Source organism: Harpia harpyja, chromosome 17 (assembly GCF_026419915.1).
Source record: "Harpia harpyja isolate bHarHar1 chromosome 17, bHarHar1 primary haplotype, whole genome shotgun sequence".
NCBI lineage: Eukaryota > Metazoa > Chordata > Aves > Accipitriformes > Accipitridae > Harpia > Harpia harpyja.
In genome coordinates, this window is record NC_068956.1 from 15,729,203 (window position 1) to 15,796,667 (window position 67,465).

Below are 67,465 nucleotides of genomic sequence, written 5' to 3' on the forward strand. Positions count from 1 at the left end.
CGTGATATCGGAAAGTGGGCAGCGGCAGCTCTTTTCAACCTATTGGTGGTGTATTAGGAGCAATAAGATAATAAACAACCCCTTCCTGCCTCTTTCTGCTGTCTCTCCCTCAGGAAGGCATGCAACCCTTACGCTTGCTCACTCCCAGTAGCCCTGCTGTGGCTAACTAACCTTTACTTCTCACCCATGCAATCGGTGTCAGACAATTTCACTTGGATTATGCAGTTTACATAATATAGTCTGCATGGATGCAGTTAGACAGTCTCATACCTTAAAAAAAATGGACTATATAGGCCAGAAAAGGAAATGTTTGAAGATTTTGGTTAAATGTGCTAAGTGGAAAATCTATAGAGAGCCACAGGAAACTGCTTGATTTAAAAAGAGAGCCATAGAAACTGCAAATAAGAAACATCATTAGGTTTAGGATAATGGAAATTTTCCAGGACTGGTAGAAAAGGCTCATGAAAACCAACCCATGGTTGGTTTTCTCTAAGATTAGCATCCCCCTGTCAAGTCAATAAAATGCAAAATCAGATTAAAAGCTTTGATGCTACTTTTAATGTTAGTCTTCAAGGAAAGTTGGATGCTCTCTATAGCAACTTTGCTAAGTACTAACTACAGTAGCACAGACAATTGGTTTAGTTCCATCCATATTTATTTTATTACCCATGCCTATGCCAGAAAATACATATGCTCTGTATTCACCAAGTCAAATGAATTTAATACCTCCTATGAAGATTTTTATAGCTTTTCTGAATGTGGTTTCTTTAGAATGAATCAATGTGTTTGCTCAGTGGTTTGAACAGCTGTAATAATATTGCATTCACTCTGCATCCTTATTTCATTTGCTTAGTAAGTGTGAGCTGATTTTAAGATAGGCGGGTCAGAATTTTCCATAAAACTTTTCTTGTAAAAGTCGTGGATTTTATTTTTTTTAGTAACTACATCTTAAATTTTCAGTTACCATTTTTTTCCCCATTTTATTAGGAAAAGCAAAGAAGGCAAAATTATTTAGACAGGTCAGAAAAAAAGCAATATGTTAGATAAGAGAGATAAATAATCAAAATTGTCTACGAAGGCAAAGATGTGAAAATATTTCATTGTTTTTTCACTGATCCTCTTATCATTTTACCAATTTTAAGATATTTTTATTCTTTATTTCCTAAACTATTGTTAAGTATTTCAAATTGCACTTCTACTTAGATGGAGTTAGAAAGTTTTAAGGGTGATTAATTCTATTTTATATGCAGGTTTGATTAGACTGGCTTCTGGGCTGTGCATATTTCTCCCCAGCACCTTCCTGGAGAGACAGCAAGCAATAGTGAGGGTGGAAAAGGCGCTCATGGTAAGAAGGGATCTACTACACATACCTAACACATTCTCTGCTGATTAAGGGCCTAGGACTTACGAAATCTCTGTGACCTCTCTTGCTCTTTTCTTCTGGTGTGGTTTGGTGTTTACAGAAGATCTTTAGCTGAACAGTTTATTTCAGGACTGTTCTGTGTCTTGTACTATTTGGAAGAATATGAGATAAGTATTTTGTGGATCTTCTAAACATTGATACCTCTGAAACTGGACGAGCCAAGATTTGATGAACCATGCCTATACTTTGTGTTTCAGCATGGCATGAGAGTGTATATCTCACTCTGCTTATGAAATTGGCAGCCTTGGGGAGGCTGGAGAAATGGCAGAGCAATCTCTGTTTGGCTTCAGCTCTGTTCAGTGGAGGCACCCTCTAAATTACTGTCCAGAGATTAGAGTAAGTCACAGGTACAGACTGAGTATAATGGGAGTCTTGCTTGAAATACTCTTATGCAGCCATATACGTTCTATGATGTCTACATTTTGCCAGACATAGCCCATGCTTCCAATGCTTTTAGTTTGTCTGCATTTCCTTAGTGAAAAATAAAATCTTTGTTTTCCTATAGAAGTACAGTCCAAAAGGGTCAAACGGTAATGAATGCGTGTGTAATATTCATCACCCTCAAAGAGCATCTTCTTTTCTTCCTTTAGGTAGTCCACTGCATCAATGTGCTGCACTTTTTTTGGAAAACCCTAAGTCAGAGATTGTGTAAGAGGGGCTCTGCATTTGAAATCCTTGAGTTACCCAGTAATGAGGGCCTGAAAAAGGAAAGGTGTTATACAAAAATTGTCAGTTTCTTAGCAGTGCAGTTGCAGATACAATTCTGGAATCTAAATTTGAAGAAAAAAGATACCACTGCTACAATTCAGCACGAAAGAAAATAAAACTGCTACATGATGCAACCGGTGATGGTTTTCCATAGGATCTTATGCCATCAGCACAGACCAGGTTGAGCACTGGTCTTCCTATATATAGCTTTAGCATCTGACAGATGATATCTAAAGCCCTAAAAGGCTTTGGATCTGATTAAAGATGTTTCACTTTCCTATGCAAATTAATAGAAAATAGTTCAAATGCTAAAACACCTCATTTAATGAATTGGGAAATTCTTCATCACTTGATGTCTTTAGATAAAGACTGGACCCATTTCATTAACAAAGCACAAAATGTAAGGCCTCTTGGGTGGAAGATAAGAAATGCTGGAGAAGTTTGTGGTCTCTGTGTTGCAAAAGGTAAAATGAAATGATGGAGTAGATCCTTCTAGATGTAAACATGCTTGTGTCCCTATCCAATGTCAGGGAAGGTTTCGATATGATCCCGAGAGTGAGATTAAGACACAAACAAGGTCAAATGCCATATACGCAAAAGAGCTTTTATTATCAAAAGTAGAAAATAGTAGTGATACGATAGAATGGAAGAAAAGGCAGAAATCAAGCAAGCAGTCGGGATAGAGTTGCAAGGATAGTCACCACCACGGATCCAGTGGCATCCTGTTGGTCCTCAGTCTTCAATTCTTCGGTGATGGGTGCACACCACAGCTTGTCTCCACAGTTTTTTATAGGGCATAGTCTGATGATGCATGCACATACGTACTGTTCGTGTACTGTTCACACGCTGCAGGTTTCATCTATCACAGGACCTTCTCTTGATCAACACCAGAAACCAGTACCCTATCTCAAAGACTACAGTTTCCATGACAATGGTATTTTCCACATTCCTGCATGTTTCCCCGGCTCCAGCCTGTTTCCTCCCCTGGAGGCCTCAGTGGCCTGATAATCGTCCTTATGGACAGAGGAGTGCCCTGCTTAAACAAGCCATCTCTGGGATAAGTGGCTCGAGATACACAGTTCACAGTTCAGTCTCTCACAGCAAACAATCTTTGAGACAAAGGACTTGAGATAACAATTCAGTCTCTCACAGCTTGTAAATGGTTCCTTCGTTATTAAACCTTTTGGTACCCTAACCTTAGTGTTCAGTAGTGTTCACTTAAATTCAGTAAGTGTTCTCCTCTGCAGGAATAACTTTTCTATACAGAGCTAGAACTTCTGTGCGAGACATGAAGTCCTACCTCATATATAATTCTTCCTGTGACTCTTTAGGAAACTAGTATATTGTTATAAATTGGAAAAGTGTGGGCAATATGGCTAAAAAGTAACTTAGGAGAAGGCAGAGTTTGGTTTAATTTCCTGTTGTGATTGCTAAAGATAACCTTAACTGTTGTATCTTTCTCCATCTCCAGCTGACTGATCCACACAAAAAGCCATTGAATTGATATTTAGCTTTAGAGATTCCCACTCTCAGTGTTGGATCTGTACTCTAGTGACCCAAACTAATGATCAAAGTTATGGACAGTTGTGTTCATCTTCCAAGAGACCAGTAGGCTTGAGAGCTTTTTCTTTGCTAAACAAATTTACTCTTTTTCTATTTCCCCCCACCCCCGATATAATTGATCTTTGAAAAAATAAACCAACCCCCTCTCAGGAACTTCATAAGCAGCAACAACATTTAATATGAGCTGAGGAAAGGAAGGAATGGTCAGTGAGCCTCACAGTGTTGTCGATGGCCCTGCTTTGATGAATGGCACATGGCAGTGACTTCCTTGCCAGCTTCAATTTTGCGTTCCCTTCAAATGAAGAAAGAAACCTGTCAGAGTTGTACCACTGGGCTAGCAACAAGGAGAACACTAGTGTAGATCACGCATGAGTCTTTGTCATACCATCAGAAGTAGGTTTTGATGTCAAGTGTGGATTAATCTCTCCTGAGTTTAGCTGTTTGCTTTAGAATGAAACAGCTCATTCCCCAAAAGTGCTTGTTTCTCTGCACTGGCACTAAGGATTAACTTTCATGTAATCACCTGTATAGTAGATATCTATGGTTAAGTGAAAGGGATGTCACCTGCTGATGTCCTGCCTATTCTTCACTATCTGCTGCTAGGATGATCTAGCCCAAGACTCTTCATGACAGATAGATAGTCTGGGGCAGCACAAAGTTCTGGTCAAGAAAACATCCTCCTCCGTGCTTGAATCTGAACACGTGATGCAAGTGGAACGTATGTAAAAGATTGATTTTACAGAACTTTCATCTGGCAGGCAGAAAACAAATTTACTCTATAGAGAATCTATCAAGAAGAGGCTGTAGAAAATCTGCACTAAATTTACTGCAACAAGGACTGCTGCCTTGGTCATAGTAAACCCACAGCTACCTTGATGAAGGCTGTGTGGAGTGAGAGGAGGAGCAGAAGAGAGTCAAAGGGCTACAGATTTGCCGAGTGCAGCTTGCCCACATGCAGCTACCACACACACAGCATCTCTGCAGTATGTTGGCTGGATCCTCCTCAAAGTTATATAAATATATGCACACATATATATATATGCATGTGCTCGTGTGTGTGTGTCTAAAAAGATTCTGTGCAATTTTACTGGGCCAGCTGTCCAAGGTAATCTTGTGTCTGTTCATCTTACCACTAGACAAATGTGTTTCACATCTGTTTTAAATGAGCAGTAGCAGTCTCCAAAGGATATCCTGCTTTCTAATTTCTTCCCTTTTTTTATTGTGGTGTTGTGGCTGCCTATAAGCCACTGTTATGTTGCCTCTTGTGAAATGGTTGCAGCAGCTGCAACTCTGATTCAAATTCTTGTCAAAGTCATCTAAATTCTCTTGTCAGACTGCCAGGCATAATATTAAATGGGAACTAACTAAATGGGCATAAAATTGAAAGGAAGGAGACTAGGTGGGAAGAGCAGAAAGCATTTTGCCTTGTGGGCCTCACTGGAAGCTGCTGCACTGGCATCTGTGAGCCTGGAGTTTGACAGAGACGGATTGATGCTCAGGCTATGGCTGGTATTAGTAAATTTTGTGGTACCAAAAAACATTCCCAGGCACTAGATGTCAATCCTCTGTACTGCTAAATTGCTAGAGGGGCTCTTGGGTGGTTTCATTTCGGACCAACCCGCTGAATGGTTCCCAGGCACTATTCAGAACATGTCATGGGTCAGGGGCGTTTCCAATAACCAGTTTGGGTGTAGCCAACCTATCTCAGAGATTAAGAGAGTTTAATAGTATGGGCATGAGCTGCTTCATACTTGTTGGCATGTCAGAGAATGGTCCCAATTGTATTTTATTTCCTGCTACAGTTGTAGCCTTAGGCTTTAGGCTCCGTCTGAAATGCCATCTTACATGTTTCAGTCTGGTAGCTTCATCATATCAGTCCTATGATTTCTCTTTGATCTGGTCATATTGGTTATATCTACAGCTGGAGATCAGTCCCCAGCACTGATTAATGCATTAGTCCAGCTACCATCATGTTACCTCTGGTCTGTCAGGGGTTTTTGCAGGTGGTATCTCCTCAGAACGAGAGACTAAGTGGTAATAAAAAACTTAAAAAAAAAAATTCCTGCCACAGATCTAGGAGATGACTCACAGGCCACAAAGGAAATGGCAACCAATTTATGAAATCTGGGGCATTTTTCAGTTCCTGATGAAAAATGAAATTTACATAAATTACATTTTATTTTAGGAAGCTTTCTTTGTTTTCCAGAGTATTTTGCAGACAGTCATTTTTGGCAAAGTGCTATTAAGGCACAAGTCCAGTGAAATCCTGCATGACTCCCTACCAGCTCATGGTAGGCTGGGGTGAAGTGTGGCTGCAGTATATGGGATTTCAGTGGACTGTTGCTCCAAAATGATACAAACATGCTGACTGCTTTAAGTCTGGAAAGCTCAAGGGAAACAGTGATTGCCACAGCTTTAAGCAGAATGCTGATTGATTGTTATCTGAAAGAGCTTTAAATTTTTTGCAGAAGAGGTTCTCGGTCCCCTTGGTCCCTGGTTTCACAGTTGCTGAAGTGCCAGGCCAGCAAAGAGGGAGATGTTGTCCCAGCTCAGCAGAAGAATTAGGGTTTGGGATTTCTGCTGTAAACTTCGGCTGAAATGGACCCAAGCAATCATTTGCCACCCTCTTCTAAGTGATAATTTGATTGATGCTCTCACAGAAAGGGCGTGCATCCATCTTCACCCTCCCGAGCTGCTGAAGTGTCTGCTCAGGAGGTAACAAGTCCGAGTCAAACTGTGTCCTTGATTTCAAAGGAATCCTTGTAATGAGGAATGATCACCTGTCCCAAAGGCGAAATATCATTATCTCTCAGAGTGGTTTTTTAGTCAAGGTATTGTAATCCTTTAAAGGCAGAGTCTTCCCCCAGGTATAAGGGAATTTATGACTGACTTCAGTGCGGTCGTGATTTAACCTCTTTGGAAGAAAAAAAGTGTTCATCTCCTTTATCACAGCTGGATAACAAAGTCTTAAGAAAACATACAGTTTTCATCTCTTCCAAAAGCTTATTGCCAACAAAACCCTCAGGTTTCAGCTATTCCAAAATGAAACTATACGAAACATTGAGAAACTGTACAAAACAAAGAAACTGTGCAAAACATCTAGAAACATTTCTTTAGTCAGGACTAGCACATTGGATGACAGAGGGAGTGTAAACCTTACCCTTCTCTGAAGAAGAGAATTACTTTTCCCAGCACTGTAACAGCATCAAAAGAGGCAGAAACTGCCTGCTATTCCTTTCATTTCATGTTAAGTAGATTGTTCTTTAAGAGGTATACAGAATGTTCCATACAATGCTTATATCGCTTTCACATTGTCCTTTGGCAAACAAAATCCAAATGAAGACTGGTATTTGTAAGTAGGATACATGAAAGCAGATGGATCAGTTGGATGGCTGAGGCCCAGAGCACGTCCAAATTCATGGACAGCAACAGTGAATAAATTAAATCCTAAATTATTAAAACCAATCCACAGGTATTTCCATTATGGGCAGATATTCTTACCACCTGAAGGTTAGAGGTCAGGATTCTGAGTTTACACTGGTTTTCGGAAAAGGTAAAATTTTTCTATGTCTCAGAAGACCAAATTTGGTGAACATTTGCAGAAACTTGGAGGAGATAGTAGCAATCTGTGCAAGTGGTGATATTTGTGTCCTTGGGAATGCGTTCACTTGGGTCAGTGATCTATGGCTGGAGTTGGACCTATCTGGTAAACTGAAGGAGAAATAGTGTGGGATTTGGCTCCTAGGTTATTCAGATGAGACAATCTATATGGATGCTGAAATTAGGCAGACGAAAGCTGAGCTCTGGGGCAGATTAGAAAAAAGATGGTCCTGAGGTTTGGCAGAGAGGACTTCAGACAGCAGCTTGTCAGATGCCTTGGACATCTTGGTTGTTGCTTTGACTAGAGACCAAGTGACATGGTAATAGAAGACATTAGTCTTAAGTCTGCCTTATAAAGAAGGATTTTATAGAGCATGGTTGGACAAAGAGCAGGCGTTGAACAGGACCTCCCATGGCAGTAGATTTCAGTGGCACTATCAAGCAAACCGACCCACACTGAGTCGACCCAGGACTGAGATGATTGAGAGGATATGCTCTCAAAAAACCTATTATGAAGCAGTGGAATATCCAGAAAAAAAGGATTTGCAATATTTTACAGGGTTTTATGGTTGGACCTCTGACTTCTAACTAAGGGTCAGGGTTGTTTTCCTTATTAGCTCCCAAAAGAAAGATTACTAAAACCTGGATGTGCTATCAGAGCACCCTGAAGGGGAAAGGATTGCGTAAGACCCAGATGGATGACAGACAACCTATCAGGTGGGAACAAAACCTGATGATATAAACAAGAAAGCAGGGTCAGGCATGTCATGCTTATCCCCATGAGTGTGGCAAGCCATCAAAGTACAAAGAGCAAACACTGACTATTGCTGTACTAATAAAATAAATAGGCCTGGAACCACTCCTATCTAAAATTATCTTTCAAAACAGGGCAGGTACATGCAGACTGCTTCTTGAGGAAATTCTTTGAATTGTACTGACTCCCAAATCATGTCCAAATGCTAGTTTGTCGAGGACAAAGCTGTGCCAGCGACCAAGTTAATAATTTAATGGTATAGATTATTATTTCTCTGACACTGCTTAGTTTACTCTATTGAAGACAAGGAACCAGTATGTCCCACAGACATTTCAGGATTTTTCTCCTCAATACTACAAGCTGATAAATGTTCCAGCACTGATCTTGCAAAGCTCTTCAGGATGGTCTTAGCATTAAACCACATGAGCAATCACTCATATTAGGGTGATACAGCCTCCTGTCACACAACAGGGAAACAGTTCTCCAGTGGCTCCTTAGCAAAGCACAACAATAAGCAACATAATGGGTTTCATTATGTTGTTTTATGTTTCATTATGTTACACAACTTATATACATGTGTTGATCCTCAGTGGCCAGCAGTAAAAACTGTGGATTGTGTTATTTTATTAAATTATTGTCACAGATAATGATGGATCAAATTTTGTTCTCCCACCTCCTGCTACACAATGATAGGTCAGAAATAACTCTTTCAGGATTTACTGAGTTAGTCCAGTTTTGGAAGAGTGACATTAGATCCTTTTCTTTATACTTGTTTCAATGAGTTTTCTTGGGCTTAAGGTTTATCAGTCTGTTCATGTAGTATCCTTTCCAAACTGACCTCAAATTTATCCCCTAATAAAGGATTTCACGTTTCATACTTCCACATTTTGAACTGTTCTGACATTCCACATTGTTTTGCTGTTTCTCCTCAGGTAGCTCAGAAATAGACTGGTTTCTGGATGTAAATTTCAAGGATTGTTTCATAGGAAGTCCTTGAATCTGCAAAATTTATAAGCTATTTCCATGTACCATTTGTTCCCATGGTCCACTTCTCTGCACTGTCAAAATGTCCCCTCCCAGTCCTTCACTGGGGCAAAAGCATGTGCCAGGGTCCCATGTGGGCCATCAAAGGGATAAGAGCCATGACGATGTAGCAAATAATAGCAGAAGAAAGAAAAAGAAACCCCCACCACACAGGGTTTCAGAAACTCTATCCTTAATGAATACTGAGGCAATGCTTTCTTGAAAGGAAAGATAACCTAGCATCAGCCTAGGAAGCAGATAATAAGAGAAGGTGCCTTTTCACAGCTGTGACCATGAACAGCGACTGAAAGACTTCAGTGAAAAGGAATCATTTAGACACTTTTGGGAAGGAAATTGAGGATCAGATTTAGAAAAGAGGTCATATCTTCAGTAGTGCAAAGACAATGATTCATGCCTACTTAGAGCATTCGGCTGAAGGGATAAGGCTGTGCAGTGCCATGAAATAGTGTTACAGCATGGTTCTGATGCAATTTAAAGTCCCTTTCTCGTCCCAAGTAATTAACCTATGATTTCAATGTGTTATGCATTCTGTCCCATGGCTTTGCCTCTGTAGTTAGGAAGGGATAAATCTGACATCAGCTTTGGTTTTAGTATCATTCGCTGTGACCAAAATTCATTTGCATCATTCCACTTTACACAAGGTACTAGGAGAGAATGAAGTTCTCTGAAGCGCTTTTTTTCTTCTATAGACATTGATAGACCAACCAGATTAAACCAGTGTAATCACAAAATACAGAGCTTGTCCTGTATGCTGATGAAAGTGGGAAGCTTAGTTGTTCTGTTCTACACAGAACGTTGCCTTTTCCCCATCCCTCCCCTTTCTAACGCTTGTCCTGGGAAGTTGTGACCATGATGACAGAGGAGCAGGATTCACGGTCCAAGGCTGGTCCTTCTGTTGGGTAACAGGATGTGGTCCAGGGCTGTCTTCCTAGCTCTGATCTTTGCAAAAGGTCCCTTAACCTGCCATGGAGAGTATTCAACCCCATGACATGACATAGAGGATGTACCAAGTCTCCTTTTCTTTACAGCGCCCAGTTTGCCAGCTTCCTTGGATGTAAACATAGCATGATATTTTATCACCAAGCCCCATAGTTAGTGTAATCTAGGTGTGAGCACGGGGCTGAAAGGCAAGGCCATTGAGTCAGCTGAGTTGTAAATATAGGTAAGTCTATACTGACTGAAGGAACTAGACCTGATAAATTTTTTTCTTTATATGATTTTAATTTGCATTGGGTAAGCTCTGTGTTTCAATTTTCTATGCATTATTTAGTGTTAGCATTGTGGTAATGCTGAAGAGTTCCTGTAATGAATCAGGGCCCATCTTGAAAGATGCTTTAAAAACAGTGTAAAAGCCCAGAAGAGGAAGGTGGCTTCAGGAGCTTTCCTGTATTCTTGTGTGTCAAAACAGTGTGATTCTTCCTAGAAGACCAGTAATTTAATACTGCCAAAAGCTAAACATCAATAAAGTTACCTTTTTCTCCGGCTATTCCCCTTACCCTGTGCAATGCTTTCTTCTAATTCAGCTGTTAACCAAATTCACGCATTTGTGGGGACCAGTGGGGCCCTTTCATAATCTGACATCTAGTGGCAGCATTTTGTAATAGTAACGAGATAAAAAAGCCAGAGAATGTCAGAAATATCATACCATGGGAAAATTTTAGCCATTAACATATCATGAGATCATTTCATTTTGTGATAGCCAGCCTATGTTTTTAAATTTGCAGTCTTCTTAATGTAATGCAATGCACTTAGTGGTGCAGTAACAAGTTTGTGCTTCTCACTGAAACAGCCCAAGAATTGCTCATTTGAACTTGCATTGTGCTCTTTTATAATACAGTCTTCCCTTAATTCTAAGTACTAGTAATTTCTGGAAAAATCATAGAGACTCATTACAAAGTCCTCACTGACTTTATAACAGAGATAAAAGATTTGAAATACAAATAGGAGACAACATTGATAAAAATTAAAAGATGTTAATGGTGCTTTTAAATCATCCAAGCGATGCCTACTAATTTTCAAAGCCAGAAAACCCACAACTCATCCCCTGTGCATTCATGTATTCTTTTCCCATTTGGGCTCTCCTGGAAAGAGCTGGTAGTTTGCTATGTCAGGAACACCACACCATGGTCTCCGAGTCATGCTCATAGTGCTGTTGTCCACATTCCTGGTCACCTGAACACCTAGGAATGCCTGCATGTCTCTAAGATTCCTTGTCATGCAGCTGCTGTAGTCTCCACAGCCTGATGCCTTCCCTTTTGTGTATAATACTCAACAAGGTACTCCTAAAAATCCAGAAAAATTCAAGCAAATATTGCTCATTGACTTGTCAATGTTTTGATTGACATAAATGGAATATTTTCCACAATTTGTATTGTATGAAATGCTGATTAAAAAAAAAATGTAGCTGAACATATGGTTAGTAGAAAAGTCTGGCAATGAAAACTGGGCAGTTATTAGGATAAAAAGAGTATAGTTTATTTATACTGAAATGAGGTCTTATGCTGAAATAAGGTTCAATTCAGAATGAAAGGAAATTGTAATTTTGGAGTTTTCTACGATAACAAACATTCAGGTTTTGACAAGCATAGTTTATTTGCATGAGCTATCCCTAAGGCAAATAGAAAGTTGGCAAAGAAGTCTAAATAATAACTTCATTCTAGTCTGTAGAGTGATTACTATTTTGTAGATGATTACTGCTCAGCTTTTCTATTTCAAATACACAGATCTGAAGAGATAGAAGGGAATTGATGTGTATCTGTAGAATTGTTTAAGAAAAAGGCAAGGAGATAGCAGAGATTACATGGAAAAAACATGTGACACATCTGAGAATAGCTGGACCACTACATGAGCACATCCTTGATGATGAGCAGTCCTGTAGATGTCTTTAGATGCCTAAGTCTGATCTAAAGACTGAGGCAAGGTAGCCCCAAGAATGATTCACCTTATCCTAAGAAAGACAGGCATCCTGTGAAAAGCAGCTTCATCTAGGATGATCAAATGAATCATCATCCTAAAAAGCCTATCTCTTTCAATCATCTGCGAAGAAAGTCTATGCTTGCGTAATCCCAGAAGTTGTTGGGTTTTGGTTTTTTTTTTAATTATTACCCATTAATTCGCCAACATGCAGGCATCTAGTGCTGTTTGAGGTTTCTTAGAGTAGCCTGCCTGGCTGTCAGCTGCAGTTCTGGAAAGTTGTGGGTCTTCTGAAGACTTTAGGCCCTGCATCATGTCTGCCAGGTATATACAGATATCTTGGATACCCTGTAGTCAGTGGCACTAAATACTTGCACTTGGGCAACTTAATTAGTTGCCCCAGATTTAAGTTAGATGAATCTGCTGTGCATCTCGCTGTAGCTGAGATTTCTTCTACTTAGACAGCTTGTGCAGTTATGATCTTCAACAAGGAGGTTGGTGGCACAAGACTCTTTGCACTGAAGGGCCCTTCTCCTCTCCTCACGCTTTACTGAAGTAGCTTCAAAGTGTGACAGGTTACACACCTCATCTCTCCTTCCAGGTTTGTAGTGGAAAAAGACTGAAAACAGCACAAGCATGTGGGATCTCGTTGCTCAGTGAGGACTGGGGCTGAGCTGGTATTTGTCATCGTAATGCAGTAGAGGTGTGCTGAGAGTGAAAGGATATTCTGAACATTGCTAATGGCCAAGTCCCAGAAAAAGAACTGCTGCTTGGGTGTACAAATCTAAATGAGTAAATGCACAGCTGAATACAAGCACGACATGAAATCCAGTCAAATCGCTTGGAGTTTGGCCAATGTCCTGGTTTCAGCTGGGATAGAGTTAATTGTCTTCCTAGTAGCTGGTACAGTGCTATGTTTTGAGTTCAGAAGAATGTTGATAACACTGATGTTTTCAGTTGTTGCTCAGTAGTGTTTAGACTAATGTCAAGGATTTTTCAGCTTTCCAAGCCCAGCCAGCGAGAAAGCTGGAGGGGCACAAGAAGTTGGCACAGGATAGAGCCAGGGCAGCTGACCCAAACTGGCCAATGGGGTATTCCATACCATGTGACGTCACATCTAGTATAGGAACTGGGGGGAGTGGGGGCGGAGGGATCGCTGCTCAGGGACTAACTGGGTGTCAGTCGGCGGGTGGTGAGCAATTGCACTGCCCATCATTTGTACATTCCAACCCTTTTATTATTGCTGTTGTCATTTTATTAGTGTTATCATCATCATTATTAGTTTCTTCTTTATTGTTCTATTAAACCGTTCTTATCTCAACCCACGAGTTTTACTTCTTTTCCTGATTTTCTCCCCCATCCCACTGGGTGGGGGGGGAGCGAGTGAGCGGCTGCGTGGTGCTTAGTTGCTGGCTGGGGTTAAACCACGACATAGCATTCACTGGTATAGCAAGTTTGGTAATTAGAAATCAGTTGTACCGTAGCATACCCTGTGACTTGCACAGGCTCTTGTCCAGCAGTAGCACAGGAAAGATACTGCTATTATTTCTACTATGTATTCTGTCAAAAGAGTGAGATAAACTTACTACTGTGCATGGAGATAAACTTATTACTGTACATGATAATGAAACATGACCTTAGCCTCTTTATCAGGTATCATACGATACTGGCAGTTCCAGCTGCCAGCCAAGCAGTTGTACAGATAAATAGTTTGGTTTTATTGCTGAAGGATGAGAAATGAACTTAGTCTGAGAGGATTAGGAACCGCTCTGTCATACACACCAATGGCACATAGCTATGCTGTGTTATAGAGTATTCAGTGTGCAAATAGAAGCAGCCTGGTATTTCTCTTACAACATCAGCTCTGCTTTGGTGACTAGCAGTAGGTGTAGAGACCAGGTTTTAAGCAGTTTATGACTCCTTGAGCACAGTTCCTGGCTGCCCATGCCGAAGGAGGGAAAGGCTCCCAGAAGAGGTGGCTGCAGGACATAACTGCAGATAAACTGCTTTTTCTTGGTGTTGCAGAAGCAGATCAAAATGAATGCCCTTGATCACCAAATATATTTCATTTAGGGAGTTAGATAAATCATCCTTGTTACTTGCCCATGAGTATAATGAGTAGATGTTGTGTTCACAAAGCAGTGAGTTCTATGTAAATGCAAACAAGAGAATGACTTGGCTGGAAACGCCCTTTGTAATGAATAATATAGAGGGCCTGAATCCATTTCCACTGTGGAACTGAGCGAATACTCTAAAGAGGAGCTCTAGGACTTTGCTTTAGTGAGCTTTCCTGTCTGCCAACCTTCACCAAAGACCAAAACATGGTTTGTTACAGGACCTCACAGTTAGTGGTCTATTTAAAGTGTGTAGTCACAGACTATTCCTTTTTTTTTTTTGTCTGTTTTAAGAGAATTAGCAGTGATTTCTTTTGTTCTCATCACTTTAGCCCCTTAACAGCAAGTGTCTGTCATGTGTGGTAACTCCAAGGAGTGCTATGAAATTTTGGACTGTTGTATGTTTTATGTGGTTTATGTATACCTTCGTCCCAGGAATGCTCCATGTTTAATATCCCATGTTTCATTTCAGACAACATATTTACTTCCTTTATTACAAGCATGGAACTAAGAATATAAAAATATTATCTAAATGACAGATACAAATGAATGTACCCATATTTTAGCAACAATATGTTGCTAAAGTTACTATTTCATGTGATAGTTGTGTATGTTTTATTCTCTTGTACTTCGTCTTGTACTTCTAATAATAAAGCCTTATTACACTGAAAGGGAGATGGCGAGAGCCCTTCTATAAATGCCTGTGTTTAGATACCCATGCTCCTCCCCCTGCCACACACCTTCAGGCCCTCATCTGCAGTAATCCTCAGTGCCCTCCTTTGTCACCTTCCTATTTTCCCAGCAACGTGGGTTAGGTTTGCAGTGGAAAACAACAACAAAAAAAGAATCTAAACCAATTGGGAAGGGACTGATAATCATTATGGCACTCAAATCTTGAGAAAGAGAAGGCATTGGTCATGAATTGGGGTGAATATGAACTCTGTCAAGTTCCCCTATCTGTGTCCCTTGAAGGGACAAGGATATCATCCATCTAATGATCATAACAGAGTTATGCTTTGTATGCTTGCCAAGACAAGAATGCTGAGGTTGTTTTTCAGACTTACATGCTGATTTTTGGAAGGGAAGGAGCTCTGTTTTGCAGTTTTTGAGTTACATGGATAACAAGTACTAGCTACAGATGTCTAGATTACACTCTGAATTAGTCTGTCTAATTACACTATGGAGAATGTATTCGTTATTGTATCTCAAGCCTGATCATGACCCTGGGAGCTCTAAAGTTACAGAAATCTTCTTGGAAACCCTGTGATTTGTCAATGGTGTGCCGCCTTCTGCTGATTTTCTTGTGATTAAGCATGGTGGAGGTAGGGCTATGCGGGTGATTTTGAAAAGGAGCTTCCAAATCAGCACATACCTTGGTCAAAATCAGGGCCAATCTGAGGTTCAGCCAGGTTTTGCCCAAAAGAGTGCAAGCTCGGTGTGAAGGGGGAGTAGATGCCACATGACATGAGCCTGGGGCTTGCTGTACCAGACTGTAGGAACAGGGACACTTCTGCCTGGTGGTGACGGGGAAGCCCCAGCTGCCCAAGGGCAGAGGCAAGGTCCTGACGTTATGTTACAAGAAGCCATTTTAGTGCTTCACAAGTTACAAGAGTCTTTTTATTTAAATGTGAAACTCCAAAAGCCAAACAGAAAAAAAAGGATTGTGTGAGGAGAAGGGCAGGACAGCAAGGTAGTGACTGGACACAATCCATGAAAGAAGTAGGTCACATCTTGGACCCAGTAATAACTTCTAGAGAGAGGTCTGATAACCTGGGATGAGTGAATGGCCACAGGAATGTGGAAGCTACATAAGGATTCCTAAGTAGGTCTCTTACATAGATTTCAGTGAGCAGCTTCTCTTTTCTTTGGCTCTCTTCCCTTCTGTGTAAAACTGAGCAACCCTTTGATTTTCCAGCAGGGTTATAAGAGAAGATTCAGCTAGCACTTCCACACCTGGTTAATGACACAGTGGTTGTTCTTCTGGCTTTAATTTTGGACAGAGAATAACCTTGCAAAGCACAACCCTGAAATGAAGCTGTGGGATTTCAGATAGCCACAGGCAACCCATCTGGGATAGTGACTGTGCACGCAGACTTCAGGTCTCCTTATTTCTCCTCCCAGTGCATATTGGTTTTACCTGCTTAGCACCTATGTGTTACACTAAATGTTTGCTCCTGCCAGACACTTTAGGGTCATGTTGCTGCAAAACTGACTTTGCTCTTGTAATTCCTAAGTTAATAGAAAGGGCACAAATGAACGGGGATTTATCCGCTATATCAATTCAGGTGATTGTGGCTACCATCAGCAAACATAAACACACAGTTTTGTCAGGGAAAGCTGCCCAGACTGGGTATTCATCTGTTTGCCTTGAACACCACAAACATATTCCAGCATGATTCAAGGCATGCACAATTACATTTTTGTAACTGCTGCTGAGAGAAACATTACCTGAGGGCTAAATCCATCTTTTTCATAACTCCCTTCTGTTAGCTGTGCACAGGCAAAGCATTCAGTAGGAGACTCAGACTGACTTCTTGTCCTAAAACACTTCCCTTTGGCCACATGGTTTGAAGGTGTCCAAAGGACCATTCTTTAGTCCGAGCTCAGATCTACCCGTTGGGCACATGGGCAGCTGTGGCAGAGCCTCCCAAACAGCTTTCTCTACCAGGAATCTGATTTTTGTGGCCACAAAGTGCTCCCCAAACTGAAACCGTTCATGGCAAGTGAGGGCAATGAGGAGGCTGGCTTCAAAACCACACTGCTCTGAACCAAAACACTAATGTACAGTCAACCTTTCTAGGCATTCTTATCCTAGTGTTGAAGTCTGTAGTTCCTTTGTCCCCTGCCCCAAATAGATGCTCTAAGAGAAAAAATCTTTTTTCCTGCCTATTGTCAGTATGTTCTCTAAGTTCAGGATCCTTTTTCCACTCACTTTAAAGCTTTAAAGATGGTCAAATTCACCCCAAATTGCAGAGACTTATATTTTCCTGGTGGTTAAGCATCTTTAAAGGCTCAGATCCAGTCAGTAGGACAGCCAGACACAAGGATATAGGTGGAAATTAGATAATTAGAGCTTGGCCTTCACAGTCTAAACAAATTCTTACTGAAATACCATGTGTGCAAGAATATCCCACAGCATATTCAGAAATGAATGAATGACCTCTGATTTCCCTTTGTACAATTTGCTATTGTTTTAGCCTTTTGCCCTTTAACGGCACCGATTCCCTAAATTATGTCCTCCAATAATCTGCACCTGAGGATAACCTTTGCAAAACCAGAGGCAGAAAGGTTTGCAGGGTGGCAGGTTAAGCTCTGGGGATGAGAGTTGAGGGGACTGCAAGGGGAAGGAAGATGGTGGGGTCCATTCTTGTTTCATGTGCAGATCATTTTGAATGTAACAGTGTGAATGTACATTTCTTCAGCCAAGTGCTTGAGGAATGGCCATGCTTTGTGTGAACTTTGTTATGGCAGTATGTTTCTCTGTTCATAATGAGCACAGATGTATTCATTAGGACTCTGAGCAAAAGATTTCAGAAGTAGTGTTACTTAAATATGTGTTTCAATTTTGGCATGAGGTTGAAAGCTTTGCTGAATCAGCACCTTTTTCTTTAATTAAAGCCTGTCCTCTAGCTCATGATGTACACAGGCTGCACTGTGATCTTGGAAATGAGGGAAGAGTTTATCACTCTTAGAAATGAAAAAGACATCTTTAATAACAGCTGTTCTCCTTCCATATTCTATTCTTGTTAAAATACATGTCCAGGTGATGTTTCTGTACATCTCTGTAAACAAACACTTGTTAACTTGCAGAATTTTGCTCCAGAACATACCTGTAGTAGTTCGGTCTCCTCCTAAGATCAGTGTAACCTTTACTTGCTTCTTTAAACAAAGTGTATTTCTTTTGCACTGAAGGCCTGGTTTGTTCACAATAATCCTGTGTGCAGTAGTATGAAGTGATAAATACACTGTTCAACTCCTTGGAAAAATGTAATAATCTAAGCTAAATTACACCATGATTTAAAGAAAAGAATTCATATATATGTTGTATAAATCACTTCCTCTATAATCTTGGGTGAAAATCAAAAGCAGTGCTTATAAAAGTAATGGTGATAGTCTGAAACATAGCTAGAGGTAAATATGCGTATGTATTTGTATTATATACATACACACGTCTGAAAAATATTTTCCAGTGCTTTTGTAAACTATATATTTTTCATCTTTATTACCAAGTTCTTCTGTATAATAATGACATTTACCGTATGTCTGTAAGCTATTTTTTTTTAAAACACTTTTATTTTTGAATATTGATTTTTAATCTTGACCAGTGTAACCTTCTCAATCTAGGGTAAAACAGCTTTTACCAGTTCCTATAATAGTTGCTGACAATTTAGGGGACTCAGTCCTTCAGGACATAGTTTCTAGAACTCTGTCAATGTTTTTCTGTATGTTTTCTCTTTGGTGATTTCGAATCACCAGCAACATGGTAAACACACTGCTCAGTTTATTTAATTTAATTTACACTATCAATAGATTTAACAAAGCATGTTTAATTTTCAAAACTACGTGCTTCTCCTTCCATATATTTTTCTCTTTAAAACAGCTTTATGCAAACTATTACTTAGAAAATCGTGAGCTGCACAACCACACAATTAAAATCGAGCATCTGAGGAGCTGAGCTGTCAGGAGCTAACCTGGAGCAGATGCTGGGGCAGCTGTGAGCGCCGGGTGGCAGCTGTGGCCCTGGGGTGGCAGCTGTGACCCTCCCCTGCCAGCCCAGGGACCCCGATGCGCAGGGTGCTGGGGAGCAGCAGGCAGTCCCCGCGGGCTGTGGCGGTGGCACGCGTATGCTGTGCTCTGCCATGTAAGCTCGTAACTCCATCTTCTCACAAGAAGCAGATTTCTTTGTCGGCCTGTGCTAGTCTTCTGTATCCTCAGCAACTGCTCCAAAAGTAACCACCACCCTCATCAGTCCAAGGTCAAAGAGATGCCCCACAGTCACTTAATATATCAAAAGCCTGAGTTACCCACTCCATACCTAGTCTTTAAGAGCTCATGTTGGCTCTTTATCTGATGGTTTAAAACCTGTGTTGCTCAGTTATGTGGAGGCTGTATTGCCCTCAGTTCTACAAGCAGCATTTGTTTGTAACATGCACAAAAGGCATTTCCATGCAGCTGCTGAGATCCCCTACTCCTTTAGCCCCTGCACTCCTGCAGAGCCCCGCAGAGGCTGCACAGACACACATGTACCCGTGGGCAAGGCACTTTTATGGTGCACACAAACACACACACATGCATCTATGTCTATTCACTTATTGAAAGGTAGCAAGACACAGTGCTTACAGATAATAAAAACACGTGAAGCATATGATGCATGAGGAAAAACCCCAACAGACACTCCCCCTGCTGCCCCAAACTGATTTGAGTAATTAATGCAGGCAGACTATGAAAAACCCTGATTCAGAACCGAGAACCTACATCTCAAACGTTTAGGTCCTGTCTACGAAGTATGTGTACAAGATGCGATGCACTCAGTAATGTCACTGAGACGGCTGTCATTAAGAGTGCTCACCCTGCCATGGTCCCTGCCTGTGTTTGTAGCCCTCAGAGAAGTGCTCTTTCCTGTTCTAGCCAGGCACATTGTGCAGCTCACCTGCATTTCTTGCCAGCGTCGTGTCTCGGTACCCACAATGGCTGTACTACGCTTTAGTACTCTGCTTTGGGTATGGTTCTGGCATGTCTGAAGGTTCAGTGTTCAAACTTCATAAGCTGTTCAAAGAGTATGTTGGCTATCAATGCTTAAATAGTGGCCTTGCAGCTTCCTTTTCTGTTATCAGGATTTTGGCAATTAGCAGCAAGAGACATGAAGTTATGAGCAAGTGCAGGGAAGACCAGCTATGTACATCCAGGTAATGACAAGTTCTTTCTCCATATGTAAGCTCCCATGCTTGTCTTTTTTCTTCCTTTCAGGTACCAAACCCTTAGAAAGATTCAGTATCAGTTTTCTCAAGGCTTTTGGGGTATCTGTCTGTCACCCAAGAACGCACTAGATAGGTTGCTCACCTGAAAGGGTAAGGGGAAGAGGTGGGTTTTAAGCTCTCTCTAGAAAGTACTTGATTATACACAGCCCCACCCCACTCTGGTAGCTAAAGCACTCCCATACCAGTGCTGAGAGACAAGGTTCTTGCAGGCAGAGAAGTAAGCAGGACTTTTCAGAACAATCTACCAGGGACGCTGTACTTCATGTCTCTCAGCAACACATTACATTAGGATGCATAATATCCTCATTTCCTAATCCAGTCTCATCATCACAATCTTACGATCCATTTGAAAAACAGCTGTTAAAAAAACATTAATCGGCCAAGAAACAAATGACCATTTTTTTCTTTGTGATATGAAACAACTGGAAAGACAGGTAGGGATTAGCTTTCTCGGTTTTATGTCTTTTCTGCCTTGCCTTGTCTGCCCTTCCAAATTCCTCTGGTCAACACCAGGGGGACTATGACATTACAAAACCAAATGGAAATGTGCCGTGAAAAGCAAGAAGGATGTTTAGTAAAAACACCGAGACAATTACTTTAGCTTGACCACGTGGGATCCTTTTTTCTGTGTATCTGTTTGTGTGTCCAGCTGGTCCCACAGTAACTGAAGGTACTGGCAAACTTCAGCCAAGTTGAACTGAGACGCTGTGGTTCCTACAGGTTTTGTGGAAAATAGCAGCTGGCTAGAGGAGAAAACACCCTGTCAATGGGAAGGTGGATAATTCATCCCTTGGCTGGGCTGTGGGGCCAGTGGCTGGTCAGCCCATGGGTAACTGCACAGCATTACTCAGCTGGTAACCTAAACGTAGTATGGGGACATGCATTACGAGGAGCTATAGGTGGCATAAGAGAATGCTGGGGAGGTGGTATTGGGAGCTCTCTAGGGCTGTGGGAGGATACGGTGAGGTGCAAGATATAATTATCCCATGTTACTCAGGCTCCTGGCAGAGATGGAGGGAAAGGACCACCACTAAGCACTCACCACTTACTGGATTTCTGCTGTGACACTCCTATTCTGGCTCCTATTCCTCCAAAGAAACAACAAGTGAAGAGGGAAAACTGAGTGACCAAGCTGTTTTCACTAGTCAAAAGTCAAGTCTTTTTGTGTTGGGAGTGACTTTTCAGGCCTTCTTCATAAATAAAGGGAAAGCAGTACTCATTGCTTTATTTATTTTTGCAGGTGACCTGTAAACACGTGCTCCATGCTGTTTTAACAGAATGCCAAAGCTGCCAGTCAGAAAACTTCATTAACAGCATTTCACTGTTGAAGATTAACTTCCTTTAAGACAAGTTGTGAAACAATGCTTCACCTGAGAAAAGGAGCACAGAGTAGCTATGTTTGTTTATGTATCTGAAGACAGAGGAACTTGCCCATGTATTACAAAGGACTGAATAATTTCCTTGGTGACTCAATGATTAAACTTTTCTTGCAGCTAAAATTACAATTGTATTACACACTGAGCAGAGTGTGTGTGAAAAAGTAATCTTGCCTCTGAGTATAAACACTTGGGTGTAACTTGGCAGTTTCTGTGATTGGGCTGACTGATTTCTACACAGCCATCAATTGAATTGAATGCTGGAGAAGAGTTTAAGGAGGCTGGAAATACAGAAATAGGTAAGGAACCGTCTCCATCCCACCTGCCTCCAGCATGTTCTGCTCTTGTCATGGGATATCATGGTCACTCCACAGGCAGTGTCAGTCCAAGCAGGTGCCTTCAGACAACTTTATCACTGGCTTGTCATGATATAAAAAGCTGCTGGTGTATCTTGCCAAAAAGCAAACATCAGAGAGGATAAAAATAGGATGTCCTTCTATTTTGGATCACATAAAAACTGAAAGATACCCAGCAAAGACACTATAAATGTCACCAAACTTTAGCTGTCTGAAAGTTAGCTACTCTGAGATAGTTGGCTAGCCTTCCTCAGCAAATAGGTGTTTTCTCCAGGGTCTGAAGATACTGGTTTGCCCAGGCACAGTCTTTGGATGAGACGAGACAAGTAACATTGTGGAGAACTTCTCCCTCTTCTTTCAGCACAGGGATCTTCCCTAACTCATGTAGAGTAGATATGTAGATAGACAGAAAGCTAAAGTTGTCAGATGAATCTCACCCAAATGTCTAGCATTCCATCCCACTTTAAGTTTAAATTTTGTTAGGGATCTAGCGTGTGATGGTGTTCACCACGATTAGTTTTATAGATTGGTGAAACAGCATATCTGAGCCTCTATTTTGATTTCCTGGTGGGAACCAAGCCAGTGGGGTTCTTAGAGCAATAGCAGCAAAATAATGGTACTCTCGCTGTTTACACCAAATCAGGTAGGTAAGGTTCAGATTGGGATCATTGCACTGTTGTAACTATCTGGGAATGTAAAAGCACACAGCAAAAAGAAGGGTTTTGTTCAAACATACAACAGGTGTGTCAAACAGCCAGGTATGTGAGAACTAGGGAGCAGGAGGACAAGGCAATACTAATGAGACCATATTCACAGATATATTCAGCCATGCAGGCAGTGTGTTCTGGGCCTGTTTCCAGAATTAAATGTAAAGGAAATACTTGGAGAGGATATGGCTGTGACTTTATAGATTTTGTCTGATTTTGTGAGGAGTTTGCTCCATGTGCGATGGCAACATGTAGTAAATCTCAGATATACGTGTACTTGAAGCACATGCTTTGTGTTAGTGGAGGAAAGGTTGTGATTCATGACATGGTAATTGAATCTATTTCTTGACTAGGACAGGGCTGATTTGTGAAGGATGTCATTCATAGATTCACAAAAAATGGCCACTGATGAAATGCTTATTGTTATGCTATAAAGACAGATCAGAGTTGGATAATGTATTTAGGCGCTCGGGCTGGAGGGTGATTTTGGTGGCAAAGTACTAATATGATGTGAAAGGGACAAGGCTATAATACTCAAAGAAGAGCAGGAGAGGATGCAAGACAGAGGACAGAAAAAACAACTGATTAATGAAAAGCCTGGCTCTTGATGTTTGGAGAGAAAAGAAGCAAAATACAAACTTTGTATGTTGGAAGGATATTAATATATTAATCTGAAGTCTTTCACACCTCAGAAATACAGAACACCTTCAACAGATGAAGCAGAAAATAGTTGACACGAATTTAAAACCATTTATTGCCAAAATATTTGAAAACCCATCTGGAGTATTACTACTAAATTATGTTGGACATTTTGCACTTAATCAGGAGAAAAAATGCGGTTTTGTTCTAGCCTTTGGAGATACAACTAGAATTGGCATGCTGATTTATTGAAATAGTAGACATATATGAAAACTAGTCCTGTTGCCTCTTCTGTATAGCAATGTAAATAGGAATGGCCTCTGAGCAATCTACAATGATTTTTATTCTCATTTGCTGTGTGTAAGAAAGTTTAATGATATTAACAGTTAAACCAGCTGTTACTCTTTATTTCACGGATAACTTTTTTAGCAGTAGGGTCAAACTCCCACTGCTTCGATCCATGGAAGAAGTAGAATAATCCTGGAAATAAAAAAGTAAAGCATTATGTTATGGATACAAGAAATAGCTTCATTCTGACAAAGCGGGGAACATCGTCTTCGTACACACAGGAGAGCATCTCTTCAGTTCTGTCTTTTGCAGGATACAGCAATAATGACATTCATCTTAACTCCAGAGCTTATGTTATTTACAAGTAAACTGATTTTACTTAAAAGCTCATTTCATTTACCTTTCTGTTGGAAAACAGCGTCAACCTTCTGGCTAATTCCTGGAAAGTCATCAACTGTCTGTCTAGGATAACCCTTCTCCATGGACTGGCTGTTTTCATCAAACCTAAATCATATGAAAGGAAACATGTAATTTTACAGAGTTTAGACATCAATTTTGCAAAGAATTAAGCAGCTGCTGAAAGGTGTCCACCGTCTGTAGTTTGACTCATTTCACTGGGGTTACAGAGAGTAAAGTTATCTACTCGCACAAATGTCTGTAGGATCTGGCCATTGCGTTTTCCATGACGTGGCTACCTGTTTGCTGATAAAGTGTTGTGGTTTAACCCCAGCCAGCAACTAAGCACCATGCAGTATTGGGGAAAAAAAAGGTAAAACTCGTGGGCTGAGATAAGAACAGTTTAATAGAACAGAAAGGCAGAAACTAATAATGATAATAATAACAATAATAAAATGACAGTAATAGTAATAAAAGGATTGGAATATACAAAACAAGTGATGCACAATGCAATTGCTCACCACTCGCTGACCAATGCCCAGTTAGTTCCCAAGCAGCGATTCCCCCCCCCCAGGCCAACTCCCCCAGTTTATATAGTGGGCATGACGTCACATGGTATGGAATACTCCATTGGCCAGTTTGGGTCAGCTGACCTGGTTGTGTCCCCTCCCAACTTCTTGTGTCCCTCCAGCCTTCTTGCTGGTTGGGCATGAGAAGCTGAAAAATCCTTGACTTAGTCTAAACACCACTTAGCAACAACTGAAAACATCCGTGTGTTATCAACATTCTTCTCATACCAAATCCAAGACATAACACTATACCAGCTACTGGAAAGATAATTAACTCTATCCCAGCCGAAACCAGGACATAAAGGCAGACATCTCCAAAGAAGCATCTGGAGTGAGACAAATTGAAGGAACACCTGTGTTTTTGACAGCAGGGATGGGATTTACCTCCTCTAACGATAGCAGTGTGACAGACAATGCGTGGAAACTGGCCAGGTTGATTCCCACTATAGCGACTGCACATATTTATTGCATGAATTTTAAACTCCTCTTAGACTTTTATATGATATTGTACATAATCCTCTACTAGCTGACAGACTTAGATGGAGGAAAGGAAGCTGACATTTCTAGTACAATCTAGTACAACAATCAAGTTGTTCCTAACTGAGCCAGGACAATTTTTATGAGATGGGGCTGAATCTGGGGGCTGAAAGGAGGACCTAAAAGGTTCCTCAAGATTTGAGGAACCCTCTCAGGAAAAAAAACCAAGCAAACAAACAAATCTTTGTTTTACTTCTCCTTGGATACAAGAAATACTTTTCACAGGGACATGAGACTGAGAGAATGAGTTACTAGGTAAGAAATCCTGTGGTTTTCTTGAATGCTTTTGTCTTGTGACCAAGGCAGTAAAATAGCAATACAAGATATTGTAAATACTCTTTCCAAAACTATCAAAAAGGAAATGACATACAGCTCAAAATCCAGCTGACACTGTTTGTCTCATTGAGGAACTCCACAATTAACCACAATAAAGTCTGTTTGACCCATGCATTCTCCTGTTTGCCTGCAGAAGGCCTTTGCAGCAGTTGTCCTTGCAAACAGGAGGAATCTATCAGCTTCCCAAAGCTGATTTTTTGCTTCCATTTGCCTGGTATTTGGGTATCAGGACTCATTCATGGCAGCTTGGGAATAGGATTTAGAAGCAGCATGTTGCAAATCCAATACTAACCAGCCAAAGAAAGAAAAATGAACTATCATTTCTATCTCTCTAAAAGAGATAAAATAACCCAGGACTTTTCAGAAATCAGAGAAATCCTACACAAGCCATCCTAGCCAGCCTTCTACTGAAGTAGTTTAGCTTTCAGATCTTTATTTTCTGAAATAATTTTGTCTATTGTATTTGTAAAACTTCTCTACATGCTGGAATTTTTTCAGCTTCAAGGTGTAATGCATCAAAACATGTCCATATCCTGAATGCCCATTTCAGGACACCCTTAAGCTCTCAAAAGTCAAAGCTATATTCTTCTCCCCCTGCAGGAGTCAAAGAAATGTTTCTAAGAAAAGTAGGATTACTATAGTCACCTAGTTACATATAGTTACCTAAAGGTCTACTTTCTCTTTTATCACATGGACAATTTTAATTGTATACAGATTATATTGGAGTCAATCATAATAAAACATTAGTCAGTTTTTCTTACCTCCAGTACTTGTCACCTATGAAAAAGACTGTCTTCCCTGTATGTTTATCACAAACAGCTGCATCAATTTTCTTGACACCTTTAGGGAAGCCCAGTGTGTTGATATTCTTTGGATAACCAAGCAACACCTGATATCCGCTGATAACCCAGAATTTATTGCCTGTTAAAAAAACCCCAAAATACCTAGTTTCACCAATGATTTTCAGACAGTAAAAGAAAAAAATGCATTCCCTTAATGTAGGTTGTAGGAAAACTAGATTAAATGTGTAAGTTTTTTATTTATTTATTTGAAAAGTCAATTTTATGCACATATAGCTACCCTTCCTTCCTCCCTCCCATCTTCCCACAAAATTAAAGGTAAGAAAAATTTACAGAAAATCTCATACTTCACCTTTGAAAAATAGGATCTGGTCTTTCGTATTCTCGTACACAGCTTCAATACCAGGTGGCAGAGTTGGCCAGAATGTAGAAATCAATTCACGTTCAACTTCTGAATTATCAGGATAGACTCGCCATAAGTGCCTGATTTAAATATGAAACAGTTTTTATAGTAAATAGTAAACCACAGACGTTTCTATATATGCACAAGAATGTGAACAATGTTGTGACTTACAAGCTCTTTCTCGACAGTGGAGCTTTTCAGACTCTGCAAAAATAGTAATATAACTTGTATCTGCTAAAAGTTTTATTTCCATGAACTGAAATCTATCCATTTGTCTCATTATATATCACATAGTCATAATCATGTGAACCACCAAAGTATTCAGTCTTTGTAGAAATCAGGAAAAAATAAACCTCACAGAGACAAATGTCATATCAATATTTACCTGCCCTTTAGAAAAATTACTTCTCGTCGGAGTGTAGTTATAGCATCAAAAGACATCTGGGAGCCACAGGTTTCAGGTGAGGTAGGGGTGACTGGCCTTTTATCTGGGGCACTTGGTGGAGATCCTAAGGGAGACATTTTGGAAAGAATACACCAAATCTGTAGAAACATTAAGGTTTTCACATATAAATGTATTTTTGATATTATGAGAATACAATTATTTTTATGGCTAAACTTTGTGAAAGAGATTATTTCTCTCCTGCTTATTTCTTTTTTTAAGCCATGGATTTTACTCACCGTAAATGGACTGAATGCCACTTATATCATCTGGAGAGAGGGGAAATTTGCTGGGGTTGATGTAGGCATAATTGGGGAACATCAAAGCCCTGTGGTCATTAGAATGGGAGAGACCCAGGGCATGGCCAAACTCATGAGCAGCAACAAGGAACAAGTTGAACCCTTAAAAAATGGATGGAGAGAAGAGATCACTCTAATTTTGGTCTGCAGATGGCTGATATAAACACAACAGGGCTATTGCTCAGTGCTAGTTTTCATACAATATATTGAAATTCACTAGGGTATGCATATACATAAACATTTTTTTTTATAGGATAAGGTGGTGTTCTTCCGCCACTAGCAGGGAGTGGCTTTTGGCCCTCTTTCCTGCTGTTCTTTCTGTTAGCTACTGAAAGTATGTGTGCGGCATGAGTAGCTGTCTGGGGGTGAGTGTGGGTGCAGCTCTGAGGAATGTCCTGGCAGGGTTTCCTGGCTGAGCTAGAACAGATTAGATAGTGAGTCAGGTAAAACTAACAGCTCTCCAGGGCAAGGACAGGACAATGCACTCCATGCTCACTCAAGGTACCAAAGTGTCACTCTGTGTGTCACTCCCCCTCCTACAAAACTAAAAAAGAAAAGTGAGATCATGAATAGACAAGGAAAAATAGAATGTTAGCAGAATGATTTACCTTTTTATCATTAGGACTTTAAAGCATATGGTTTCTTTATAGCCTTGTCAAATAAAATATCTTTTTAAAATATTATGCTTATGCATGCTTATTCCCAGTGAAATATGTTAACACAGTAAATATAGATGAAAATGGAATTTCCTTCAACATGCATCCCTCCAAGTAACGCACTTTTCTGAATTAGGGAAGAATGATCATCTGCCGTGCAGACCAAGAGCCAGCAATATCAAAAGACTTAATGAAGATCACAAGTCTGTGTCAGTGCAGAGGACTGGTCATCGATTGCCCAAGAAAGGCTGGCTGAAGCCAAGATATCCACTTCTCAAAAAACCAAACAAAGCCTCAATTTTTCCACCCATATTTCCAGTCCTCCCTTCTCACAAGTCCTCCAAGCTCTGCAATGAGTTCTGCAATGCCTGGCCACTGGAGCTGTGCTGTTGAGGAACAGCAGCAAAACTGGGGTTGACCCATTCAGTCCCAGTGTGGGGAAAACATTACAACTTATCAGTATGACATGCTCACCCCTCGTCCTTTTTTTTCCCAGCACAATAAAGCAGCACCACTCCTCCTCTTGCAGTGTTCTTATAGCACCTTCCTGTTTGTTAGCTCCTTGCCTTTTCTACAGCTTGACCTCAATTCTCCTGCTACAGTTATCCTCTGCAGTTTTCCATCCCAAAAACTGGATGAGAAAAGGATCTAAAATACAAAAGAGTAATGTGCCCATGTACTGACAGATCTGTTAGAGGCAGTATGTGCTGTATAGCCAGCCTGGAGGTTGAGAGGAGGGGATTGAGGTGAGAAGATGGGTCCCAGCCAGGTGGTTGAGCATTCGGCGTTCACCTCTCTTCTGGCCCCGTGGCACACATCTGTAGTCAGCTCTACACACTGCATCTCAGCCCGTGGGTGGCTTGAACAGCATGTTCAGAGTCCCAGCTGGTGGCAGGCAGCTGAAATTGCTTGGAGAACACTTTCACGTATAAGCCCATCCTAGCCTGAATACAGAGTAAAGCTGTAACAGCCTATAGCTGGACCTATCTTGGTATCACTGGTGGCTGTAATGTTTTTTAAGTGGTGGGGATCTCCTCTGAGGGCTGCTGCAAGGCTTGGTGTGCTTCCTCTGCAGTGTGTGGTAGTGCCAGACTTGGTGCCAGCATGTGCACCAGGAGGGGAAAACATCAGAAAGCTTTTACCATGGGTTGTGAAACTCTGGCAGGCATGGGCCCTGCCAACCCCCAGGTGAGAGTGGCCCATGTCTGTAGCATTCATATGTGAAAAGGGTTGTCCTGGTGGTAACTTTACCAGTGCTAAATAAGAACTAGAGTAGATCAGACTGATTTTATGTCAGCATTATTGTAAGTATCCCAGTTGGAGGATGGCTGTAATATGCTCAAACTGCTCTTATGGTTAATGCTGTGTTTCATCTCAATCTATTCCTTCACTTACATAAAATCAAAAAGGAATTTACCCATATGCATAACACTTCAGAAACCTTTTTTTACCTACCAGCAGAGCCTGTGGTCCAATCTTCATCCTCATCAAAGTGCACATCACCACCAAAACCATTGCCAGGTGGAAAGGCATGAGCGAGGATGCCAAGGGGGCCATCAAAATAACGAGGGCAACGTCCATGAGCTAAACAATAAGATGTTGAAACAATATTGAGTTCATGTCATGACTATTGGAAAATCTTTACGTTAATCTTACCATTGGTATGCAGTCAATGTATTACCTTTGGTCCCAAAAGCAATCATTATATCTGCTATTCCCTCATGAATACGAGTGAAAATCAGCGGGGTGACAGTGCTCCACAGTTTAAATGCCTTCTGGATTGCTTTATCCACATCCTCTTTGCTCATATCTGGTGTGTGGTTCACAATTCTACAGTTATGAAGGTTCAAGTAATAATACTTAGTGTTTGCAGAAAGAATTTCTCCAATATTGTTAAGATGATGAACAGAGATGTAAAAGAAGCAATTTAACCTGTAATCCAATAGCTTCCAAGATTCATCTCTGACTGAGTTTGAGGAATGTGATAACTGTCCAACATGTCTTTTTCATAATAATAATTGTGTACATGGTATCAGTTTTTCTCAAAATGGCCCTTAGCCAGGAGGTCATCTCTTGAGCATGAGGAAAGTCGTCTCCTCAGGTTTCTGTGACTACTAAACTGTTGGTCTTAGCAAATTTTGAAGATAACAGGGCTTGTACAGGGCGCATTTCATATTTCTGTTTGGCTCACAGAATATTTATCAGGAGTGATACATGACAGGCAAAATACTGTGGTTGACTCAGAAAATGTATAATACCCAGCTCGACTCTCAGAAATTCCTCTCAGGAATATGCTTAGCTAACAGCTGGGAAAAGAGAAACATTTTTGTATTCCCTACTGGAAACAATTGCTATAGAACTTCTATTTAAATATAACAAATGTGGATACCCACAAAACCAAAATTTAAACTCAAAAAGTAATTATTGAAATACTACCTGTATGTCAGCTTGGTTTTCTTCCATCCTGGTAGAGTAACACCATAGAGACCCACATCGGGAACTCCACACCTGGGTTTCTTCATAATTTCCAATGTCTCAGTATCTGGTTTTCCAATTACTTTCAAACCAAAAAATTGCTGCATTTTCTGAAGTTTTTCAGCAGTGGATTCAGCATTTATTTTCCATCCAAGTTGATTTGGATCTGGCTCAACAGCATAGAATTTATTTAAATAGTCCTAGTGAAAAAATAAAGCAAGCACATTTCACATTTTGATCTGTTTCTTAAACAAATACCTTAGGACTGATATTGTTTGTGTACTTTGCTGGCAAAACCATCTGCCTGTGATTTTGGAGCACAACAGATGTTTTCCTGAGGATTGTAGCTAAACAGAAGTGGATAACATTGTCCCTGACTCTTATTTACTTGACATTTCCAGTTTGTACGGTTTATCCTACTTTAGTAAAGTTTGGGCAACAGAGTTCTGTGTAATATCATTGTCTCAGACAGCAAACTGCTGTGTAGCTGGAACACACAGATCGTATCTAAAAAGAGAAGGCTCAGTAGATCTCAGATATGGACAATGTAGTTACCTGTACAAGCTTTACATCTTCTTCTTTGCTGTCTTTCTCTGGGTGGATGGGAAGAGTGTTAGAAAGAGCTGCACACATTAAGAGCAAAAGTGAAAGATCCTTCATTCTTACTCCCGTCTCTGTCCTGGTAGGAGAGCAGTCTGCTTTGTACTCTGTGCATATCCTCTCTCGCATCCCAGTTCGTACAGTTATGGGGTGTTTTGTAGAGTCAGCTGTAGACTGACTCAGAGTTTATCATGCTCTGCTTACCTCCGCACAGCCTATAACACTGACACTATAAAACATAATTAAACCCATCCGATTTCACAGACATCTGAAGTCAGTTAGTATTTGAATAATCCTAAGCTGCTTGGATACCATTTCAAAACTGGTACTCAATTTTAGTTATTTTACACTGAATTTTAGCAAACCTGAGCAATTTCATGCCAGATGAAATCTTTTAAGTTGTCTGTACCCAGTTGTGTGAAATGAGGCCACCAAATGTACAGGGAGGGACTCCTAATTCTCAGCCTAGAAAATGGGAGTCATGTACCAGATATGAATCCCATCCAAAAAAATTAAAACTTTGGGAGAAATTACTGTAAGCAGAAAGTTTTCTTTTTAAGTTGATGCGTAAAGTGAGACTGGGTGATTTGGAAAATGGATGAAAACCCCAAATCATTCCCCACCTCTTCCCTGCAACTCTTTGAAAAGGTGTTGCCTTTAAATTATACTGGTGGAATCCAAGATATACATAATATACATAAACAAAAAAGATTTTACTCTATAAATCCAGCCTAAAGGAGGTGAATAATCTTATAGCTCTGTCTGCATTAATCTAATCTATCTATCTATCTATCTTCTATCTATCTATCTATCTACCTACCTACCTATCTGCCATTTCATCACAAAAGGTTTCTTCAGTTTAACCACATTAGCCACAGGGGATATGATTATTTCCTGTCTTAAGTAATTCAGAATAAAGGAAGTTTCAAGAGTCACCCAAGCTATGACAAATTACGGGATTTCACCCTGTGCTGGCCAAGTACCTTCCTCTTCCACTGGCAGCAATGGAAGCTGAAGGTGTTCGGCATCTCAGAGGAATTCTGACAGCATGTACTCAACTTTTACAAAACACTTGTAAGAAATAGGATCATGTTGGACTGTGGCTTTCTCAGGAAATCGTTGCTTCCGTGTTTTTGGCTTTTTTGATGTCACTCGCAGCCAACTTTTCTCCAGCTGGAGACATTAATGACGAATTTTCTGCCCAAATTTCACAATGTAGCCTCGTTAGTTAAACTTATTTGTTAATGGCATTTCTCAGCTACCATAAAAAAAACCCCAAACCAACAAATCCTTCCTTTAATTTGTTTTTAGTATCATTGTATGGTATGGTAAGAGACCTGTAAGGCCTGGATCCCATTCAGTTCTGTAACTGAGGTACAAACTGTGACAACGAATTTTCTGAGATGGAGGGCTCGACTGAACTGATGCTGGAAATTATGTGTGTGTTTATCCAGAAGTACAGACTTTTTTTTTGAGATCTGTCTTATGTTTTTAAATGGATATATTTGTTTGTCTCAAAGGTTTTAAAGCTAGAAGGAATGCCCATGGTGCTATCATCTGACTAGATACATGGCACAGGTCACAAAAGACAAACCTCTGGTCAGTGGCTTTTGCACCAAGCATATTTTCCAATGGCACTAGAACACATTTTTGGAAAACATGTTTTGGCCTATATTAATTTAATTTTCTAAAAAATCAAGGCGGCACTATGAGCAGATTTGATATGAACTGGAGAAGTGGTTATCTTTTTTCCCACTGTGGTTGGCCATAAGATCCCCACAGCTGTCTACTGTGTAGCAGTAGAAGGATAGAGACAATGAGAGCAGCTATGTTAAGATTAGTTGCACCTAACTATACATTTATTAGTTAAGCATTCTTCTATAGAAAATGGAGAAATACATATCTCTGGAGAGTGATTCAACCAGCTATCTTAGAGTAGGATGAACTGGCCTCTATAGGTGCTCTCTGTCTTTATTGAACATAGAGAACCTTAAACAACCAATTTAGACTACATTTCTAGTTTCAGCCAACAGCTCAAGCTACGTTAGTGTTTACTCAGAAGACATTTGAGTGACAGATGATGGAGGCCTATGTCACTTGAAGCACTTTCAGGGTTTTGCAACTTGACCACCTACACAACACAGCAGCCAGTTCCTACTGCCCGTGCGAGAGAAGCCCAAACATGGGTTTTTTGCATGCGGTTTCACAAATATGTCTATAGCTGGCCTTGAGATCTGGGAAAAGAAGCTGTATAAGCAGCTGATGGTTGTGCTTTCCTAATGCTTATCTTTGACATTGGTTAGAGTTGGCTGATGTCGATCATGACTTCTTTTCTTATCCTAGAATTGGTTTTATCCGCACTGCAATAATGTGACCTATGTTTTAACCCAGAAAGGTAGCTGCCTATCCTCATCACATTGGTAGAACAAACTGATGCTACACAGAGCATCACAGGAATCATCAATACTGCTGCATCATGGTGATCTTAACACAATACCAGCAGGGATTCATCTTCCCCAAGTGTTCACAACATGGGTGTCTGCACGTGAGTGAACTGTCTAAGCTTGCATTATATCAACAGAAATCTAATCAATATGGTCAAATGGCATCTAGAGAGCATTTCATCTGACTGCATGTAAGAGGTAAACTTAGGATGGTTTGTGCAGCTCTGAGGAGCTCACCAAATGTTTTAACCAACACCATTGACTATGATGAGAGCCTAAAGCCTGAGATCACATGAAAACACTTAGGCTGCAATTAAGCTGCCTAAACAGTGATTTGCGGTGCTTTTGATACAGTCCAGTGAATCTGAGACATTGACACAGATCTGGTGGCTGTGACCCACGACCTAGAGGGGACATGTGGCTTTTAGACTGGTAGTTGGAGGCCAGCTGGAAACCTTCAGGTACCTTAATGGCACTAGATAGCTGTTCAGTCAGCTGAATTGAGCCACTTCTTTGCAGGCTCAATCTTACCATAGAGTCGACAAAGGTGAATCATTACTCAGATTGAGTGAAAAACATGGGACAATGGCAAGTGGTTCAAATAATGTATTTAACCCTTTGCAAACCTTTAGCAAAGACTGCAGCCTGTGAAGGCATGATTCAACCACCCGAACATAGGTGCCTAGAGACAGTGTAGGCTCTGTGGGTCTTTGGGAAGTGCTGGTCTCCCAGAAGTCCTGTTTCATACCTGTGTGGGTGACTTGGATACCCTACAGCACCTCAAATGCACTAAACATGTATTTAGGGAATTGGATCCCTTCCTGGGCAAATCTGTCTCAGTTAATAACGATATGGGCTATGACGACACAAAAAAACAGTAAGTAACCAGACACTAGGGAGTGGTACGGTGCTCTACCATAGTACAGTAATTAGCAAATAGGACTGTAAACTTATCAAAAGGGAGTAAGAAAATGGCAGGTGATTGTGCGGACTGAGCAGGAAACAACACCCAGATTCCAAATTACTGAAAGCAGTGCTTGTGCCTGCAGGCAGGCGAGAGCTGCTGGCACCAGATATGCCTTCCTCCTAATGGTGTGGCTGGAATGGAGCAATTGCCATGGTCACACAGGCAAAGGAAATATTCACTCACATAAGCACGGTGAATATTTGTCACAAAGAAATCCTTCATTTTGAGCTCTTGGTCTTCCTGCTCAAGGGAAATCCACAAAACAAATTTCAAAAAAATGTGCCTGGCAACTGAAAATCAGAACTTCACAGGATAACAAAAAGCATGAACTAAAAATATGCCATTATAAACTTCATCCTCTCTTTAACTTCTTCATCTTCCATGGTCTGTAAATTACCCTTTACCTCTCTCTTTCCTCCAAAACATAACTATCTCCTTAGCCCTTGTCCCCATTTAACATTTTCTCTGCCCCATGAGTACCCACTACTTTTTTCTTCTAGAGAGGGATTAGTTTTCTGCTCTAAATCTGAAGAGCTGTTCTGGCAATACCTCGAGATCTTCTGCTTCTACTTCATATCTGAAGGGAATGTGTGCCCCCATTTTTTATTTTTTAATAGATAATTGGTCTAGTAAGAAATATTATCTTTCCCTGTAAATCTTGTGTTATGTTTGTAGACCATCTCTGCTAAACCAACATAATCAATTTAGATTTATATACGCCTAAGACAATTTTTGGTTTAATTGTCATTGGTAGCTCAGTAGCACTGGCTTACACAAGAAAATATGATTAAATAGCATTGCTACTAAGGTTTCAAATTAAAGAACTGGTACCTAAATCACCTTGTGAGAACAGGTTTCATATAAATTAATTTCTTCATTAAAGCCTTTGATTTACTGTAGTTTAATTTTATTTTTATTATTTTATAATTTTTGTTTAGGTTTTATAAAGAATATAATATATCCAAGTTAATTTTCAATTATACAGTTTCTTATCTTTGAGTAATATTTAGACTAATTTTTACTCCCGTATTTAATAAACATAAGAACTACCAAGTCTGTTCTTTATTTATGAAGGATACAATTTAACAGACTTTTAATACAGACAGCTAAGTAATGAAAAAAACTGAACAGATATGTTTTTATAAGGTTACATATTCTTTTCTCTAAATGCAATTACTTCTGTTACAGTAACCTGAAACCTTTCTCTGAAGTATGTCAAATAATACAGATATCATACGAGATAATACATTTTGTTATGGTCATATGGCTTCTAATGTTATAAGCTGAGCTACAAAGACTAAAGAGAAAGTGGACAACCTTTCAAACACAATTTTAATTGAGCATATTTGAAAAAATTGCAGTTAAGATGGAAGTTAAGCTGTCTTTTTCATGAACTTTTTCTATCAAATATTTTTGGCCAAGAATTTTCATTTTTTAAGCAAACTTCTTCATCCTTTAACCCACTGAAATTAGGAGGGATTTACTAACTACTGTAAAGTTAAGTGTAGTAAGCACTTGAAAGAGCCTTGAGTAAAGAGGTTTATTTGTCTGTTATATGTTGTGGCTGCCTGTGATAGCAAGGGACTTGTTTCAGTGATCTCAGGGGTCCTTTTTAATCTACATTTCCAGGCTTAAACCCAGTTCCTAAACCAAAAAACATGAGAAGAAAAAAACCCTGCCTACACTTGCAGAGACATACACCCTGGAGGGAAGGCTAAGAGTGGAAGTTGGGGAAAGAGGAACAGAAAGTGGAAGCGTGATTTGTAGACTGACGTTAATGAGCCCCAACTGGCCTAATTACCCATAGGATTTTCACCAGGGCTTTTGTGGAGTGATGGAGTTCAGAGGCAGCTGGCTGCTCCTTTCTCTGTTTTTTGGGAAAAAGATCTGATGTTTCATGCCAGAATACATTTTTTAGTGTTTGGAAGCTAGACTTGGCTCTTGAGTATTAGTGCAAATAAGACATCAAGGACACAATGATATGACAAACATAATTTATTAAGAAACTTTAATGTAGCAGGTGAAATGGTGATAAATTATATAAATGTATTTGTTTACACTAAATAATTATTAAGACTATACTTCCACAGCATTTGGGCAGAAATCCATTCTGACCTGATAGTCATGAAATGCTGAAAAGTTCAGCACATAGAAACATACAGTGTGCATATGGAAAAACATTGCAATTAACAATTAAACCAGCTGATGCTCTTCATTTTTCTGACAATCCGTTTGGCACGAGGATCAAACTGGAACTGAGTTGTTCCATGGAAGAAGTAGACATAGCCTAGAAATAAAATTTAATCCAATTATATTTCATAGGCAACTTCTTTTCAGTATTTTGGGAAAAAAACCCAACATAATCTGTCCATGTATACTTGCTATTTTTCATTTCCATCTCATTAAGGTTAATAACAGGTTTTTGAAAACAAATGATTCTATCTACAGAAGCCCAAATATTCAAGTAAACCCAGATGAAGGCTATGTTTTACTTACCATTTTTCTGGAAAACAGCATCAACTCTGCCAATTTTTCCAAAGTCGGAGACTATTTTCCTGGGATAATCACTATCCATGGATTTTTTGTTTTCATCATATCTTAACACAAGAAACATCATTACAATTTGTGAGGAAGCAGACAATATTTTGAAAGTCCAAAGCAAATTCATACACATATGCAAATCTACTGTTACTATGAAGTCTTATAAAGATTAGCTGAAGTAGCTTTTTGATTCTTCCTGTTATGTATTAAGGTTCTCACATTATGAGTGTCTTGAGATTCAAAAATCCTGCCTTTGGTAAAATTTGTAACAAGGCTCTCAAGGACCTTGGAAATGCAGCCCAGGAATTTATTAATGCATTTCTGGACTGTCCAGAGCCTTGGCCACCACTTGCACATAAAAGGAGCTTCTATCTCGAGGCACTGGATATCCAGTTCAGTATAAAAGCAAAACATGAAACTTGGGAGTAGAAGATGGTAGCGCAGTCCTGAAACATACTTGTATTAGCGTCAACCATGTACTTCTTAAACAAAATTACTCTCTGGAATTTGTCATGAGCTACACTTGAACTATAAATATGACCAACTGTACAATGAAATATTTATAGTGTGTTCATAGAGAAATTCAGTTACAACCCTTTTTATTAGCAGTTCATTTAGTTTGAAATGTGAATGAAAAGTGGACACTATCACAACATTGCACAGAAAACCAGCACTGTTGTGGAGAAAAAGTGAATAATTTACTAGAAAAATCACTCTTTTATTGGGCAGATGTTTCATTCACTTGCAAATAATTACATTCCTGCTACAGGAACCTAATGAATGTCAAAAAAATTCTATAGAAAAGTTGACATTTCCTAGCAAGTGCTTAAAATTTTTAAACTTCCAGAGAATCCTGTTTAAATTTCTGGAGTATATCTGGTTTAAACATCGTTGCACTTGAATTTTATAGTAATTCATCAGTCCTCAGGGACAAGTGAAGATATGTCTTCTAGTAAATGAACATTAAGTCTTACCTCCAGTATCTGTCAGCTATAAAGAAGTATGTTTTTCCTGTGGCTTCATCACTGTAAGCTGCATTAACTCTTTTAACAGTCTTCGGGAACCCCAAATGATAGATTTGTTTAGGATAGCCAGGTGCAATGTCATATCCCCTGAGAACCCAATATTTATCCTCTGAAAAATATAAGCACATTTAATTTGTTTTTTCTATTTATAAACAGCATTTAATTGCGTTTTAGATGAGTAGCAAACAATGTGTCTTAGATATCCATATTATTCCTTTCAGTTTATTACTTTAGAAAATGGTCCTAATTCTTACATTGGGACTACATCATGAAGACAATGGAAATGTCTTTTGTTATATGAGTAAAAAATTAGAAGCATAAGGTGTATGGATAGTACTTCTCCTAGATTTTTTTCAAATTAATATAAAGTATGTGTCTGTGTAACAACTTGGGGAGGGCTGGGGGTTGATGAGTTAATCCTTGACATTGGGTTGAGATATTGAGTTTATTAAATTCCTGTAATATGCTACTTGATTATAGAGCCATATAATATTTTGAAAACTAGACAATGTGCATTAAATTGAACTGTTACGAAGGGCATATGTCTAATCCAAATGCTTTAGTAATTTTAGATGCAGTTAACATATTTATATACGGTAATATATCATGTACTGTAATATGTGCGTAATGAAGTTGAGACATTTAAAGTGTATTTGAGACATTTAATGAAAAGGACTGATTGATTGTTTTTTCAGTGAACAATTTTCCTCTTACAGTATGCTTTTCCACCAACATTTTTTTGTTGTTGTTGTTTTTTCCAAAATATCACAAAATACTAATAAGCATATCAATAACGGTAGTGTACAAATTCCTGTATTTGCCAACTGAATTCAGCAAAAATCCTTCTGCATAAAACATAATGCTGTTGCCTGAAGAGAACTAGACCTGAAGAAGGGAAACTATTTTCAGGTCTTGTTTTTCAGAGCATTAACTACAACAGAGGGGTAAGTTTTCAGGATTATGACCGCTGGAGATCCCTTACAGCAGTATAACTCTATGCGCCTCTCGTTTAACTATTTGCAGATCTGTAAGATTCTCTGTTTCACTGATCTTCCTTAAAAAGCAAATTGACTTTTGTAATTGCATAGTTTGCAAAGGAGCAGGGAGTAACTGGTCAGAAAAAGTAGACAATTTCAGATTCCATTACCTTTAAAAAGTAAAACTTCATCCCTCTCAATGTTTTCATAAGCAGCTTGAATTCCTGATGGTAACTTTGGCCAGAACAGTGAGATAAAATTGAGCTCTGCCTCTGTCCTCTCAGGATGTTTGCGCAGCATGTATCTGGTTTAAACAAAAATTGATGTAATAAAATAGTTCCACTCCTATCATAACTGCAAAATAATTATTATAGATCCCAGAGTATAACATGGGGGGGATGTGTACCTGGGTGTGAATATCCCCCTCCACTGAATGTAAAGGAAATCTAGAGCGACTGCACTCTTAACTTTAGCACCTAAGTTGCATGCTAAAAACCAGGCAAGATGAATATAAGCCCTTCTATTTCTCTGTAGGACAAGCAGGCTAAGAGTTGGCTTCAGTAACCACCTAACAGGCATCTTTCTACATAACAGCACTTCCAGTTCTGTCCCTGCTCTTGTGTTGAGGAGTAGCAGAAAGGTTACAGTGTGGGACCCATGGACACATTGCTAAGGAATATATGAATGCTCTTGGTTGAATCAAGTTCAGAGACAAGTCTGTGGCAGCAGTGGCCACAGCAGCAGAACAGTTGGAAAGCAACCTACAAGCCCTCATCTCCTTCACTGCTCTTGTCAACTAGGGCTCCTAGGATTCATGATTTTGCTTGTGTAAATACATAGTGGTTTTCTAGGGCTTCTCTTTGTACTACATTCCAAAAGGACATTTTCCCTCATGGATTACAGAATTTTTTAAACTACTGAATATTTTAAAGAGATAATATATATGCTTATTGTTGTTACCTGCCCTTGAAGAATATTGTTTCTCCACGTAGGGTAGTAATGGCATCAAATGTCAAATTCGGGTCACAAGCTTGTGGAGTTACGGGTCCTGTTGGCTGCACAGCAGCATTAGACTGTCCTATAGGAAGAATATTTTATCTTTAAGTATGGAGAAATATAAAGACAGCGTTTAGAAGGTCCTCGAGGACGCCAATAACCCTCTTCACAGAGAATGAGAAGGCATGTGGTTTTAAACTAAGAGTCTGTCACTGAAAGCAGGCTTTTAATGTTGATAAAATCAGTTGTGTTTATTTTTTCCAAAATGAGTTTTTTGCAGAACTGGACCTCAGCTGAGGTTAGCTTCCAGGAAATTTCTGTCTTTCATTATTCATTGTTCAGCAACAGTTAAATCTCTCATTTTGGTGGAATAACCATATTTTAAATATATTCTTATTACTGTTAACCAGCCTCCGAAGTAGAAATATTAAATAAAAATATTATTTCTTACCATAGATGGCTTGAATGCCATCAATGTCATCCTGAGGAAGAAGGAATTCATTGGGATCCGTGTAGGAGTAAGTTGGATACATCAGTGCTCCAGGGTCATTTGAATGAGACAGACCCAGCGAATGGCCAAGCTCATGGGCAACAACAATGAACAAATTGTAGCCTGTAGGATAAAAATCATATGAAACAAGGTAAAATCTGTTTCAGTATTCAGCACAGTTGACTAAATGGGGAGCAGTTATGCATCCTCCCAAAATACACTACAGGTACAAGAGATGCTGTAAGTAATGCTGTCAATCAACATCACAACTCAAAAATATTGTAACAGAAGAGCTATATGAGTACTTAAAGAACATCCAACCTTAATTGTGGTCTCATTGTCCTTTCTCTAGTGTCCTTGTCACTTAAACACAAACCCTGTTTCTCCTGCTATCACATAAACTGTTCAGATTGAGGATCATGCCAACAAGTGGAGGTTCAGTGATCCAACAGAAAAAAACCTTCAAAACAAACACTGAGATAACGGTTTTGGTGATACTCAAATACCCTAGTTAGCACCAAACTTTGAAGTGTTAGCTTAAGAAAGAGAAAGGATTTGACTTAAGAAGTTTACCACCAGATCTTCCTGTATCCAAGTTTTAGGTTTCATCTGAACAAAAAAAGTATTTTTAAGTGCTCACTTAGTTGCCATTATAAACCACTATGACCTAAAAAATCTTTTTCTGCAAATAGATTCCTACAAATGGCAAAAAAAAAAGAGCAACGCAATTTAAAAAGATAAGTTCTGCTTCTTTTGCTCACTTTTTGCCTGTAATCAGGCTCAGGAACTAAGCATCACACGAGATAAGATTGTACGAGGTAAAACTATATAAATGAAATATAAAGTAATCCAGTTACAAAGTCCTTACCTCTTCCATCTTTTGTCCAGGCTTCCTCCTCATCAAGATGTACATCTCCACCAATACCTTCACCAGGCTGGAAAGCATGAGCCAGCTGCCCATTGGGGCCATCAAAAGGAGAGTTGTCTTGGTGGTCTAAAATTAAGAGGGAAAAAATCAGTTAGAATCCTAAATTATTTCTATGATTGCAGATGGCTATTTAATACATAAACATATCAATGTTACCTCTATAAGCAAAAGAGATCATTATATCTGCTTCTTTGTCCTCAAGTTTTTGGAATGTCAATGGTGTCACGTTGCTCCAGACACTGAGAGCTTTTTGGATTGCTTCATCTACATCAGCTTGTCTCATCTTTGGGGTGTAATTCAAAATCCTTCAAAGCAAGCCCAGCACATTATATATTGTTAAGAATACAGCATTTTAGCTGAAAAATAATAACTTGTACAAAAGTCAGAAATCTTAGACATATCCTTCATGAATGAAAATTAATAATGTCTTCATTTTAGATACCACCTTCTAGAGTGCCTGTCTTCTTCCAGAAATCAGTTAATCACTCTGGATATCCGTATATGGCATAATGTACTTACTTCAGACCCCCCAAAATTAGGATGCTAGCTTTATATCTTTTTGAATCTGATTAGGAAAGGTTACCTGTATGTCAGATTATTTCTTTTCCATTTGGGATTCCCTGCTGTGAACACGTATTGCCCTATATCAGGTATACCACATCTGGGTTTTTTCATCATCTCCAAAGTGTCAAGGTCAGGTTTCCCAGTCACTTGTAGTCCAAAGAATGCCTGCATTTCCTTGAGCTTTGCAGCAAGGGAATTTTCACCCTTCTTTCTTACATGAGGGTGGTCATCCCTTTGAAGACCATAGAAATTCTGTAGATAACTCTGAACAAGAGTTTAAAAAAAGAAGAACATTGTGGCATATCAGTACTGTCTTCAGTCACACTTAAATTTTCTAAGTAATCTTGAATTGTTCCCATATTGACATGCCCTGTGTTCACCAGCAGCAAGAACTGCCTATTTTCTCCAGGAGTTGGTGTGAAGAGTCAGATATAACTTAGAGTTTTCATATAGTTTTCCAAATTTCTTGTTTCACAGGTGGTATATGTGAAGAAATGTGTTTAAAATCTAATATTTACTGTTAATAATTAATTCCACATTATTTATGGTGCCCAATTACTCTAACAGCAAAAGTTATGAGGAAGCTTATAACTGCTCTCTTTCAAGGAAATAGAGATTGGCAGTGAGACTCCACACAGCCAGGATTCCCAACAAAGCAGGTGACAACTACTAGAGAGTCAGCACTTGGCAAATCATGCCATTTATTTTTAGCTACAAAATAAGATATTAGGAACTCAGGTCTTCCTACTAAATTTCAGCAATTTTGTCTCCAATAAATGGTGTTGTGTCTATGTAAAAGTGTTGTATTTCTCATAGATGTCCCTTTTTTTCAAAGTATTCCATAAAAGATCCATTCAGCAAAATGTTGAAATACATGCCTGCTTCAACCAAGTTTCCTCCCTTATGTTACTGAGACCAGTCATACCAGAAGTTTCAAAGCACATTCCGAAATGTAAATTGTTGCTGAGTTTGACTACTTCTGCACAGCCACAGAGCCTTGCTGCTAGAACTCATGCTTTGGTAGTTTTGTTGTCACTTTACTGACAACATGAAAAGTGAAGTTATATGATATTCAGATGACTTTTGGGTAAGTTCCACATAATTTTCACACTACCTTATGTTTTACTTAGAAATGCACTGAAAAATATTTACCTCTACAAGCCGTAGGGTTTTTCCCTCATCTTCTGCTTCTGGAGCCACAGGAAAAGCAGAGGAGACAGCCACATATACCAACAGGAGAAGCAAAAGGATCTTCATCCTTGTCTAAGCTTGTCTGCCTCAGTTTCAGTCTTGAGCTATTGAACATGCTTCTCAGCTCTGTTTATATAGCTAATTCGTCAATCAGTGACAGTCTGACTCATGCTGTATAATATCCTCTGATTAGTAAAAATGATGCATAACAGTTTCTTCATCAGGTAATGACGCAATGTGTTTAATGTTACTGTCCTTACTTTGCCTGAGCCTTCTGTTTGGGGCAATTTTGTAGTGTGTTTAATAAATAAGGAAATGCTATTCAGGTAAAATGTGGAGCTACATTTCATAGGTATTTTTGAATCATGAATTTAGACTATTTGTAGGACAAGGTCTTGACAAACTGGAGAAATAATAAGAAATAACATATAACAGTAACATAACATTGTATTATAATGAATAACATTTTGCTATATATATGATATATATGTTTTAATATTTAACAAAATATAGCATATTATGTCATAATATGTAATAATAAAATATAAAAGACAGTACAAAGAACCAATCTTATACAGCAATAATCAGCATCAAAACTCCAGTAGGGCTGTCATCAGCTAATTAAAAGTTCTGTCTAAAACAATCTTATGATGCTAGCAAAACTGAGTGCTAAAATGATTCAACTTGTTTTGACTGATATTAACAAAAACCAGTCATGTTACTGGAATGCATAAACTGGGTTCCCATATGCATGGTAAGTAAAATAATGTTTATACCCCTGCCAGCACAGGTAAGGTCTCAGCTGCGACAGTGTGTTTGGATCCAGGCAGAGAGATGACCTCTGGTTGGAAAGATTCCATAAAGCACAACAGGAACGTTTGTGAGTCTGGAAAAGGAAAATTAAAGTAACTATTTTGTGACTCTGTGTTCACTGTTTCATGGAAGGAGGAGCAAGGGGAGCCATGATAAATGCTGTTAAATACATGAAAGTTTTTTCCTAAAAGGGAAACAGTGACTGTTCTCCAAGACTCTAAAATGGTCTTAAACAACAGCGATTAAGTTTAGACATGAGGTTTGGGATTCAGCTGCCTGAGCATTAGTGCTGTTTGAGATGCTCTAGGGAATCCGACCTGACCTCCAGATGCCCTGGATGGATGTAGGTCTCTGTAGCTCCTGTGTCATGGCAGCCAGCCCCAGGTGGGTGTCTCAGGTACAGGCAAATGAGCAATAAGGTGCAATCAGCTTTAAGTGTTTCATTGTGTAGATATCCGTAAGTTATTTAGGTGTCTAAACACTCATTTTGGACAATGGTTTCTAGAAAGTGATTCAACTGACTGTATGACATGGACTTTAAGATGAGATGAAGTGCTCTCTATACTTCATTGACTGTATTGGCTAGGACTGTATCAATGATAAGAGGAGTTTAAATACCCAGAACACATGTGGGAACCTACAGCATAGACCCCTAAACTGAGGAAAACATTTCCAACTGCAAGGACAGCTAAATGCTAGAGTAGATGGCCTGAAGGGGCTGCATGTTTGCTAACTCTGGAAGCTGTCAAGTACACGCTGGACACCTTTCAGAATGGTTTTGGTGTTGCTGTCCTTGTTGGAGGCAAAAAGCCTCCTTGGAGAACTTAAAAGGGAAACAGTAAATGCTAGTGTGAGGGAGAAATACAAATATGCCATTATTTTTTTTTCCGATATATGAGCAAGTTTTGCTTTGAAGGAGCTCAATACAGGATGAAAATTTTAATTGTGCTGGGAAGTACTTCACATAGTTTCCCAAACATCAGGGAAAAATAATGTACTTAGTATATGATTCTGCACTCACTGTAGTGTAGCTCCCCCTAATTATATCTAGGTTCAGCAAAGCAGACATCATTCCTGGGAAAAACAAATTACTTCCAATGCAAGTCGCATTGCTTGTCTGGAGTAATTGACTAAAGCTAATACAGGACATTTCAAAAGCAGAAGCAACAGTCCAGTGCTGGTATTTGAAATGACCAGGAAAATAATTCTTCAAAGGGGAAAGCTTTTGTAGATGTAAAAAGATTCAGCCTCATGGTTCATAGTCCAAGAAAACTTCATTGTTGATTATTCTTAATCCATCTTGATTTTCAGACATGAACAAAATAATTTTGTGTGTTAGATACTTCTCCAAAGTCTTTGCTACAACTCATATGATCCTGGGATTTGTGAAATGCTGCTTAACTTCTCTAACTCTGTTGCTAAACAAGTGTTATTTCCCTGTAAATATTTCTCCTTCATGTGTTTCTGTAGGCTGGTTTATATAGTTCCTGATTCAATACCTCTGTTTATTTCTTCTTTTGTTTTCTAAGGAGTAGTTATCTCCTTATTTCTTTTATCCCCTTTTCTTTTATTTTCCGAAGGCATCATAGGCATGTTTAAACACATGAGATGCAGATTCATCAGATGAGTCCGGTGGCTGAGATGGGAACATTAGGAAATCATGTGTTGCAGCTTGCACAGGGAGATTCTGCTGCCTTGCACATTTCTGCGAAGGGTCTATGGCCAAATTTTAATGTGACCATGAGGATATTGAGTCAGGCAGAGGGTGAGAAGGAACATCTGGTTGTTCTCCAGGGAATTTTAAATAAATTACTTTCCAAGGCAGCCAGTGGCAGGACTAGAAAGTCCTGGACTCCAGCACTAGCTGTGGGAACTGTAAGTATTTGAAGAGTCATCAAGTGGTAAACCTTAAACAGCACCAGGAAGAGGAAGCAGAAGCAGTGGCTTCCCTCTGTCTTGGGAATTTCCACAGTGTTGGGCTACAAAGTCATGTCCAGTTTCACCGTCTGCATTGGCTTCCTACTGCGTGTCCTTCGGCACATCTCCCTCAAACAAGGGAAGGAGAGGTTTCAGGCATCTGCTCTTCCTATGGTGTGGCAGCTAGCACATTGCCACCCTCTCCTTTTCAAGCACTTGCCTTCAGACAAAAAACTCAAAAACCAAGAGAAGGAGACATGAATATGCCAAGATGAAACTGAGACCCCTCGAAATACACAAGAATTTTTACTGAGTACCAACCAATGTCTACACAGTCCCTCAGTTTGCTTGTGGGACCGTTGTGTTCACCTGCACCTGACTGGCACAGTCTGTCCTGGCCTCTCACTAAAACACATTTCTAGCTATTTTCCTGGGCCAGGGGCTCTGTCCTGTGTGCAGGGGTGTGTGTGGAGGGGTCTCAGTGACAGCCCCTGGGGTGGCACCAGAGGCTGGAGGCCCCCATGTCTGTGGTGAGGCAACTGGAGAGACCGAGGTGCATGCATGTCAGTTGGGTGCATATGTAGGTGTGGAAGCACTAACAAAGATGCAGCTGGATGAGCCAGTGAGCAGGGTAAGAGGTTGGGAGCTGGGTATCAAAGAGGCCATAAGCCAGGGCTGGATACTGGAGAGACCAGGGTTCTGTGGGTTGGCTACTTGAGGGACCAGGGGCCCAAGTCAGTAACTGGGGAGGCTGTGGGATCTGGGGTCGGTGGAGAAACCTCTTTGTGTGGGTATCCATGAGGCAGCAGGGGACACCAGCACATCCCAGGGCAGCTGCTAGATGGATGGGTTGTCTGAGCCCAGCTGCCAGGGGATCTATAGTGTCTTTGTGTGTGTGTGTGTGCACTTGTGTGTGCATGTGTGTATGTGTGTGTACATGTGCCTACTGGGAATACATGTTCAGCCTTACTGCTGGCTGGACCTGGGGGCATGGAGCTGCAGCAGCTTCACCTCTGTCAGGGTACCAGATTTGGACAACTCCTAACACATTGGCCCTGCCTGAAGTTTTCCTAAAATCTCCATGTAACCAATGAAGAGAGGTAAACTTTGCCCTTAACTACCCCCAATTGTTCTTCAGAGGCAGCTCTTGCCTGGACTACGAGCATCAGTACCTCACTCAGGTCGCCCCGAATCACCCCACCAGGTCTGGGACCCATCTGCTAAGTCACTGCTAAACCCAAATAGGGCACCTAAGGAAGAGGGGATAGACACTGTTGTTGAGAAAGGGTCAGTGTTTTCAAGGGTTGTTCCATTGTACACCCAGGCAGTACAGGCTTGCGTCTCCCTGTATTAGCAATAATCCTCCTTTATTTGCACACTTCTTCCTCAGCAAAACTGCACCCTTGTTGTTCGTGTTGAGACAAGGGACCTCGAAGTGTCCCTTTTCTAGGTACTCTACTCACTGTTCCTCATTCATTAAGCCTGCATAGGAATGTAAGCACTGCCAGAGGTCTAACCAGCATGTGTCCTCCTTCCATCATTGATTGAAAAGGACATTTAGGCAGAAGCATGACAGGATACATATTTCCCCAGAAGAGTCTCCCAGCCCGGAACAATTTTCTGCCTCAGTGATTTTGATTTACTTTGTACTTCACTATACCTGGAGCTTGCATTTGGCTCTTCAGGCTGTTTCCCTTTTCCCCTAGTTATATCTGATAATGTTTTAAAATGTTTAAAATGTTCTAATGGCTTTCATCCTTCACGCCACACCCCTGACTAAATAATGAAAAAACAAATTCGCAGTGTGAATCATAGTGGGGTTTCTCTAAATCAAAGTCTCTCACTACAGAATTACTGTGGAAAAGGGAACTTCGATTGGTAGTTCTGTAATTTTGATATTACAAAAATTAAAAGTGGTACTTCATAATTCTAAGAATTGTTTACTATTACAATTTGTCACAATGATGTTTGCAATTGCTTTCTCAGTAGCAGGTGGCACTACAAAGTACAGTCATAATTCTTGCAGGAAGTACTTTTATGTCCATTCTGTGCTCTTATGTGTATCTTAATCTCTTCATGTGTTTCCAATCTATTTTGAAGCAATAAAATAAAAATCTTTCTGCAAACCAAGTATGTTATCCTGAAACAAGCTATTTTCCTTGGAGCATGTCACTTTTCATGTGAAGACTGAAGTGTCAAAGATATGTCACTGTGCAGCGATATTCAACTGGTTGCCAGATAGTCACATGAAGTTGGAGAATTCATTAAAAATTTTCTCTTAGCGAGCCAAGTACATTTTAATACTGAGATGAAAAAGCCAAAAGCAACCCTCCAAGTAAGACGTCTTAAAGTTTGCACAAGCTTGTGGCTTAACGTCACCCAGTGTTAAACATTTCCTTTATAGAAATGCTGTTGATTCTGCTCCGAGGGAATGATCAGTCACTCCATTTACAAACCAGGGTGCTGTGCTGGTCAGTGTTAGGAGCACAATGATATAGTTCAAACCATGCTGAAGTCCAAAGGCCACCGCAACAGGGCTCAGGATGTCAGGTGCTGAATCAGTCCTAATTATTCTGTTGTAGAAGACCAATTCAACGTGACAAGTTACAGACTGGGGCAGTGCCTGAGTTACACCTCAGTGACTTGCACAGTCTCAGACATTGCATCATCAATGATTTCAGTAAAAGGAGAAGGGAAGGAGTGCCACTTTCCATGCCAAGCACCTGTTTCCTGAACACACAGGAAAACCAAATCACATTCTTCATCCCTGCAGCTGAGCTGTTGCCTGGGATGGGAACCTGCTCTGTTGTGTCCCGGGCACGACTTCCCTGTTGGCAGAGAGGCCCTGGGATGCCTTGCAGAGCCAACCTTACCAGCTGAAAGTCCTTTGCCTTTAAACTTGGCGGTTGTCACACAAGTTGTGCAGATATAAAACTTGCCCTGAAAGAGGCAGCAAGAAGAGATCAATGTCTCCACACTGATCTACAAAATAAATCTGCATATGCCCGGGGCTCTAGACTGTTTGGGACATACTGGAATTGCTACAGGCTCACAGACCCCCAGCTGGATGCATGGCACATATGCCAAAAAATCCCATGAGACAGCTACCACTTTTGAACCTGCAAGATCTGTTGTCCTGCTGGCAGGGAGCAAACATGAACGGTCTGATTAGAGACCAGCCAGATGGCAGTTCAGAGGCTGCCAGGGAATCATCTTGAAACGAAGTCTGCTCCTTGGCAGCCTTTAACTGTTTTCTCTGGAATACCATCGGCAGCTGAGAGATGCATCTTTGCAGTTCTGAGTTGCCGTCAGCGCTCCTGAACTCACAAATCTGCTTCTGCCACCAAGAAAGGGCTTTTTTTTCCCTCCCTTTTCCTTAAACCCAAGCCAACATTTCACTAGGAACAACCTCCTGCAAACAGCGGTTAAATAGACTCATCTTAATTTTGTTCTTTTCTGCCAGGATGTAAGTTACCTTTGTCTGTTTTACTTAGGTGGTAAACTCTCTGGGGTCTTTCAGTTCTGGGTGTCCAAATCATTACATAATTGCTTTTCTGTTCACTACCACAGCCCTACCTATTGTGGTAATACATATGTGTTCCTGCCAAGAACACTATCAAAGGGCATTTGGCCCTTCTGGGCAGGGTGAGTGTGTGAAACCAAGAAAACCAATAAATGGTTTTCTAAACCAAAGAAAAAGAACATCCAAGCAAACTGTTTTTTCCCGGGGTAGATTGTGTTGGGCCTTCCATGTTGGACCTCCTGGACTGTGTCTGATGGGCGCACTACAGAGCCCTTGGCAAAAAGGCAAATAGATATATTCAGATGTAGGCAAAAAGTCCTCCAAGATGAGATGGAGAAAATCACAACAAATGAGACCATTATAAATAAAACATTGAAGAAAACAAAGTAATTTTTGTGACCTGAATTCTAGAGGAGAAAGTCACATGATAAGCCTTCCTTGTGAAGAGACTTCTGTCTTCACCCAATTTGCCATGCAAACAGGCTAGAAATTTGCTATATCGTAGAAAAAAATTGATGTGTTTAGAAGACTGAGAAAACCATAACTGAAATGGTTGGACTGAGTGTACCACAGACAACAAACATATCAACTCAGAGTCCAGGTCTCAAACTGTATCTCAGAAGAGCACAGGATATCAAATATGGTTCAATGACCTTCAGTTCAAAAGCGTGCTTTCACTCAAATGGTGAGGCTGACTTGTCAGTAGTACCAGAGATTTTCAAAATAAGATTTGTGAAGCAAAAAAAGACACCAACATCCAACACTAAACCAGCTAAATTATATTAAGATGGATAGATCTAGAGTCGGTTAAGCTCTACTTCTGCTACAGATCCAAGACTTCATATGCAACAATTAGTATGTGCACAGTTAGTGAAATAAGGAAGGAAAGAGTCCTGACTAATCAGAAATCATCAAAACCAAGGAAGAACTAGTCAGATAAGTATGTGGGAACCAGACAAGTACAAAACAATCATGAAAGGTCTAGGACAAGCCAGCTTTTCTCTGAGAACTATAATCCCATCTGAAAGAGAGTATTTCCAAAAACAGTTGGAAAGATCAGAGCCAGAAGAGATTATCCCACTTAAAATAACACGGTCTAGCGCAGTTAACCACAATGGCAGTGCTATGGAGGGCACAGATACTGTAGAGGAGGATCAGCAGTAGGAAGAACTGAAGAAAACCACTTAAACCCAGGACTGTTAGAAACTTCCTTAAGGAACTAAAAATCTATAAAGCGTGAGCCAAACTGTTCATTCATCTTTTTGACTTTTACTGTTATAGCTGAGACCATGGACTGATTAAGTCTTGCAGTTGTGAGACCACTCAAAAAGCCATACCAGAAACGTGAAAGAAAACCAGAATTAGAAAACAAGAACAGCATGCAGCAAATAATAAGGAACAAATAAACAGCACTGAAATATTTCCTACTAAATTCAATAGAAACGTTCAAGTTAGAAGACTTGAACCTGCTTCCCTGACCGTGGCAATATCAGACACCAACCAGAGCTACTCATCTCCTTTTCTGGAGGTACTGTAATTAAAACTAAACATTTTGATTCTAGTTCTGCTTGGTTAGCAAAGTCTTGTTTGCCACCTCCACAGCAGGGTGTGGCAGCAGTATTTGTCTTGCAAGACTGAGAGTGCCATAATATATTTCGGACCTTGACAGAATTCAGATAAAATTTGCTCAGTGTCTAGATCCACACTGGAGTGCCCCATTTGAGTAGTCCTGCTACTAGGGGTTTTAAAAATGCATCAGAAAAAAGGTTCCATAAAGTGTGCTGAAATATCTCATTGCATTTGTACAATTCAGTTGTATGTATAAATACAATACAATTGCCTTGTCCTGACAGGACCAGAGGCAATGGACAGAAACTGAAACACAGGAGGTTCCCTCTGAACATCAGGAAATGCTTTTTTACTGAGGGTGACCAAGCACTGAGAGAGGCTGCCCAGTGAGGTGGTGGAGTCATCTTCTTTGGATATGTGCAGAAGTTGTACCTCCAAAAGCCACGTAGAGCCTTGGCAACCCACTCTAGGTGGCCCTGCTTGAGCAAGGGTGTTGGACCAGATGACCTCAAGAGGTCCAACCAACCTCAACCATTCTGTGATTCTGTAATTCATGGAGGAGTCAAATAGAAGAACTATCTTTTCTCTGTTTTTTTTTTTCTTTTTGTAGGGAAGTTTTCTAATGAAGGGGAGACAGTGGGTACTGGGCAAGTTTTTTTACATGCATAAAAGAAAAGATACCTTCTCTAAGACCTTAGATCTTGCTAGCTGTCCATCTGAATGGTTATGGGCCCCTGTGGAGCATTACCAAGTGATGCCTGACTTCAGCAGCAGGGAGATTATTGTCAGCAGTACTGAACTGGCAGCTGCTGCATGTCTGTCCCCCAGGTCCAGAGAGCCATAAGGCTGGCCACAGTGATCATTACAGATGGAAAATATGGTGCACTTGGACAAATATGAAAAGGACTTGTGGCCCCATCCTGTTCCTCCCCTCTGGCTGATGAGGACTTCCATCCACCGGTGAAACACCGACATAGAAATATAAACAGTGTGGATGCCCTCAGCAGCCAGGCTCAGACACGCAGTCCTCCCAGTAGCTGCCCCTGCATCTCCTGTATCCCCAGTAACGTATGGGTCCCTGCAGCTTGCAGCCATGCTCCGCCTGCTGGTACTCAGACCTTATAACCTACTCGGCAGCCAGTCCAGCTTGAAGTTCACCCAAACACATGTAGAAAGAGCTCACCCACGCATAAAACATGATTTACTGAGAAGACAGGCCCAAATGTGCAGGGTGCGGCCAAAGAGGCACGCTGACCTGCAGCCTGTTTGCATGCAACCAGCCCCCTTCATCCACTTAACCCTATATTTTCCCACACCTGTTCCTCCCCAATCTACCTTGATCCTTCCATTTCCCTGTCTTTGGTTTTTCCCCTAATCAACCCATAATAAATTTTGCACATTCCCGTGGTCCCCTTCAAACATGACATAATAAGTGTTATAAAATCCCCAAATGCTTTTCCCCTGGATACTGACCCCTCAGCCTGTGAGGTTGTGGGGACCCTCTCCCATTGACACATGGTGATGGATGTTCCCCAGCCCATTGGGGCTCCCCTGGCACAGCTGGAGAGGAGCAGAGGCAGGTAAGGGATGACTGGGTCTCCCCTCTATGCCAATGTGTACCTCTGCTCCTGTGTTTGTGGAGATGAGCCTTTAATCACATTTATATCAATAAATATCTTACGGTAGGATTCATCACACTTAAGCTTAGCCTTCTATAACCAGGTGTCTAGCACAAACTGCTCAAATAGGCTGCCTTTCCAGTCAGTAATGAAAAAGAGCACTTCCATCCCTAGGCACCCACCTCAGACTGGGAGGGATTGCTCTCTGGAGCTCCTGTCTGTCTCTCCATAATTATGAGCAGTAGCTTTGATTTGCCTGTTTACTTAACTTTGAAATATCTAAAACCGGTTGAAAGCAATCCTAGCTCTAGGAACACAAATGCTTTTCCTGTGGACTCCTGGCTGATAGGGCTCTGTGTAGGGTGATGTACAGCATGAAGAGTGGAGAGAAGACGGTAGAAAAAGTAAAACAAGACACAATTTTGTATCAAAAGTGAAAACTGCATTGTCCTTTGGTAAGCTAGCCAACCTGATGTTAATTACATACATACATACACATCAGTATGTTAAATACTGTTATGTTATTTACAGAAACACAGATTGTGCAGGGGCTGAGGTTTGCTAACACTGAAGTACCTATACATTCCATATATTTATAAAAGAAAAAGTTTTTCTAGTGCAATAACACTACATTCTTTCCAACACCATTACAGATTTCATTTTCTTAACATGGAAACCAGAAGTTTGTCTTTAGGAGGCGTGTAACTCTCTTCTTATCAGGGTCAAACTCAAATTGCTTCCTTCCATGAAAGAAATAAAAGAAGTCTAGGGAAAAAAAACCCAGATGAATCATGATATTGCAGGTGTAAAGATTAGTATGCTTTAACAATGTCTGGAAAGAGCTCAGATAAACTTTGGATACACTTACACTGCCAACAGCATCTGCTCCCAGGTGTAACCTCTGCAAAATGGTGCACAGCAGCATGGGGACACCTTCCATAGCAAACCAGCCATGCACACATTGTGTAATATACTTAATGAAACCCATGAGGTAACCCTACAAAAAATTTATGCTGTGTGTTTCTGCAGTTTAAAATATCTGCTGTTATGCAACAGCTGTGTTGAAACCCTCCAGAAGGGCGTATCTCTAGCCTCCTGTGGGAGGTATTGCACAGCCTGGAGCGTGGCGCAGAGCAGGGCCAGGTGCGAGTGGGTACAACCTTGCTGGTGTGCTGCCAGATACTGTGCAGGGAAGGAGAGATCCAGCCTGGGGCAGCCATGTCCACACTGGCCGCCGGGAGTGACAACTGCATTTACGGATCCCCAGCACCAAGTGTAAGACTCATTTTGGAGGAAGCTGATAGATTTGCTGGGAAGCAATTAACATGCATGGGTTTTGGTGATCAGGAGATGAGGAGCCAGGAGACAGCTGTGAAGCTGTGCCATTTGGCAGTGTGGACGTACCCTTGAGTCTGTTCCAGCATCTCCCTGTCTAAGTAACATTATCTCTCATGCAGGAGAAGTTACTGCCATATATTATTCTCAGAGCATTGCCATTTTATGTGGGCCAGGCTGTGATAGCCTTGCTCACAGCAGGTAGACCTTATGTTGTTGAGATGTCACTGTCTTGAGTGGAGCTCTTCGTGGCGTGAGGTGCACATCAACATGAATACAGATATACAGATAGATCAATCCGTCCCTTAGAGCTGGCCTTTCCAGCTGTGAAACTGTCACCAAAGGTATACCATCACTATTTTTCAAGGGGATAAAGTGAAGCATGGGAGCGTTACATGACTATTTCAAGATCTTGTTGGTCATCCTCAGGGCTATGAATATCATTTAGAAGTGCCTCTCTCTGTCCAAGCATTCTCAGCCCTATGATCCTGAGTATTTCTGTCCTGGTTTCAGCTGAAATAAAGTTAATTTTCTCCCTAGTAGCTGGTATGGTGCTGTGTTTTGGATTTAGGATGAGATGTTGGTAACACTGATGTTTTAGTTGTTGCTGAACAGTATTTATACTAAGTCAAGGACTTTTCAGCTTCTCATACTGCCGTGCCAGCGGAGGCTAGGAGTGCACAAGAAGCTGGGAGGAGACACAGCCAGGACAACTGACCCCAACTGGCCAAAGCGACATTCCGTACCATATGATGTCATGCTGAGCATATAAACTGGGAGGAGTTGGCCAGGGGACACCGTGTCTCGGGGATGGGCTGGGCATCAGTCAATGGGTGATAAGAAATTGTATTGTGCATCACCTGTTTTGTATATTCTATTATTATTATTGTTATTATTATTACTATTTTCCCTTCCTTTTCTCTCCTATTAAACTGTCTTTATCTCAACCCATGAGTTTTGCTTTTCTTTTTTTTTTTTCAATTCTCTCCCCCATCTCCCTGGGAGATGGGAGAAGGAGTGAGCGAGCAGCTGTGTGGTGCTTAATTGCCAGCCTGGGTTAAACCACGACAATTTAATACAGATTTTATTAAGAACAGTTACTCACTTTCATGTTGAAAAACAGCATCAATCTTCCCATTAATTCCTGGAAAAGCATCTCTTATCAGTATGGGCTTCCTGTCTATAGACTGACTTCTTTTATCATAACTGAGAAAAATGATAAACAACATGGTGTCAATGAAAACTGCAAACAGCTCATGATTAATTCAGCTCACCTTATTACCTTCTACCTACCAACAGGTAACTGAGTTCATGGAAGACTTTCAGTATCATTTAGGTAGCATTGACACAGATATGATGTGCCATAAATAATTATTACTCTATTAGCTGCACTGGAAGAATTGCTTCTGTTTACATCACCTCAAGATATGTCTAAGAATACCTAGTATTCAAACCATCATCATAAATCTGCTAAATATTTTTTCTGAGAGACTGTACCTAAAGGGGAGGTGGATAATCTTCTCTCAAACATAAGTTAGATTTGTAAGATTATAAAAAGATTGCTTTCATCTTCTCTATCTGTAGGAGATGTTTATCAGGGAAAATCTGATTTTTTTTCTTAAGTTATAAGTTATTTTAAGTCATTTTACTTAAGTTACTTATAGCAGGGTGTTAAATTTTTAGTGAAGGGCAGTTTATCTATCAGTGCTGGAATAAGCAGGCTTCTGAAATCATGTTCTTTCTGATACCTTTGCTCAGTAAGAGATTTAATGATCAGACAAACTGCTCAGCTGAAGTCCTTCAAGCTATGAGAGTTTGAACTAAAATGTGGAAGTCTGATCTTCTGCTTAAACTACAAATATGTGGCTGAATAGTTACTCCAAGATGATCTCTGTAGGTGCAATGACTTGGGCATTGTGGTGACAGGAAAGAGAGTTGTGTCATTCATCTGCAAAAGTTCAGGTTATATACCGTATAGGAGCAGCTCCTTCAGTTGTTAGAAATGTATGTCCTGTAACACAAACCTGAGGAGTAGGGATTGAACTGAAAAGAGGAAATAATAACCATGCACTGCAGATAATTCTTTACAGTACATGGCTTTTATAGCAACTTTATGAAACTATCTGTTGGTAAGTGGAAAAAGGGCGGGATACTCCATCTTACTATGCAGAAACGTTTTTGATATAAATAGTGAGGTTCTGGCTGATTTCCTGAGCTGACTTGTGGAGCTGTAGGATAGCTTTTTTTTACCAAGGCAGTTAGATTAAAATAAATAAATAAATAGTCAAATAGTTAAATCAATTAAAAGGAAAGCTAAAAGCACTGTTTCACCTCCCTTTCAAATATTTTTCCATAGCCAGTTGTGGCACTGAAAGAGATTACCAAAAGTGTGTGACTAATGCATCCTAAGTCATGACAGGATATTGATCATGTGATTATGTTTGCTCCTATTTAGGAAAGTATCACAGGAAATATTACCTCCAAAATTTGTCTGCTATGAAGTAATATGTTTTCCCCTCAATTCCATTATAAAAAGCAGCATCAATTTTGGTAACATCCTTTGAAAATCCCAGGGTGTATACTTTTTGGGGGTATCCAGGAAGTATAGTATCTCCTCTCACAACCCAGAATTCATTGCCTATCAAGAAAAGTTGATGAACATATGTTATCAGAATCTTCTTCTGGGAATGACACAAACCTTTTCATGAAAGCTAATCTTTTAATGGAAAAATGCAGAGAGAAAATAATGGTTGCTTGAAAACATTCTACATACTGGTTCTAGAGTCCAAAAAAGCTGCAAGAATAGTTCTTTGTACCACATTTTATGCAAACTTAGATTTTAGTCTTCCTTCATACTTATGTTATTTTTCCACAAGCTAGGAAGAAGCATGTGTTATCATTTTTAAATTCAATAGATAATCTTCCAGAAAAATAATGACATTTATTTTGGCAGGGAAACTTTTGTATAATGACATTAAAAAGTAAGATACATGTTCCTTATCTTGGATAATATTTTTTTTTTAACTCTGTGATTGAAATACACCAATTTATTGGACTAAATTAAAGCTTGTGGAATCCTACAGAAAGAGCTTAAGGGGTTTTTAAGCCAAATACAAACTCTCAAGGCTACTTGGAAAGGCAATATAGGAAAATAAAAAGACAACATTTTACCTTTAAAAATGACAGTTTCGTCTTTTTCAGGAATTTCATATGCAGCATCAACACCAGGTGGCAGCCGTGGCCAGAACGAAGATATTAAATTAAAATCAGCTGTTCTGACTGCAGGATGCTTGCGCCAAAAATGCCTTACATAAATATAGAACAGGTTTTAAATTAAATCAGGCATTCACACACACTAATGCATGACACCACATCACTGCAACCAGGGCAGGATTTATCTGACTAAACCTGGCCATGTACCCTGAGTTAGTCACTGTAAGCTCTCTGTAATGTCAACAGAAAGAAAGGTATTTCCATGGTGGGGTTTCTCTCATCTTGATGTAGACATCTGAAATAGGTCAGATGAACTGTTTTGTCAAAATGGTTATTATTTTCCCTTATGCAGAAAGGGAGCCTAGAGAGACCTGGCTCACATGGCTGGTATGGGGTAAGATTTTGGGAATGAACCCCCACCTTGGGGTTACCAACACCAGCTTAGAGAAACAGCCGGTGTGCATGAGGATCTTCTGCAAAATAACACTTTACTGGCTTTGTGGACTCCAAATTCTGAGGTCAAAACTGGCTTTAACATTGTTTTTGGGAAGGGTCTGAAGCAGGCGAAACACAGCCCTACCACATGAAAAGGAAGGGAATCAGCTCTTTTACCTCTTCTCTTCAAGACTTTGGGCTGTCATGCCCTGAAGAGGGACAATTTGCCTGAGTTTAGCACTGAATCAATTATCTTTTATTATTATTATTATATTAAATCAGCACTGCAGGGGATCTCCAAGCAGGTATTGTGTCAGGACTGGTAAACCCTCAGCTCTCTCAAAGCAAGGAGACCAATGAAGGTGCCAGGTGTCCCAGGGCTGGTGGTGGCTTTTGCCAAAGCTGAACTCTCCCAGAGGCCAAACACTTGGGAATTGCTTACGGCCTAAAGTGAAAACAGCCCATGTTTTCAGGGGAGCCATCTTTCCCCATCCTATTCATAGCATGCCCTGTTTCAAAGGTGATCTTCTTCCTTATACTTATCTCTCTACTTTTCTCCACCACCCTCTTTGTTTTTGTCTCCCACCTCTTATCCTGATTCCCTGTCTCACCTTCCTGCCTAGAATGGCTGGTATTCCGGGTAAAGTTATTTTTCCATGCTGTGGAGCATAATTTGAAAATGATACCCAGCTATTTTACTTTCATAAAATTGACTTACTTGTCTTTAAAGAACATTATTTCTCCACGGAAAGTGGTGACAGCATCAAAAGTTAAATCAGGGCCACAGGTGTTTGGCAGTGCAGGATCTTTTGACCCAGTAGGGTCTTTTATCTCAGTAGATTCTGTTTGGTCATTGTGGGTGTTAGAAGATGGTCCTAAAAGAAGCAGTTTATGGAAGAAATTAAAGTGAGAACTCATTCAGGTATATGCAGTACACAAAAATGTCACTGAACGGTATTCCAAAGTCTTTGAAATTATAAGCACTAGTTGATTAATAATTGTGAATTACCATAGAGGTATTGAATGCCATTAATATCATCCTGATGAAGAGGGAATACTGAAGGGTCAAATTTCCTATAAACTGGGTACATCAGAGCATTGGGGTCTTTGGAATGGAAAAGTCCCAGTGAATGGCCAAACTCATGGGCGGCAACATAAAACAGGTTCGTACCTGAAAACAACAAACAAAACACATAATAGGAGAGCTATGTCTTTTCATTTGTCCTGAAAACATGAAAGACATAAGGTAGGTCAGAAGGTTTCAGAACTGCTTGCCTAAGCAAGTGAAGCTGTTATGGGAAATTCATTTGGAGATGAAATTCTGGTCAGAAAGAAAAATAATGAAATCATTACAGCAGAGTACAAGGAAATATTCTGTAGATGCTGCAGAAGTCAGTGTGGGAGAAGGACCCTGGACCAGTGCAGGTGATATAACTGTGCAGGGAGAGACAAGCAGGTACGAGGAGTGGAGAGAAGGGGGCTCCCAGGTCCGTCAGGTTCTTCCCAAATAAATCTCCACCCAGTCCATGGCAGAAGTTCAGCTGGGGCCCTAACTTTTTAAACCAGGGGGCTCAGAGCCTTTTTATAACTATGGAAACTAGCTGCCCAATGCTCCTTCAAATCAGCCACATTTTTAAGCACTTCTTAAGGAAGAGATGAGACAGATGCTGCACCCTTGATTTCATGTACAGCCTGCTTAAGGAAGGGCTCAGAGAACTTAATTTCCTACCCTCTGTGCTTTTGGTCCAGGTTTCGTCCTCATCGAAGTGAGCATCTCCACCAAAGTCCTTGCCGGGTGCATAGGCATGAGCAATGGACCCTCCTGGGCCATCAAAGGGGATGAAGTCATTGTGACCTGAGGAGCAAATCCCACACACAGCTGACTGGGGTTTCTGGAGGTAACAGATCTCAGCAATGCACGGTGCTCTCTGTTCTGCTGATTTTGTAAACTTTCAAGTTCCCCTTCCACACAGATTTGCGAAAAGCTCTATTTTTCACAGGGAAAACTTAGGAAAATTTGAACTGATGCATCAGGAGTGAAATCTTGGTTTTCTTAAGTAATGGGTGGACATTTACATACTGCTGCCGCAAGGGAAGAGGAGGATGTGGTTTAGGTTGAAATATATTTCCTTTCTTGCTCATAAGGTAAAATTTTCATAAACTCTGTGTCAGCAGTCATCAGGTTGTTACCTGGACCTGACTGGTAATTTAAGTGTTGATGCCAGAAGCAGGATCCTGGGAAGACTATAAGCCCTTGAATGTAGTCTCCAGAAAAGGTTTTAAGGACACAGAGGTTGTGTGCGGTGCCTGCACACTCTCCATAATGCAGATGAGTGGATATGTTTGGGTGGGAACAAAGGAGGTGACTAGAAGAGTCATACTAGAGTATGATTGTTAATAAAAGAGGAAAGGCTGCTGGTAAGCCTACCCTGAGGGCAATGCCAAAAATATAAGCCTTTAGTCTGTCTAGAATTTATTTAGCTCACACAAAGCACATGTCTAATCCCAGGAGCGTAACTAGAGCTACTCAGTCTGTAATGATCTGAGCCGGGGTATATCTCACAAGCCCTAAGCCTCTTGTGGTTCATGCACACATGGGGTATCATAGGTATACTAGGTATAGATCCAGTGAACAACAGGCAGCTTGTTACATTTATTTTCTCCCTCCTTCTCTTCAACTGCCTCTATACCCTCCCCCAAAGATTGTCAAGAATTATAGCTATAGCACCTTGAGCAGGAATTGTGTTTTTCTGTCTGCTTGTTCAACTTGACACTGAACTTTGCACGTGCTATCTGTGGGAAGAAATCATTAGCATTTCAGGTCAACTGCTCCATATAGGCAGTAACTTGGCAATAACTCATAATAACTGCGTAGAGCTTTACCTCTGGCTGCAAAGGAGATCATTATGTCTGCATCACCTCTATCCTTCTTGATGAATTTCAGTGGGGTCACACTGCTCCAAACACTTAATGCTTTCTTGATCGCTGCATTGACATCTGCTGGACGCAGGTCTGGTGTGTAGTTTAATATCCTTTAAAATATAAGATAGAAAACAGATATGTTCTTACAACATATGCTGTGTAAGGCACTGTCTTTACGCTAAGAATTCAACTATAATTACCTGTATGTCAGAACTTGTTTTTCCCATTTTGGCTGTCCTGCAAAGGTGGAGAACCCAGCTACGTCAGGGAATCCACAACGACGTTTTTGTACCAGGTCCAAAGTTCCAGAGTCCAGTTTCCCTGTCACCTCCAGTCCAAAGAATTCCTGCATTTCTTTTATTTTTTGGGTCATTGGACTATTATTTTTCCAAATGAAAGATTCCCCATCTTTCTTAAAGCCATAGTAATTTTCCAGGTAGTTCTAATGAAAAAAAAGCATTTTAGGACAGTCAATGGTGTGTGCTTTTGAAGCTTATAAAAACTTGTACTAACACCACTTCAGACATGTACCTTTGCTACTTTTCTTTCTGTTCAATGGGAGCATGAGTAATAGAGTTTCTTAAAGCCTGTATGAATATTTTTCTCTTAATGATAGTTTTTGCATTATATTATAATTATAAATGTCTTGCAGTTTACTCAGAATACATTAAAAATTAGCATTTGTCTATTAAATTCATTATTTCCTGGTAATGTACCCTCCACTTACCCTGTGCTCTAGGGTTACCCAGAGTCCTTTAGAACAGGCAGGGCAGAAGCTGTTTGAAATATATGACTGAATACAAAATTTCAGCAGTAGTATTCCATTTTCCCTTTTTTTTTGACAGTAATAATTCAGACAAAATAATATCCTTATTTTATGAAGAGTTATGTCTCGTAATACCAGAAGTCACATAAATAACCACGTTTCCACCTGAACTACAAATCAAATGTGAACTGACTCAGGAGTTTGATTATTTGTAGAATCAACACGTAAGTGAATGCATCATCAGTTTTAATTGTTCTCTACAAAAGAATAAAACAAGAAGGAGTCAGGGTTAAAGAAGCCTTTGTCATCATGGTACAGAATGCAGCCCCCTCTATTTTGAGAAATACTCAATCATGTTATTCATTCTACTGGAATTTGCAGAACTAGCTCCTCGGCTACTATATACTAGTTCCAGACATGGCAATGGATGCTCTATAGTTGCTAAAGATCACCTCCCCAGAGGTCTACCTTCCTTACCTGGATAAGCTGCATGCCTTCTTCCTTCTTCTGCCTTGTATCTGCAGGAAAAGCGTAAGAAAGTGCTGCACATAATAACAGGAGAAATGGGAGATTCTCCATTCTCATATTCACTAGCCTTTGTAGTCTGCTACACACCTGCTTCACCTTTATATAGTACTCATTTGCTTCATAAAGCTTTCCGATCTCTGACTCATTGATTCTCACAATTTCTAGTTAGCAACAGTACACATGCAAAACAATGGTTTTACCATAAAAAAAACTGGTGCTCTCTTTCATCCAGTTCCACCCTTGTGCAGGTTTTGCAACATGGAAATATGATTAATGAGGAGATAATAGACCTGTAGTTCTTTTTAATAAGGTCATTAACCTTTTAGTTATTAAAATGTAGTCTCACTCTCCAAAAACTTTAAGCATATCTCTTTAATGTTTTCCATTCAAAGTTTGTATTGTTTTCAAATGTGTTATTGAAGTATCTAAAGGGAAAAGCATTCACAGAATGTTACAGGACTGTAGACTACGAGTAGAAAATTTGTTTTCTAGGGGGTTTTTTGTAGTTGTTTGTACAGGAACATGTACTTTTGGAGGCTATTATAGTGCCACCGTCTTTCCCTTTGGTAGAGTCCTTCAAAATTAAAAGGCCAGTGCAGTGCTGTAACTCCCTGTTTGATGAAGCAGTGCTTTGTTTATGCAGTTTTTCTTTGATATAGTTCTCACCTGGATGAAACTTCCTTTTGTCTGCAGGAAAACATGGAATTCCCACAAGGAAATGAAAACACTTTTCTCAGCGTGGTTAAACTCATTATAAAAATTGAGCCAAGGTGTTTGTATGGCACTTTTATTCGGCAGTTTCCATTGTTCTCAGAGAATTGCCCAATTACTTCGTATTTCAGAGTCTCCTTCTTTCATACTTACTATAATGTTTTAAAAAGCACTGAGTTTTTCTGGATCGAACTCTTTGATGGCTTTCCAGTCAGAGGGGAGGGTCCTCTGTTCTCTATGTCTGCTGTTGGTGGTAAGAACTGCTGAGACTCAATATCAGGTCAACTCTAGCGTTGGGCCCACTTTTCCTCCACGCCCAATCATGCACACCCTCCATGCACTGCCACAAATGAGGACAAAGCAGAGGTGACAGTGAAGGCCCTGGGAATCCTGAAGAGAGATCTCTACTGCCATTGAAGACAGCCTTCTGTATCTGAGACTTCTGAGTGGAGCTGACACAGGATTTAGGGTACACCTGCAGCATTGCAGGGCACATGGCATGTTGCATGTGCAGAGAAATAAAACCCCTTCCACAGACCTGGCAGGATAATAAAGCTGAGAAAGGAGACATTATAAATATGTTGTACATGTGAGATATTTGCTGAAATCTTTTCCTGCTGAAGAGCACTCTGTTGGTACCAGAAGGATCCCCAGACCACAGCATGCCTTGTGGCCATCCACAGTGGGAAATGGGGACTGCTAGGTCTCAGCAGCTGAAATGGGGCCAGACCCTAGCAAGGCTGGTGGGACTCTGCAGAGGTTGTCTGGTTACTGAGGACTGAATTCCTACCCTGAGAGCAGACATCTAACTGAGGCACTCATGTTAGGGCAGAAGTCCCCTCCCTGGTCCAGGAAAGTGATGGACAGGCTCAGGGAATGACCCAGAACTGGGGCAGCTAAGCCAAGGGGAAATGATCCTCTGAGGGAGCTTTTGATAATGACTTTACTCACATACTTATGTTAGGTGCCCCTAACTGAGTGGGCGAGATAAATCTAAAAATTAGGTGCAGAGTTCTCCTGTGCAGCTTATACACCCACAATACCTCTCTGCAGAAATAGCTTCTGGTACTTACAGCCCTACTATAGCTTTCCAACTTTTTTCTCTTCCCACACAGTGTCTCTGCATGTACGGTGTCTCTATGGTTCTAGAGGAAACAAGTAATTTTCCAGCCTGTGGGACCTGATAAATTTTCTTCGCTCGTCTTTTTATCTAGCAAAAGGGCCATTAGAAGCTGTCAAAACCATCTAGGAAGCTATTGATGAAATTTATGGTTTTCTGATTATCAGCCTTCTCAAACACATCCTTTTGCTACTCTGTCAACCTCTTTCTCATTTTTCTTGATACTATTCACCATTGCCCTCAAGAGATCAATCACCTCCTCAAGCATTTTTCAATCACCTAGAATATACTTTATGAAGAAAATTCTATAACCACAGAGATCTTCTTTGATGTCATCCTTTGAGGTGACTTCATCCAGAAGTAGTACAATGCATAATGACAATCTCTTGTTTTGACTTAAAGAAGCGAGTGTGAAAATTGCTACGTTCTCCTTCTTTCAAGCTTTAAAAGTGCCTGGATAATCTCTTAGGATTGCCCTTATCTTTCCCTCTTCCAGAGTCAATCTTCTGTCTTGGATGCATTACTACAGTCCCAGCCCCTGCTAGCTGTACCAGAGAAAGACAGGTAACACTAACAAGAAGTGTTAAAATTTGCTCCTTTTTTGGCAAGGTTATTGCTAATGCACAGTTTATATATTTAAAAACTAATGCATACTGTAGTATAGAGAAAAGTGAAAGAACATCTCGTAGACCCTCAACAGGACGTAATTAAGTTGGTCTGTTCTGCAAAGGGCAAGGGGTTAATTACATGGAGCTTGAAACTGCCCCACTCCACTGCCTTACTCACCCTCAGTGTCCTGGCCAGGCTGGACTCTGGTAGCAGTGTAGGAGCCCTGGCCAAAACCTGGGAGAGCAGGTCCATGCACGGGAAACTTCTGAGCTGCAAAACTGCAGCTTCAGCCTGTGCTGCTGATGAGTGGTGCTTAACTCAGCACCTCCCTCCTGGCTGTGCTGCAAATCCTCAGACCTGGCTGCACAAACCTAGCCTCAAAAATATCACGTTGCTGATGAAGACAAGTGTGTGACCTGCTTCTGGCTTTTATATAACAGGCATCCATCTCCAGCACAGTAATGCTGATTCACTGACAGGGCCCCATTTGTCCTAGTCAGCTTGCACACCAGTCACCCTTGCTCTCCAGTGCTGAGTATTCAGGGCCTCCTGGCAGCTTATTTCTTCATTGTCTTCTTGCTTGTGGCAGTGTTGTCTGTCCCTGTGAGTGGAGTCTTGCTTTGTATGCAAAACCTGCCAGGAATGTCTTAAATCCCAGGCATTAGACATATATTTCCAAATTTCCTCCGCAACCACAGCAACTGTCTTGAAAATCAGGAGAGGAAGAGGAAATGCAGAAGATCATTGTCACAATATTTCCAAAGACTTCTGCGTAACACAGTCATTCCCATTCCCAAAAAGCAACATATGACAGCTGCTGCTAGCGGGACTAAATCAGTCTTCCAGCTACAGAGGGAGTGTTTGTGACTCAGCTGTTGGATGTCCAGGTCTGGAGCCCGTTGCTTTGCCATAGCATTTGGAAGTGTTTGGTATATGTGACTGAAGTGCCAGGAGAGCAGATGCTCCCCAGACTCTATTTGTTTCTTGTGCTCCCGACATTTTTGTGTTAGTATGTACTGTTACAAGCTCGCACAGCTAATACTCCGTAAGGGCCCTATTAAACTGTCAGTGAAGTCATTAAGACATTTTTGCCTGAGTTTTCATGTGCAAGAGATTGGGTTTGGGACAACAGCTGTGCAGTCAAGAATTTCAGACGTAACTGGGTTTTTTTCTGTGTCTCTATTTTTGCATGACTGGTCTCAGATTCCAGGGAAAGTTCATATTCATAGAGCATGAGTACTTGAAATTATGTTTATGGACAAATTTCCCCTGCTGGTATCCAAGAGGCCTTTAATTCCAGCAATCCTTTATGAGTTATAACAAAATCATGGTTACAAGAAATCTTCTCTTGCCCACTAAGTGTAGACAGGCAGCTCCAGCACTCCTGTTTCCAAACCCATCTGAATGATGTATTATTATACCATTTGCCAGGAATTTCATTGCTTTTCCCAAACCAAAAGTAAGGTTCTTTCATTGCTGAAGTTTAAGACAGTAACAAAGCAGAAATACGGATGGAAAATCCACAGTTAACACATCTCACCAGTCCCTTTGTCCAGGTGAAATCCATGCCATGCTGTCCTCCATTTATGGTCCAGGTTAGAAAAAAACACAGGACACTTTCTAGATTCTCCTTCACAGCCAGGTAAGTATCATTCGTTTTTCAGATACTAGTAGTTTAAGCTAAGTAATACCTGGGGGGGGGTCGGGGGGGGGGGGGGCATTTTAATTTAGCTGCTTCCTTGAGGTCATAACTAAAAAACAGTACCAGCCTTATATAAGAGAAATAAGTTAATATAATGGCCAAGGTGAGTCATTGTAAACATTGTCAATGTTCTGTTTCACTGTTGCTGAAATGTTCTTTTTGGTTCTTCCTTAACTGCTTTCAAGTCTCAGCCAACAACCAGAGCCTAAAGGCCTGATTTCTGAAGGTAGCCTTCACGTACAAGAATGTATCTAGTTAGGATATCAAAGTGTGTAGGCACTTTTAAAATCAAAGGGAATTAACTACATTATTTATGTACAAGCAGTACTCACAAGTGCCCTGCCTAGACCTGGAGGCGTATGAAGTCCTTGGACTCAAGTTTCTTCTGGACAGGCTGTGTACACAGCACAAGCTATTGAGAAAGATACTGGGAGACGTTCGGGCAACACCAGTTTTCCTGTGTCTCTGCCCTGCCTGGACTGCCTCCAGGTGAGCTCACCCACTTGTCAGTCCATGACTTTACAGCGGTGCACCATCGCCCTTCTGGCACTGCTGAGCCATTCAGTATCTATTTGACTGTTAAGCCCTGCTGAGATTCACAGCTTAATTTCTCACCCAGGTTGATTTTAGACCTTGCTTTACCAGTGCTTAGTGCATATCTAGCATGGCACAAAGTGTGCATGAGGAGCAGAATGTGGCAGAGTAGAGGTTTTCCAAGATCAGACATGGCAGCATCTCAGCTGCCCATCCTCGGTCTTGTCTGCTAGCCCAGTGGGACAATGGGTCTGTGGGTACACTGGGAGACACACAGCTTCCTCTGGCCCTGATGGATGGTGTGACAGACATTAATAGGTGTTTTGGCCAGATGTCTGAGGGATCTGCCCTTTGCAGAAGACCAGGAGCAAATCTCACCTCTGCCTAACAGGGTTTGAGCTGTGGTAACTGGAAGACTGTCCGCATCAACCATTCCCATCCCATCTTGCTGCCTTTGCCAATTCTGTTAGAGAAAGAGGAATAGTGAGGAGGAGTCAACTTCTTTGTACAATCACATCATCAGAGCAGTTTGTGAGACATGGAATCAAATCCCTTCAAGGAGAGGACGGACTTCAGCCAAGCTTTCTTACAGCCCAAGGGGTGTTTAAGTCACTGTGAGGGGGACCTAAACAAGGTGGACGGAGGAAGAGCATGTGCTTTTGTTTGTGTCTCACCACTCTTCCTCTGGAGGATTCACTTCTGGTAGTTACATCTAAATCTTGGGGTTTTTTTCTTATCACTTTGGCTTGTTTGCTGTAGGAAGTGGTTCTCATCAGTGGTTTCTTGTCCAGCATTGAACCGTCAGCCCTGACTCCGTTCCCATGGCACACGGTCACAGCTCAGCAGGGATAATGCCCTGACTCCCTGGGGCCCTGTGACCATAGCTTCATCACTTCCCACCCTGCCTGCATGCTGCCTCCATCCCCAAACTGGACACCTACCCTTCTCTCTGGTTGCTCATGTCCTGCTGTACCAATGACTGTGCCCACCAAAACCGCCCACAGTGGCACTGGCGCACGGGTCCTCTCAGCCCATTGCCATGTTCCCCAT

The 67,465-nt window shown here is 40.6% G+C and overlaps 4 protein-coding genes across 6 annotated transcripts; all 4 read right to left on the reverse strand.

The window, feature by feature from the left end:
- Positions 1-1,764: 1,764 nt before the first annotated feature.
- On the reverse strand, positions 1,765-15,585 carry LOC128153589 (matrix metalloproteinase-20-like). Its single transcript, XM_052813064.1, is given in 8 exon segments — positions 1,765-2,055; positions 2,057-2,123; positions 3,817-3,907; positions 6,971-7,141; positions 9,078-9,127; positions 9,129-9,289; positions 11,154-11,344; positions 15,492-15,585. Coding segments are annotated over 8 exon segments (1,116 nt in total).
- Positions 15,586-23,500: 7,915 nt separating this feature from the next.
- LOC128153518 (matrix metalloproteinase-27-like) lies at positions 23,501-31,142 on the reverse strand. 3 transcript variants are annotated; one of them, XM_052812938.1, is made up of 10 exons: positions 30,932-31,142; positions 30,338-30,576; positions 29,583-29,731; positions 29,357-29,485; positions 27,186-27,347; positions 26,890-27,013; positions 26,454-26,584; positions 26,063-26,222; positions 23,864-23,967; positions 23,501-23,655 (listed from the first exon to the last, which is right to left on the reverse strand). In XM_052812938.1, the coding sequence occupies exons 1-10, from the start codon at positions 31,103-31,105 to the stop codon at positions 23,555-23,557; spliced, it is 1,473 nt and encodes a 490-aa protein (XP_052668898.1). In that variant the 5' UTR covers positions 31,106-31,142; the 3' UTR covers positions 23,501-23,554. The 3 variants fall into 3 exon arrangements, with proteins under 3 accessions (XP_052668898.1, XP_052668901.1, XP_052668900.1); XM_052812941.1 differs by lacking the exon at positions 26,063-26,222; XM_052812940.1 differs by lacking the exons at positions 23,501-23,655; positions 23,864-23,967 and adding an exon at positions 25,048-25,588.
- Positions 31,143-36,408: 5,266 nt separating this feature from the next.
- LOC128153326 (interstitial collagenase-like) lies at positions 36,409-43,204 on the reverse strand. Its single transcript, XM_052812587.1, has 10 exons — positions 43,061-43,204; positions 41,928-42,172; positions 41,501-41,649; positions 41,285-41,410; positions 40,378-40,539; positions 39,891-40,008; positions 39,101-39,234; positions 37,903-38,062; positions 36,884-36,984; positions 36,409-36,674 (listed from the first exon to the last, which is right to left on the reverse strand). Exons 1-10 carry the CDS (start codon positions 43,163-43,165, stop codon positions 36,574-36,576), a joined length of 1,401 nt encoding a protein of 466 aa, XP_052668547.1. The 5' UTR covers positions 43,166-43,204; the 3' UTR covers positions 36,409-36,573.
- Positions 43,205-53,204: 10,000 nt separating this feature from the next.
- Positions 53,205-61,796, reverse strand: LOC128153506 (stromelysin-1-like). The gene is made up of 10 exons (XM_052812927.1): positions 61,689-61,796; positions 60,646-60,887; positions 60,407-60,555; positions 59,253-59,378; positions 58,533-58,694; positions 58,242-58,398; positions 57,047-57,180; positions 56,354-56,513; positions 54,981-55,081; positions 53,205-53,305 (listed from the first exon to the last, which is right to left on the reverse strand). Exons 1-10 carry the CDS (start codon positions 61,794-61,796, stop codon positions 53,205-53,207), a joined length of 1,440 nt encoding a protein of 479 aa, XP_052668887.1.
- Positions 61,797-67,465: the final 5,669 nt, after the last annotated feature.

Bases quoted from the DNA above. Each gene is read 5' to 3' on its own strand.
- LOC128153518 (XM_052812938.1), bottom strand. From the start codon at position 31,105: ATGCGAGAGAGGATATGCACAGAGTACAAAGCAGACTGCTCTCCTACC. The intron at 30,577-30,931 runs GTAACTACATTG...TTTTTTCACTAG, and splicing joins AAGATGTAAAGCTTGTACAG to GACTATTTAAATAAATTCTA. The intron at 29,486-29,582 runs GTAATACATTGA...CTTATTGTTTAG, and splicing joins GATTGCTTTTGGGACCAAAG to CTCATGGACGTTGCCCTCGT.
- LOC128153326 (XM_052812587.1), bottom strand. From the start codon at position 43,165: ATGAAGATCCTTTTGCTTCTCCTGTTGGTATATGTGGCTGTCTCCTCT. The intron at 41,411-41,500 runs GTAACATTGATA...TCTTAATTTTAG, and splicing joins GATCTCTTTTGCTTATAGAG to ACCACCAAGACAACTCTCCT. The intron at 40,009-40,377 runs GTAAGAAATAAT...TTCTTCCTATAG, and splicing joins TGGCATTCAAGCCATCTATG to GACAGTCTAATGCTGCTGTG.
- LOC128153506 (XM_052812927.1), bottom strand. From the start codon at position 61,796: ATGAGAATGGAGAATCTCCCATTTCTCCTGTTATTATGTGCAGCACTT. The intron at 60,556-60,645 runs GTAATTATAGTT...TATATTTTAAAG, and splicing joins AAACAAGTTCTGACATACAG to GATATTAAACTACACACCAG. The intron at 53,306-54,980 runs GTGAGTAACTGT...TTTTTTCCCTAG, and splicing joins TGCTGTTTTTCAACATGAAA to ACTTCTTTTATTTCTTTCAT.